Source organism: Protopterus annectens, chromosome 3.part1 (assembly GCF_019279795.1).
Source record: "Protopterus annectens isolate FY-2018-M chromosome 3.part1, PAN1.0, whole genome shotgun sequence".
Classification (NCBI taxonomy): domain Eukaryota; kingdom Metazoa; phylum Chordata; order Ceratodontiformes; family Protopteridae; genus Protopterus; species Protopterus annectens.
Genome location: NC_056732.1, coordinates 138566028 through 138638116, shown reverse-complemented (window position 1 = coordinate 138638116; position 72089 = coordinate 138566028).

Sequence of the window (72089 nt, the reverse complement as noted above, 5' to 3'; positions counted from 1 at the left end):
AGGACACCAATCTGTTCACACAGCATGCCCCAGATACCCCAACCCTATCCTCACAATCAATAGGACATGCTGGAGGGACAGGTGCACAACCCAGAGACTGGCCACACCATGGAATAGATGACACACACATGTCAAGCCAAGCACAGCACTGGTCCTCTATAAGAGATATCAGGAGGAGTGGATGGGGAATAGAATACCCACCCTGGGGATCACTACAGTGACTATACTCAGTACACACACTGGGGAGTATCATCAGGTGGCATGATGCCAGTGTATTCCCATGGGCTAGCCTTGTAAAGCCTCCATGGCCATTTGCCACGTACACACCTATGACTCTTTGAAACCATGGCTCTCAGGACTGTCAAATGTGTGTGTGCATTAGTGTGTTTGAGAGTGTTTGTGAGTGTGTAAACATGTGGGTGAAAGTAGTTGGTGGCCAGTCTCACCCAGTACAACTACCAATGCCATGCCTTACAAGTGCTGTAGATGTTATTCACTATATAGGTACCTTGGGGCACTCCACAACCTATAAGCTCTGTGGTTTTGCGTGAACTGCATAACACTATAATAACAGCAACCACATAGCTAAGGGTTCTAATATGAGTCCTTGCAAGTATATGTGTGTGTGTGTGTGTGTGTGTGTGTGTGTGTGTGTGTGTGTGTGTGTGTGTGTGTGTGTGTGTGTGTGTGTGTCTGCAAATGACATCCATTGGATGGCCATGGATTCATATTTATGCCATGGTACAAACAGTACACATTCCTAAGTCTACTGGATGAGGTCTGCTGTTCACATCAACTGTAATGGTATCTGTAGACACACTGCAGCCCTATAAGCCCAGTGCAACAGTATGGAATACTATGTTACAAATAACAAGATAGGTTGGTCTGCTAATTTCATTACTGGCAAGTGTGTGTGTGTGTGTGTGTGTGTGTGTGTGTGTGTGTGTGTGTGTGTGTGTGTGTGTGTGTGTGTGTGTGTATGTGTGTGTGCATTCGTGTGTACAGCAGTGTTTGGGAGTGTGTACACTCATGTATGACAGTAGTATGAAAACTGTCACACCAACTACACCACCCATTGCCATACCTTACAGGAGCATGTGATGTTAATCACTATACATGTATTTCGGAAACACAACACACTATGAGCTCTGTGCCCCCTGTGATAATTACCTAACACTGTACCACCAATAACTAGATGGGGGGGTGTCAAACCCAACAATGGCAATCGTGATCATATATGTGTGTGTGCTTTTGTGTATTTGTGTGTGTGTGTGTGTGGGTGTGTGTGTGTGTGTGTGTGTGTGTATGTGTGTGTTTGAACAGTATTCTCTGTGTGTTGCATCAACACAATACCCTCTGTGTGTGTGTGGTGTTCACAAACCTTTTGTGTGTCCCACCCAGTACACTTACCATTGTCGACTGTACAAGACCTGCTGACATCAGCCACAATGCACTTACCTGTATACACCCCTCAGCCCTATCAGCCATGTCACACATGCAATGACTGTTATACAGACCTGTTAATTCTATACAGCCTGCACCCTGGATATGACACAATGTGTTACCACACTGCCATACCCCTTGTAGAAAAGGACTGCAGGGATACATCTTCCTGACAGACAGACACCTAAAACACAAACAGAATACATTATGGCGAACACAGTCAGTCAGTGTTAATAACAGCAATAATGCTTCATGACTGGACAGCTACACACTCTGACATGTAACCACTAAACATGCTGGCTGACAATACTTTACACAGCATTACATTGCTAAACTGTGCTAAATTCACCCTGTGCATCAGAACCATGTTAGCATGTCCCTGCATCAATGGTATGGATGACAGGAATGTAGCACAGGTGTTATCATATGCACAGGGTGTGCTGTGGGTTTTCCACAGGCTTAGGCTGAGCCAATTGGTTGACATCATGTGTGTGGGTGGGGGTTGTGTATTACATGGGCTGTGCATAGGTGGTGTGTGTAAGTATAGATGTGCCCTAGCTCTGATGGTGATGTGTGTGTGTATGAATTGCACATAGTTCTGCCATGTTGCTGCCCTATACAGGAGTAGGTTGGACAGCTGTGGACCGTACATGGCAGGGTGTACAGTTCATTTTGTCCAGCCACGGACATGGGAACTGGGCCTGCCAGGGGTTCCACTGGCATCACTAGGCCCAAGGCCAGATGGAGTAGTACTCCCTGATGCTGACTGTTGTCTGCTGGATCCGAGTCCCTGTCTGGACTGGCCAGGGCCATGTGCTCATGGCCTGCTGCATTGTGGTGTGGACAGCACCCTCTCTGCATTCATGCTGCTGGTACTGCCACTACGAGAGTGGGAATGAGATGTTGCACAGCCACGTAGACCTTCAGCTGTTCATGGTGCTGTCCTCTGTCCATGTGGCTGATGACCATCTCCCACCACATGCTCCAACACAGACATCCCACGGTCAAGGAGTGCCACCATCTCACCCAACCCTCTATCCATGGCCTCAGCAAAGTAACAGTGGGCATCTGCAAGATCAAAGATGTTGTCATGCACAGCAGGAAGATGTGCCATCTGGACCCTGAGACTCTGTCTGGTGTGACTTTCCATACATGTCTGTGCCTCCATGATGGTCCAGAATGTGTCTGGTGACACCTGCTGTGGCACTTCTGGCAGGGCCATGACAGGCAGCAGTCGTCCTCTGAGCACCCCTGTCCATCTTCCTGTCTGGGACCTCACCTGTTATCCAACTATGGCTGGTGTCTACAGACACACTTGCCCTAGTCACCACACTTTCCTGTCCCATGCCACCACCCACCAGCTGTCACTCATCTATGGCCACTGGCGATGGGGCATGTGTGGGCATAGTGACTGTGTGTGAGGATGGGGTGGACAAAAGTGAGATGAGACACTGACATCAGGTTCCACGCAGGAGGGACCCTGACCCCCATCGCCACCTGTGAGGGGAAGACAATATATCTAATTTAATACCTGTACAGTATGGTTTACTTACACACACACACAAACACACACACACACACACACACACACACACACACACACACACACACACACACACACACACAGACATGCACACAAACATGCACACAGACAGTTACATTGAAGTGGCACAGAGATATTACACAGACCTCACATTACCCAACAGTTGACATGCATGACACATGGCCCTCAACATCATGCATTGCAGCCATTCTTAAACCTTGTTACTAACAATCTATGTCTCTGTGATTCATCAATCATGTTAGTAGGTGACATCCCTTCCCCTAGCACACACTGCACCCATGTATACATTATTGCTGTGCACCTGTATAGCACACTGGCATCTACTGTACCTCCCACCTCACAACTGTACAAATCATTGCTGAATGTGTAGATGTCTGGCACTTATGTTTGCTCTGTTCCTCACTGCCCCTATGTGTTTGACACATAACTGGGATGATATGAGGACTGATGTCACCAATTAATGACATACATTTGATTTGCGCATCTCATCAGCAGTAGTGAATCTATGTGCAATCACATCCAGTTACACCAATGACCTTCTTAGTGTAACATGGATATGATAAGCATACACACCAGCCTCTGTTATAATATAAAATGAGACCACATTACTGCATTTGAAAACATTACACACCTTATATGTGACATATGACCTGTGCAATCCAATCAAGAAACAAACAAATGTGTTAGTTGTGAAGATACTGAATGAGTTGCATACAATATTGTGGTTGCATAGTTATGAACACCCTTAAACCTATGCTTGGTTGAAGCACCTGTTAATTGAACTACAGCAGTTGCTCTTCCTGGGAAGGGGAATATTAGCATGGCACATCTTGCCTTGGCATTATTTGGACAGTCTTCCCTACAAAGGTCCCCAACTCTGTCAGAATGCATGGCCAGCTCATGTGCACAGCCCTTGGAGGTCACAATGGAGTTTACTATTGGTGCTGAGTCTGGGCTTTGTTTGGCCCAATTCATAACCTTTACTGTGTTCAGATAGAGCCATTCTTAGCTAGCTTTGGATGTATGCTTTGGTTCATTGTTGTGTTGGAAGCTGAAACCCCTCTCCATCCTCGGCCATATTGCAGATGCTTTGGCACACATGTGAATGTTATTTGTAACTGTTCAGAATTCCCACCACCATGTCTACAGGCCTAGTTCCAGCTAATGAACAGTAACCCTAATGCTGGACACTGCCACCATCAAGCTTCAACGTGTGGATGGTGGTCCTCAGGTGAAGTGAGGTGTTGCTTGTGCACCACACTTAGCTTTAGGAATACAGTCTGTAGGTTTGAATCTTGGTCTCATGACCCCATTACACATTGCAGCACATGCCGTTGGGAGACTTGATGTTATGTTTTGCTACCTGTACCTAGCCCTGGATGGTGTTTGATGTGGGTAAATGCTTCTATCTACTGACACCTCCCCATAGGCCAGACTTATGCAGAATCCAGGCAATTCTTGCTACATGTACTACAGAAATAGTACTTGCTAGAGAGTCCTGCAACTCCCTCAGTGTTGCTGCATGTCTCCTGGCAGTCTTCCTGACCAGTTCTCAACATGTCTTGTCATCTGTTTTGGAAGGACATCTGCTTCTTTTCAACAGCACTGTTGTCCCATATTTAATCCACCTTTTGATGGCTGCCTCCACTGTGTTCCATAATATATGCAATGCTGTGGTAATTTTAGTATATCCTACTCCTGACTGATACCTTTCAAATATGAGATCCCTATGCTGCTTTGCAAAATGTATGCAAGCCATGTCTGCTTTTGGTACAGACAACTGAGTAAATGACATGAATACACTGCTGTGACAGTGGACCGTTATTCGTTGTTACATTGAGTCCCTGTACCTGATGGCAGGTGTGTACCCAAACAGAGTGAATGCTGTCAGTACACCACAAGCTGCTCCCACAATATGTTATTTGGAGGGTGTGCACACATAAGCATCCATCATATTGAAAGGTTTGTATACCCCATATTTGGTGGCCTAACATATTGTTTGGTTTTACAAGTTAATTGTTCATGTTATGGTCACACTACAGGCTGGAAAGGTATGGAATGTAATATTGTGGTCTCTCATTGTATATATCAGAAACACTTGGCATCTTGACAGGGGTGTGTACACTGTGGTATCCACAGTATAGGATTAATGTTTCATACATGTCCCTACAGTAACCCATTTGTCACCTCGTTTGTTGGTCTGTGTCCAGATGTCTTGCACTGACAGGTTGTGGGGTATGCTGCAGGAATGTTACATTACCCCTCAAATAGACCCCCTTGATGACCACTGTGATCCACTGCAGTTAACACCACCACACGTGAACATGGACATCAAGCAATATGGCTAGGTGTGTTTTGGCAAAGCACACCAAAACAATTACATATTCACCAGCTACAGGCTGCTGTCCCATTAGACCAGAGGGAGCGGGAGAGAGGTACTGTCAACATGTGGCCTTGGTACAGGGGGAAGCAGCATTTCTGCACATTAACAATACAGCCCTCAATAGTACAAACTATGCTGCCCATCACCATAGATGTGCACTTATGTTCATTACCAAACCCCATCCACAACTACTATCTTATCTGACATATGCATGTCGATATTCTACCAATTCAAATTATGTATGCTAAAGTACTCTAGTAATGTGCACTTATGTTCATTACCAAACCTCATCCACAACTACTATCTTATCTGACATATGCATGTAGATATTCTACCGATACAAATTATGTATGTTAAAGTACTCTAGTAATGTGCAATAGGGTCTTACCTGCACGCTCCTCGTCCATTGTGTTGAGGGCACCCACATCCAAGATGCTGGATTCATGGAGATCTTGTGTTCTTGGGGTGGCTGCCCCAAGGTTGGTGAGGATCTGTTCTTGTGCTGTCAGTGGGGTCTGCATGAGTGGGCTGTTGCTTCCCTGGCTATGGCAGCAGCCCTTCTCCGGCTATTATGTAGGAGGTCAGTAGCATGATGCCAGACCTGCTCATACATTCTTGTGTGCAGACTGACATCATTTATCCTGTAGACTAGGTCATTCCACAGGGCGGTCCTCTCCTGCAGATGTTCCTGACTACGGCCAAACATTATATTCTAGTGCTGTATTAGAAACTCAACAATCTCAGAGGTTTCTGCTGTGCTGTAGGGTGGATTCCTTATAGGATGCATCCTGCCTAGAAGACATAAACAGTGAAACACATCATAGCGCCTTATACAGTTGTCAACAGTATGGACAGAAATTGCACATCAACAGTGGATATTTCATGCCAGGACTCACAACTACACTATACCCCTGTAATCTATCAGCACAATATTAGCTTGCATTGCACTCCTGGCCCTGATGTGTCATATTCCTCCCAGTTATAGGCAATTAATTGCATACACCTCTATTCCCCAGTCATTTCTGTGTAGAGGGATGACAGTGGCCATTTTCCATGTGGATGGGGTGTGGATGTTGCCAAGGCTATGTTTGAATATGGTGTGTAATGGAACTGTGAGCAATTGCCTGGGTTCATGTGGGATACAGACAGGGATGTTATCAGGGCCCATTGGAGACTTGCTGTTGTTGCATTTCTGTAGGCAATATGTACATGCTCATCACTGATGAATGGAGGGGTGCAGTTGATGTGCATATCTCCCTGTAGGGATGGGGGACAGGGGGGTGATATTCATGGGTCTATATTATATTATTGCATGCTTACAAAAGTGAACGATAATTAATCAACCCCATGTAAGCGAAAGCTTACAACGCTGAAACCTCAGAACAGAGATTTTTTTCCAAGGGAAAAAAAATCACTGTTCCAAAATAAAAAAAAAAATAAAAAAAAAACTTTAAAACATTATATAATCTGGGGGGCTTTGCCCCCACACCCCCCAATGTGGGGGGCTGTGCCCCACACCCCCCCTACTTAAATATACCAACTCCGAGATCGCAATACAGCACCGAAAACAGCAAAGTAACGAAAGCTGCTAAGCGAATTCTAGCCGCTATTTCGCCTTTTCGTTCAATTAGGTTTGATCAAAACACATTCGAGAAAATGCATCTGCAATCACGCAGTAGGAACCCGATGTTTACACCTAACCTGTCTGATGCAGTTTGCCTATAGCCATGGTATGTGTGTATGAGGTGTAATTTAACATCAGTACATGGTGAATTGTGTTGTTGCCTCTGGGACAACATATGTGGAGATACCCTTGTGACTGGCCTTGGCAGTGTAGATATGTGTGATTTGTACTCATAGTTAGCCTTACATGGAGTCACCTGTGACCTTACATGCTTGTTCAGATAGAGGTGGACATGCTTACAAGTTGTTGTCTGCACGTATATGGCCCTGGACATCAATATAGGAACCTATTATGTGGTTTGTGTATCGCTGCTATTGACCAAAGGGGTTTAGTCTACTTTCTTGGAGGCGGCTTTTACAGGTCAGGTATTGCTGAGTCCATACAGTTACAGTGCATATCCAACTGTGCATGATGCCCCAAAAATGATTATCTATCAGCAACATTATGTTTGTATGGGCATGTTGAGACCTGTATGCATATATATATATATATATATTTATATATATATATATATATATATATATATATATATATATATATATATATATATATATATATATATATATATATATATATATATATACACACACACACACACACACACACACACACACACACACACACACACACACACACACACACACACACACACACACACACACACACACACACACACACACCTCATTATTTATTGGTAATATATCTACATATTGTTATATACATATATGTATCTCCATACATATCTATCTATCAATCTCTCTATATATGTATATGTGCCTTTTCATATATATATATATATATTTGTAGATACCAATCCTTCCTGATTGCACAGTGTCTCTTCCCTATTATAAACTGTCTCTAATGCATGGTATGTTTGAAAAAACAGCCCAAAGCCCTACAGCTCAGAAGGCTTAGTGGTACATTGTTGTTGCTATAGTGTACAAAGTCCTGGGTTCAAGACAGCCAAGGGCTGTTTAATTTTTTGCTAGACAGAAGAAGGGCTGTTGGATACAGACCCCCGGATTCACTATCCTTCCATGCAGGGCTAGATTAGTCCTGCACGGAAGCAGCCGTTTAGGAGCAGGACAGCAGCCCACCATGCATATTAATGAAGGCGCGCTGCCTGAGCTCTTAAGCTTACACGGAGCATGTATGAGTGCAGGGGGCATGTCTGAGAGCAGAGCTCTCAGAATATACATGCCCCTTCAATGAAGAACAGCAGTGTATTAATAAAAGAATGATCGAGACTGCTCATAGGTGTTCACATACCCCCAGCAACATCCCCCCCATGTTTACAAGAGCAATAGTTAAAACATCAAATATAAAGATGTATTTGTTTTTTTATGAAACAGCTTAAATTTAACCGTAGGTGCGCAGGTTTGCCCATCACTTAGCTACAGTTAATGCAGCTTAAATGGCACAAGAGGATAAAAAGCAAGATATATAAAGATAAGGCAGTATAGCAATAGTGTATTGGGCAGAGCATTTGCCTTATGAGCAGTCATTTCTGGTTCAAGTCCCATTCCAGTGCATTCTATTTTCCATGTCAAATCACTTTATGACGAATATTTTTAGTTGCATGACCTACTAAATAACATATATTTGTGAAGTGGAGTATTGCATTAAATGCAGATGTGAGGTGTCATGGTCATAATGTTGCAAAGTCCACAGATAATCACAAGTGCCCCATACAGTATATGTACACAGGAATCAGGGATACAAATGGAAGGTAAAATGTGTAATGAATGATAACTCCTTACAGTTTCCAAATCCACCACCTTCTCAAGAACCATTAGACATTACTGTCTAAATTAGTGCATTGGTAAGCGGAAATAAGCACAAGTAAGCAAGTGTAAGCACTATTAAGCAGTAGTAAGTGGGAGTAACCATATTTAAGCAGTAGTAAGTGAGTTTAAGCCCATTTGCATGGGGGTTAAGCAATGCACACACAGGTTAAGCAATATTGAAGCTAACACTCTGGAAGCATATTTAAATGGAGATTAGCATTGCTTACCCTAGCGCAAACCTGCTTACAATTGTTTAAAAGTGCCTTAATAACTCTGTACGCAACAGCCGCTGTTCTAGCCAGAAACAGCCTTGGCAGGTCCAGAACCCAGGACTCTGTATATTGCAGTCACAGCAGTTAACCACTAAGCCATCACAGCAGTACATAAGAGTGAGGTATCACCAAACAGATCCTCACTATAGGAAAAATCAAACTGAACATGTGAAAGTAATCTATATACAGTTTTATGTTGTATAACCTACTACATAACATAAGTATGTGAACTGGAGTACTGCATTAAGCCCAGATGTGAGGTGTCATTGTAATAAAAGTGTTTAATTCCCGTAATAAACACAAGGACCCCATACAGTGTACGTACACATGAATCATAGATACCAAACACATATATAATATGTAATGAATAATAAATCAATGCCAAAAAGCAAATAGTATGCAAATTAAAAATTAAGCAACGCTAAACATTGCACAGCCCAGCTTACTAGGTGTAAGCAATGTGTAGGCCAGCTAACTCAATTTCCCCATTGGTATACCCCTTTAAGCAATGCCAACCTTAGGTAAGCAGGTTTGCCCATAGCTTAGCCTTTTCAAAACTGTCCAATCACAGAAAAGTGTGGGAAATCAGCCCTATTTAAACCCAACAGGTGGGAATACATCTCATAACTGGTTGTAGCTTCCACTTGTAGGCATTACGTCTGGAATGGGAGAGGATGTGCGCTTTTGGGCCCAGCGCTGGGGCATCCAGGAGTCCAGAGTCATGGCAGGACTCCTTGTGAAAGACCATGACCAGAGACTGCTGCAGGGCCAGTACCAGGTTTCCCAATACAAGGCAGAAGCCTGGGACGATCTTGCCCATGACCTCACCAGTACCACTGGCATATCCCAAACTGGTGAGCAAGTCAGGTATCACTATGCTGACCTGAAGCAGTGAAAGGGGATCTCTTGGATCAGTGGATCCAAGAGGACAGGGGAGGTCCCAGCCGTGTGTATCAGTCCACTACCTATTTAATAATTGCCAACTCATGTATATTATGGATAGGTATGGCTAAATATTCCTCTTATGTCCTTCACAGCGGCAAGATAGCGGGCTATGAACAAGGAGACCATGGATGTTGCTTGGACCAGTTGCGACACGAGGCAGTTTAGTAATACTCTTGCATGTACTGTCATAAGAAATAAATCTAAAAGTAGTAGTAAGTTAATTGCCTGTATAAAATCTGGATTGTTTAAGGTATGTACTGCATGCACCAGAGAATATGGCAGGAAGAGTCTCATATAGGTTGTATGGAAATAAAAGCATAATAACCTGACAATAAAGGTCTAACTGCTGGACTGCATGTGTTTACTCTGGTATCATATGGTAGTGTAGATTTGCAATCACTTTATAGTACTGTTGTATTAAGCATGGTTACCCACATTGTGCAACATAAATAAAATGTGTAGGGCTCATGGGCTTCTGATTTCCCAACACCCCTTCCCATGAAGGTGTTTACCCCCGACATGTGTCATATACTGCCCCTGTATGCATCTTATTTGTCTTGTCTTGTTTGTTAACCTACCTCCCCAAATATACCTACTATCCCTCCATAACATCCCACTCTCACCTAAAAAAAAAAAAATAAGGGCAATCTGTTCCCCCCAAAAAATCTTGTCCCATACATAGCTGTCCATTTTTCACACGTGTTCACTGGACACATGTAGTCTGGTCTAATTGGCTTAACAACATATTATTGTTGTCCTCACCCTTCTCTCAGGAGTATGAGTGTTTAAATCTATCTCCAAATTAAGTGTATATGCACAGCCGTTGCTGTACAAGTAATGGGCAGCTATGGAACTTCCCTACACCCTTCCTGCACATCCCTAGCTATTGTCCCTACTGTCTTTCCCTCTTTGTGCCCTTTTTTGCACCACTTTTCTATCAACCCTTTTTTCTTTTTTAAAGAAATTAGCACAGGGGTAAGGGGGAGTTAGCACTTTTAAGCAGCAGTAAGTGGGTTTAAGCTTGTTTCCGCAGGGGAGCAATGCCTACACAGGTTAAGCAATTTAGAAGCTAACTCAGTATAAGAAACTGTAACTGGAAGTTAGCAGTGCTTACCTCCATGCAAACCCGCTTACAACTGCTTAAAAGTGCCTTAATCACTCTGTATCCAATGGCCCTTGTTCTGCCTAGCAACAAAATAAACAGCTTTTGCATGTCTCAAACCCAAGAACCTGCACAACATAGCCAAAGTGATTTACCACTAAGCACAATTAATTAATTAAAATACAGACTCAGTTAAATGTATTTAAAGAAATCATCACTTAAAAAACTTATCTGCAACATAAGATCTTGTAAAACGTGCTTGTCATGTGATTAGCAAATGTGCATATAAGGTGACCTGTTTTGGTGTTTTACATCTTGACAAAGCCTGGTATTAACCAGGCGAAAGCGCTTGACTGAATTCTGTTGATGGTTGGTTTATGTATTACGCTTATTAAAGACAGTTCAACAACATTGTTCTCCTGGCTTGGTCGTCTTCATCTGTGGACTTTCATTTGATTTTATTGGTCCTTCGTTTGTGGTGATATTTGATTTTTTTGTTTTTTTTGTCATGGCTGAAGGCATGGACCTAGCGGACTTTCAAAACACGCCAATCTTACTTCGAGATGAATCTGACGATGCTCCAGTCACTCGAGGAGAATTTAAACAGGTGTTAACTTTACTAACTCAATTGAACAGTATTTTAGCTTTGGACACTGTCGACTCCACTGCCCGGTTACCTGGTAACCAACAGGGGTTGAGGAAGAAACTTATGTCACTGCTAGCACAGAGGCTGAACAGTATTGCACAAACGGAACTTCCTGGTGAGATTTCATTGGTTAATGCCGATCTACAGGAACAGCCGGTTAAGCAGCAAACTAGTCGTTTGAATGGAGTCAATTGTTCAATGAAGGATTTTAATTTTAATACCTGGACTAAACAGCAATTTTCTTTCAAACAAGGTACATTTTCTTCACACCACAATGACAATAAATGTGCCAAACATGATTTTACTAACTTGAGTGACAAGTTATACGCATATAAGACTACACAGTTAGAGATTGACTATTTGAGAGAATGTTTGCGAGTTCAATGTATTCCTAAGGGATTGCGTTGTTTTAAATTTCCTTATAATGCTTTACCTGGGTCGACCCTGTACAATAATTTGATAAATTTATTTGATAGAACAGGATTGGAAATGCTTAATTTGATGATTAAAGACTATGCAGTTAAGGCGGATGCTTTGTTAAATGAAGTTAATGTGTTGAACGATTCTATTGTCAAGGACAAAAGTTTTTCTAGAATTAAAAAAAACTACGACAATGTTTTCCATGAAGTAGACCAGCATTGTATGAAAGTTGTTAATCACAAAATAAGAAAGTTGGAATGAGACCTTGCTGAATATAGAGATGTTATGGCTTACCCCCTACCTGGTAAGGGCAGATGGAACAACAAGCACGTTTTAGATAGGGTTAATGATTTCAACAACATGGACAGTGTTGCTTCACCAACAGGGGACCCACCTAGAAGGAGTGAGCATCTAGCCCAAAAAACGAGCAAGAACACACACCAGGATTTTTACTATCCCCAGGGCAGACTGGGGGTCAGGGGCATACCATTCCAACAACAGAGTTGGAACAAACCACATAGATAGATTTTGAAGGTAAGCCAATTGGTTGGGACTCTGGGAAGTAATATCAGATTCCACAGACAGTCATTGCGCAGTTATGAGAAAGGACAATTTTTTTATATATAATTTTACTGACATTATGTTAACATCGGAATATTTTGAACTTTTCACTAGGGGTTTTCAATTTGTTCCTTTGTGTTAATTAGATTTAACTAATACACTATTAGATTTGAAACTCTTTGTTAGTCGTTTAAATTTAGCAATACAATTTAAAGGGCAAACAGTTTTGAACAAGGACTTCACAAGAGCCAGTACATTAAACCCTCCCACTCATCCAGCCCTCAAGGTATTTGAGGAATTATTGTAAATGGATTTAAGGAAACAATATTCAATTAATGTGTATTCTCAACCCACCAACTTGGATCCCAAGCTATACCAGCTGATTAATTTTCTCAAAGAAGAGAGGGTTAGAGTTATGAAACCAGACGGGGGGGGTGTGGTTTTGATGTACAACTGGGCTTATGATACGCAAATACACAATATGTTGCAAGACATTGAGCAGTATGAGGTTGTTGCAATTAACAAAATTAACATAGCCTATTCCAAAATTATTTTTTACTATTTGACCATTTGATGCAAGGGGCTATCATTGAAAAATTATGGAACTATTTACATGTCAACAAATCTACAACCCCGGTGATTTTTGGGATACCCAAGGTTCATAAGGGCTTAGACCCTCTAAAATTCAGGCCTATTGTCACAGGAGTGGGGAGTATTGTAGAACCTTTGGGTAAATTTATAGACCAAACTGTTAAAAAGTTAGTTTTATCCTTGGAACATGTTTGTAAAGATTCCTGGGAGTTTCTTAAAGGGATTGAAAACATTTTTTACAATTCAACTTGTTTTATGGCAACTATAGACATTGTGAAATTATTTCCCAGTACCCCCCATTCCACTGGCTTAGAGTGGTTTAATGAGGTCTTATGTTCACCATCTGGTCTAAGTTCCAACAACATTAGGCTGTTAGTAGAATTCATGGAAATTATCCTTGAAAACAACTTTATCTATTTTAATGGAGAGTTGTTTAGACAAAAGAAAGGAGTGGCCATGGGTGCTCCATGTGCCTCGTCATACGCCAACATTGTACTACATTTTTGGGATAATAAATTTATATTCTCAACTCCCTGGGCTAGGTTTATTACTCATTATAAGTGTTATTTGGATGACGTATGTTTATTATGGAACGGAAGTTTGAACAATTTTTTAGACTTTATGGCATATATTAATTCTTCCACACATTTTTTTAGCCTTTACACACAATGTTAGTGAGAATGTCCTTACCTATCTGGATGTCTTTCTTTTTAAAGATCAATTTAGTGGCACTTTTCAGTCAAAGATCTACAGAAAAGCCACGTTTTCCAATTCTTACCTGCATTTTGACAGTGGTCACCCCTTCCACCAAAAGAAAGGTATACTAAAGGGGCAGTTCATCCGGGCATCTAGGATGTCCAGCATGGATAAACTGTTTCTTGAGGAAGTTCAGTTTTTGAAAAAACTTTTTCTGGAAAGTGGTTACCCAATTCATCTGGTCAACACTTTAGCGGAGGAGGTAATTGCTAATAGAGAAGCTAAATATTTTCCTCTATTGGGAACAGGTTTTACGACGGCTTTATGTGTAAAGCAAGATGAAAAATTTGACGCACACAACACTTTTATTCACACTTTCACTAAAGATTCTCTACAAGTTGTGCAAATAGTGGTAAGGTATTGACCAGTTTTGACCCTTCAAGAAGATATTAATAAATTAATATCTAGCAAACCTAGTTTTGTGAATAGGAGAAATATTAACCTGAAGGGTTTATTTGAAAGGAAACATTGTAAGAGTTTCGCACAGTCTGCTTCTAAGCTGGGTACACACAAATGTGGGGCCTGTAAACAATGTCCATTTATTATCAATGACAGTAGTCTGCACATTGTTTCAAGAAATTATACATTTAAAGCGATTCGTCACCACAATTGTGTGGCGAAAGGTGTCATATACCTTGGAATATGCACCCAGTGTCTCAGTTTTTATATTGGTAAAACTGAGAGGCCTCTAAGGAAAATAATTTATGAACACCTGTATGACGTTTCCAAGAAGAAAGACACAAATGCTTTTTACAAACACTCTTTACAATGTCCTAACATGCAGTTGAAATTTATTGTCTTAGAAAAGGTAACACAGAACCCCAGAGGGGGTGATTGGGAAACATGTCTCGAATATAGAGAATTGTTATGGCAATTGAAATTAAATGCTGCTAAACCCCCTGGACTTAATGATAATGTTAGTATTGCAAGTGTGCTTAAGTTGAGGAGGGCAAGATTATAAAATACATGTGTGGTTAGGGTTTAATGCATAATACTGTGGTTTTTGGAATTAAATATTTCCTATATTGTAATTTTAGAGTTAGGTGTTTATTATCGGCAATTTTAGCAGCTTTCTGCTTTTTCTTTTCACATTTTTGTTTCCTTATATTTATTTGCATTTTGAACATTTTACATGTCTTTTAATAGGCACCGTGCTTTACAATATGTACATATGGTTTTCAAATATCTTTGTGTATATCGTTGCTTGTTTTACAAGATCTTATATTGCACATAAGTTTTTTAAGTGATGATTTCTTTAAATACATTTAACTGAGTCTGAATTTTAATTAGTTAATTGTGCTTGTCATGTGATTAGCAAATGTGTATATAAGGTGACCTGTTTTGGTGTTTTACATCTTGACAAAGCCTGGTATTAACCAGGCGAAAGCGCTTGACTGAATTCTGTTGATGGTTGGTTTATGTATTACGCTTATTAAAGACAGTTCAACAACATTGTTCTCCTGGCTTGGTCGTCTTCATCTGTGGACTTTCATTTGATTTTATTGGTCCTTCGTTTGTGGTGATATTTGATATATATATATATATATATATATATATATATATATATATATATATATATACACACATATATGTTTACCATATGTCCAGAACATGGAGTGGAGTCCTACCTCAACACCAGTAGTCCCAACCTCTTAGTGCAAGGGGATGTCATGTATGTATTGCAGGTATATATGTAGACTGTTGCTACTGTAATGGGGTTTTCTTAACAAACATGTTGTGTGTGGGAAGTCACCTATGCTTTTGACATGTGCGCCATTGGCTACTGACAGACATCCTAAGGACATCATAGTATAGTACCACCGCTAGCACACTAATAATCCTGTGGAGTACAGCAGAGATATGACCAATATATGTGGACAGTCTGGCACTCTGCGGTCAGTCCATTGGTGTACACATATCACTTTCATGTGAGACATGTGGCCCATGCCTCACAATGTGAATGCTAATAGTCATGTACATGGGTATATCATGTAAATACTGGACTACATATGCCCACACAGTTTATGCATTCACACACGCCAGTCTGCCCTGACACATAATACCTGGTGGTGCAGAGGTCACATGGCCACATACTACCCGGTAGTTAGTGACATACATCTGTACAGAATCCCACTGCTATGTCAGAAATACACAACAGTTATGGTGGTCTGGCAGCAGTATGTCTTGCAAATAACTGGACATAACAGCATTCATTCATTCATCCTCTTTCGGCTTTTCCCGTTAGGGGTCGCCACAGTGGATCATCTCTTTCCATTTCTTCCTATCCTCTGCATCTTGCTCTGTCACACCAACCGCCTGCATGTCCTCTCTCACCACATCCATAAACCTTATCTTAGGCCTTCCTCTTCTCCTCTTACCTGGCAGCTCCATCCTTAGCATCTTTTTCCCAATATACCCATCATCCCTCCTCAGCACATGTCCAAACCAACGCAATCTCGTCTCTCTTGCTTTGTCTCCAAACTGTCCAACATGAGCTGACCCTCTAATATACTGATTCCTAATCCTATCCAGCCTAGTCACACCGAGTGCAAATCTTAACATCTTTAACTCTGCCACATCCAGCTCGGACTCCTGCCTTTTTGTCAATGCCACTGTCTCCAACCCATATAACATAGCTGGTCTCACTACCCACTTGTAGACCTTCCCTTTCACTAACTGGACATAACAGCACACTGGGTAATTACACTAGGCTGCTTGGAATGTCACAAAGCACTGTGCATACTACAGGCAGACTGCCACAGCACTGGACTAAATTTTGCATGGGAGAATACACATGTACCTGCAATTATAGCAGGCTCTACACGCATGTCACAGCACAGAGTAACAGACACCTGTGAGAAAGTGCATACCCACAAACAATGTGAACACAGCCACAGCCACATATGGTACACAAGCTTAATATGACACTATATGGACTGTCTGATAAACACCATCCTCATATGTGTCACACACTAACCCTACATAGACTGGGTCATGACACAGTGTGGTCTGATGTCTGTCTGTGGTATGGGCCACGTGGGTGACTGGCCCTACACACATGTGAGCCAATAGGGTACCATACACTGGAGCAGCATGTTACATCAGATAGAACAGGACCAAGAACAATGGCATCTACCACGGTCTGTGCACAGCCCAAGATACGTATGCACAATACACATACTGTCGACAATCACTATAAATACACAGACCCCAGTACTGTACACACAACTGCAGAATGCTCAAGTTATGTCCTTAGAAACATCCCCTACTATACATAACATGTCTAGCAGTCTGATATCTGACTGGCTTGTTATCAGATATGATGTCAATAAATACAGTACATATGCACCTCTTACTGCATGACATATGTGCAAAGGTTGACAGACTTGTGGCTGAAGCTACAAACACTGGCCCAATATTGGCATGTTGTTGTGATAACCTCATACATTTACTGTTATACCAGGATTTATTGTGACATATGTCCTATGAGGGATATGAAGTCAGTAACTCTCACAGCTGCCACCATGTACTGACTGCAATCCTCACACTTTGCTTCTGCAGTTCTCAGATAGGTGTTCTGTGAGTAACACAAGAAACAAAAGGCTCCACACACTGCCCAGTCTGCAGATGACCCTACAGATGGGAGATTCATTAAAAACATAGCACTGTCATTACAGGTATTAAAATATGTAGACCAGCCATATCCACACACACCCTGTTAAACTGACATTACTCCAAATGCAGAATAGCAACACTTACATTCTGTAGTTATGTCTGGCACATCCCCTTCCTGTCTGTTGGCCTGTTTCCACAGTGTATGTTGTTAAAGGTAAATTCCAAAACCATCAGTGATGCTGTATGCCAAACATCAGATCTAGGTCCTGCTCACAGTAAATGAAAAGGCCTAACACCAACATGATGTGCCTAGATATTGGAGTGTGCTTCCATTCAATTGGCTATGGGAATGTTACCACAGCTGTTCCACATGCAATCAGCTAGAGAAGGACTGCAATGCATGCAGAGGCCATCAGCTGATCCTGAGCATCACTTACAAAACACAAGCTGCTGCCTAAGCAAAGCAGGTGTACTTCTCCACATCAACCAGAGAGGGAGTGAGAGAGACAGACAGAGGCACAGTAAGTCAGGGAGGAGGTGGGAGGGTAAAACCTAAGCATGTTTGTGTCACACACCTACCAGTAGGGGGTTTTAAACAGCTGACTATGTATTGCTATCATGTATCTATGCAGTTATTGCATGTGCCACATAGCTTATGTGTTGGGAAGCTGTCCAAATGTATATGTGATGGTGAGTGACATCTGCAACATTGATATAGTAACGATACGGTAGGTGCAGTACACATGCCTGTAAACATGAACAGGTGACAGCATCAACACAGCCACACTCTCTCAGGGGCTCACACACATTGACACACTTGGCAGGGTCAGGAATACACTTCCTAACTAGTTAGTTTGCCACAATACAGTAATGCGCAGGTATCACATGCACCACAGGAGTTATCCAGAGGTTATATGGGCAAAGGGTATGTGAAGGGTATGTAGAGTTTTTTGCTTCACGTTTTAAATCTCGAAAAATATGTTTTATTTCATACCTAAGCTTGCTTCACTCTTGTTGGGGACTTGTGAAAGCATTATAGTTTAGTCGATCAACACTGTTAATTTTGAAATTGCAGTCTTCTATTTAATTCAACAACCACCGAGCGTGGTGTATTGCTTTTTAAAATTCAGTAGGAGTGCTCTGGTTACTCATAACAAGATTTATACAACTCATTTCATGTGTATATATATATATTTTTTTGTTATATGTTTCAAGAGTTATTCTCTGTTTTCCAAAAATCAGCAAATTAATGTGTCTCTATTTGTGCACTAAAGCTGTTATGCATTTTTGTTATCCATAGTCTTTTTACTGTTGCCATTTTGGTATTTGATTTGTTGCTGATGTCATGTTTTCAGGCTTAATTACTTATGCAACACCATTGGTAAATATTTTGTGAAACCACCATGTGGTCTGTATTTAAGTGAGTACTTGTACTACTGTTATAGGTCTGAAGAAGTATTTTTAAATTAAGACGAAAAGCGCTTAACCGTTACTTTTGTATTATATTGTTTGGTTACTTCATTTGCAATGCAATAAACCTGTTTCTTCACTTTTTACGGTTTGGAAACTCAGTGTCCTTTAGCCTACATCTGTTTTTTGAGCTGCAGTTTGGATTCATTTGTTGGATTATCCTGCTACCTTGGCCACCTCAGGTCATCTGTGCTCCACTGGTATTATACCTACATATACATGTTACTACATGTCTACATCAGATTGGAGGGGAGGCACACATGACTGTTACTACATTTCTACATAGGATTGAGGGGGGCACACCTGACTGTTATGTGTCTACATTGGATTGGGGGGCACACCAGACTGTTACTACATTTCTAAATAGGATTGGGGAGTACACCTGACTATTTCTACATTTTTACATAGGATTGTGGGGAGGCACACCTCACTGTTACAACGTGTCTACATCAGACTGGGGGGCACACCAGACTGTTACTACATTTCTAAATAGGATTGGAGAGAACACCTCACTGTTTCTACATTTCTACATAGGATTGTAGGGGGGCACACCTGACTGTTACTACATTTCTAGTTAAGATTGGGGGGAGGCACACCTGACTGTTACAATGTGTCTACATCGGATTGGGGGAGGCACACCAGACTGTTACACATTTCTAAATAGGATTGGGGGCACACCTGACTGTTTCTACATTTCTACACAGGATTGGGGGGGCACACCTGACTGTTTCTACATTTCTACATAGGATTGGGGGGGCATACCTGACACTTGCACACATTTGCTATGACTGTACTGATATGTCAGGTACTCCAGTTCATTCTGTATTCTAACCTATCATGCTGACTAGAGACATATCAGTGTACTACCGCTCTTAGGTTTGATTGACCTACATATCAGTTTCTGACTTCATACCCTTCAGAACTAAAATCCCACTGCCTGACCTGACGTAGTTCTGTCTGTGTAGGTCTGTATGGGAGCGTACCCATAGGCATCATTCAGAGGTCTTAGCACAGCCTTTGTTTGTGTTTGTATACACCTGTCCTGCTAACTGAGACTGTTGTTGGGTATGTGAACATCCCTGACTGGCATATGTGTGTCATATGAACACATGTGGCCCAGCACATTTCCTGCAGTGGGTTTTGTCACCATGTGTAGTACTGGCTACTATGGTGACACCAGTATTTGTTACAGATCTCATGCTGCCACTATAGGTGTCTACTATCTGCTGGCATCCGATTCAGCCACCTGATTCCCTTGCATGCTCACATCCACACCATAGATCCAAGTAACAACACATACTACTCCATTCAGCAATTGGTAAGGAGAATGACTTACCTTGTGGGTGTGCCAGTATTGATGATGGTGCTGGAGGGCTGCCTATGTCAGATGCACATAGTACATTCCCTATACATGGTTGAGCACAGGTAGTGTCATGTTTGGCATCCCTTTTACTGTATGTGCGAGTCAGAGAGATGTGTCATTCCTTGGGTCCCTACTGTGTCAGTGTATGTGCTATGCATTGCCTCTTTGCCAAGGCCAGGGCATACTGGGCATGCCTCCATCTGCCTACTGGGGCAGGCACAGGTTGTTCCTTCTCTGAGTCACTCTGTGCTTTTGCAGGCCTTGGCATTGGTGGGGGGGCTGTGTGGCCCTACCCCATGCTGTTCCTGCTGCTGCTGTTTCCACAGGATCATATTGTGTAGCATGGCACATACGATGACAATTTGAGTACAAGTAGCTGGTGACTACTACAAGGCTCCACCGAATGTGTCCAGGCACTGGAACCATGACTTGAGCATCCCAAACATATGCTCTATTATAATTCTGGTCTGTGCGTGTGCCTCATTGTGGTGTTCTTGTTCAGGTGTTTGTGCATTTCTGATGGTTGTCATCAGACACAGCTCCAGTGCATAACTAGCATCCCCCACTAGGTGACCATAAGGGATGTCCCCATTGGCAAATCTCTGGCACAGCTGCATTAGATGCCAGATGTGGGAATCGTGATAGCTTCCAGGGCAGCCAGCACACACATTCATTATAATGACCTGGGCATCGCACACAACCTGGCAGTTGATGGAGGGGAAGTCCTTACGGTTGATGTAGGCCCTACCCCACTCACCAGGTGGTGCTTTGATGCATATGTGCATGCAGTTTATAGCACCCACTACCTCAGGGTATTCTGCTATTTGGTGGAAGAGACGCATATTGCTGGCCAACACCTCACGGGTGCTGGGGAAATATATGTGCTAACCGGCATGTGCTGACATGGCATCCAGGAACTGGTGGAATACCCTGGATGCTGATGCCTGTGAGAGTCCCATGATATCTCCAGTTGGACTTTGGGAGGTACCTGTGGTTAATATTCCTAGGCCTACACATACCTTGGTATCCACTGGGATGAGTTCCTCCCTGTTAGTTCTGTGTGTCAGGCGTGGCTGGCACAGCTCAACAATTTGCTGTAGGAGGTCCCTGTCCACCCTATAGTGCTCCACTATCTCCAGCTCATGTAGCCTCTGGTAGGTTACCCTGGGTCTGTACACCCTTCACGGTCTACTCACTGTGGGTTGGTCGACAGCATTCTCATCCTTACCACCCTCAGCCTCTTCCACATGTTGATGTCTGATAGCTGCTGCAGCCCCTATCATTTTGTTGTTTTTGTTTGTTAAAATTTCCCTGCTTGTATACATCAGTGGTGTAGAGTGTGTGGGAAAAAACAGAGGGACAGGTGTTTGCATAGTTTATAGTAGTGTTCTGGGCTGGGCTGGTCTGCTGCCTGTGTAATTGTCTGATTCTGATACATTTCACCTGCCAGCTGTGCTAGTTCTCCTAGATTAACTTCCTACTGCTGTTTTCCCTTCCCATTGCCTTCCTGTTTAAGCCTGGGGGAACGCCGTGCAAACACAGTGCTCAAATGTGCACAGAGCTGCTATTTCCTGATTTACTTTCTTTTCCCTTTAAAACCCAGTACATGGTGCGCACATCGCTTAGGCAATGTAAAGAGTCCTAGGCAGCCTCAGACAAACCTCCTTGCTTAGCTCTGCTAAGCTGAGGGCAAACCCAAGCCACAGGGTTCCAATCTGTTTACAGTATGCCTGACACACCCCTCTATGATTTCAGCCAACTCCTAGGCTTACAACAAGCTATTCTTTCTGTTACACTGTTGGATGCTTATTAGCATTGAGGGGAAATCTGGGATTCAGTATCATTCCCCTCATTTGCATAGGATTGCCTGCTTATGCATAGTTACAGGTCCCACACTGAACCTCCCCCCTTAGCAACCACTATTCACTGGCCATGTTGTCTTCTGTCTGCCATTGAGTATAATGGCAAAATAGTGATATTGGTTAAAGTGCTTATTTTAGTTTTTTGTTTTTATTTTTCATCCGATCCCATTTGCGCACCACTGCCCTACGCTTAAACAGCCAAAATCGGCTACAAAAATAAAGTTATGTTTTTTTTTTGCAACTGTTTTCCATGCCAGTGGTCGTATATTTGGCCACTGGCATGCTTTCAACATAATATACACCCTTTATTTCGAGCTGTCATGGCTCCGTTTTGTAGTTTGCAGAAATGTACTTGTTGCTAACTGAGTACATTTCTGCAGATTATACTAGTCCTGCACGACCAGTTGTTAGCTTCCTGGATTGCAAATTAACCTCATTTGCATTGATTTCACCTGCAAATGGGTAATTTGCATACAGGAGCTGACTCCATGCAAGACTAGTGCAGGAGCACTTGTACATGTCCCTACAGCTTATTCCTGGATTGCAAGGCAGAAATATTGCCTGTTGAAGCTCCACCACTAGTCTTGCACACTCTGCAGGGCTTGCTGAATCCGGGGGAGAGTGATTAAGGCAGTTTTGAATGGCTTTAAGTGGGTTTGCATGATGGTAAGTGGTGCTAACGTATGGTTAAACTAATAGGCACTTACAACGTTTAGGCTCTGCTTAGCATCATTTCCCAGTGTGCAAACTGCTTAGCATTCACATTTAAACAATGCTTAAACCTGCTAAGCATAGTTCATCCCTGGTAACCATTACTCACATTCCAGTCTGATAAAATAGCAGACTAATGACATCATTTAATAAGTGTATTTAATATCTTGTACATAACATGCTTCTATGTGCTGTCATTACAGTAGCAAGGGGTATGAATATACTATATGGGACACTTGGGCATACATGGGTAGTATCACTTTTTTTTTTTTTTTTTTTTTTTTTTTTTATACATGGGTAGTATCACATGTTATATGCACTCAGACTTGCATGTTACACCAGCTACAGTACACTGGTTGACAAAAATAATTTAACACATGTATTATTAAATTAGTACTTTTGACACCGCTTTTCCATGTAAAATTAGATTGCTTATTGTAGTACTCGAACCAAGCACCCCTGCATGCAAAACTAGGACTCTGAGTACTACACTATCTTGTTCTTGGTGTTTGAGCTGTATGTTTTTATGTATCTCCTATTGGATATTAATATCATATTATTATATCAACTGTAGACTACTATGTTTTTTTTGGTCATGTCATTGGGACTGCTGTCATGTAATAATGGCATGCATTTCAGTTTCAGACTTCTATCCTTCAAAACATTCATCATCATGCATAACCTGTTGCCTATCTACTTTCTGTATGTCCTCTGTGCAGATGTCAGGTATTGCTAAGGCCATACAATTATTTAGGTGCACACATAGTATTGTGCTGTGGGCCTGGACACTGCTACTAGTTCCAACATATGGGACATTCCTTCATGTGGGCCTTGCCCCTTTCCTTGTCTGTGTGAGGGACATTACAGAGATGGTGGGCTACACATTCACAGACAGTAGGTGGGAATACTTCACAGGACAGGACATTTGAAGACAGCCCAACAACATGGGGGACATATCCGCAGAATAGTGAAGAGATTCCATGTCATCAGTGCTGTTATACACATGGTGGGTTGATAGATTGACAGGGTTTGTGTGGACATGCATTTAGTGAGTGACTTCACGTCTGACAGTGATATGTCTCTGACATGCCTCTCCACTGGCATGCTGTCCACAGACTGGCCACATGTTTGCCTGTTATGTTTTTTCTGTTCCCCAGACAGTTGGTGTCCTTAGAAAATCAGTCAGGGACTCTGGGGAATGTAGTCAGTAAATACTCACATCTGTTAGTATTACTGACTTCATATTCCTCATAAAGAGTATGTTACAACAAACCCAGTAACATCTGCAACTGTCTCAATTTATGACAGCAATATGTCCAATCTACCCCTGTGTTTGTGCCTATCTTGCCAAATGATATCAGGCTTTGTCCAGATGTCAGTGAGGCTCAGACATATTTAGTATCATTATTTTTTGCCTTCATTCCTGCTACCATCCCAGTGATGTAGTAGACCCACAGACATGTCAGGGAAGAGGCCATATATATGAGTCCTGAGCCTGTATGTTCTGAAGTGAACTGTTCATTTGAGAGGTCTGTGTATGTCTGGCCATTGTTAACAGACTGTCAGGATTGTGTACACCTGTCATGTGTACATGTTATTTGGGCTGTGTATGGAGGGTGGTAGATGTAAGTGTTATGGCTCCATTTTTATCTGACTGTGCATGCTGCTCCAGTTTCTGCTGGTCTATTGGCTGTATGTGTTTGTAGGGGCAGAATGAGACATGTCCTGTATCATGGTCAGGATTCAGACTGCACTGAGAATTGGGCCAGTATATGTAGGGCTAGGGTGTCAGTGGCAAACAATGATGTATTTGTTCACACAGTCTGTATACTCTACAGTTCACTTGATTTGCCGGTATGTGACTGTGACTGTGGTGATATTGGTTGTGGCTATGCACTTTCACACTGGTGTCTGTTTTTTAGTGCTCTTACATCCCTGTACTGCTTGATATATTTGCAAATACATGTGTAATTACCCATAGCAGTTTTCCTATTTCAATTACTCAGTGCTATTTCACTAAATATATGTTAGAGCACACAGGAGGGTGTTAACTGTGTTAGCTTATCTACGCTAGTACTTCAGATACATCCCCATTTTCATGGCTTCCACCTACCACTTTGTCAGCCTTGGTCAAGATTAATTGCAGTAAGGGGTTCTGAGCTCACCTGTCAACTGGCTGGATTGTTTCAGGATGTCCAGGTTTATTGTTTTACAGATTATTCTCATTTCTCTGGTAAATCAATGTAATGATATGATGATTGCTGACAGTAAATAACATATATTTCATTGTCATACCTCACATCCATCAGAATATGTATGCTGAAACCAACTGTTTTCACTCTGTCAAGAAGAGTACAGGGGGACAATGACCACTTCCTTCCTGGATGCAAAAGCGTTAGTAATGAGATGTGCCACATAGAAGGACTTTCTGACCACAGTGACAATGTGGTGGTTAAAAGAGACATTGCTGTCAACCTGTGTACCCAGATCTCGTATAACACCTTCTGTGTTCAGGGCACTACCATCGATGTGGTAATTCATGGGAACAGGGTTTTTCCAAACAGGATGACAGCACATTTTCTGACATTGAGCGTAAAGCCATGGCTCTGACACCAGTCATTGGTCTCAGTGAGGTCTTTCTGTAGGATGCCAACATCACATGGGTAGTTAATAATAGCTCCCAACTTGCAATTGTCTGCAAATTTTGTCAGCCAGAGTTCCTTCATGTTGGCATGGACTTCAGAGAAGTAGATACCAAAAAGGAGAGGACCCAGGTCAGAACCCTGTAGGACTCCACTCATGACTGGTCAGCAGTCTGACTTGGAGGCAGCTATTTTCACACTGTGAGTTCTATCTGTGAGCTAGTTTGCAACCCACCTAGTGATATAGGGGTTGATGCCTAGCTTAGTGAGTTGTTGCATGATTCCTGAGTGGGGGATGTTATCAAAGGCTTTGGCCACATCAAACCAAGCAAAGATAAGCACTGCTTAAAAGGGTAGATGCTATGTCCTGCTTGCCAGTGCGCAAATCCACTTAGCTACACTAATTCTTGCTTAGAATTTACATTTAAGCAAAGCTTATACTGGCTAACCATAGCTAAGCACAAGTTAACATTGTTCAGATTTCCTTTTACAGACTATCAGCATTGTGGAGTTGATTCCTCATAAAAATGACATATTATGATATGCATGTTTACCTTCCATAACATCCCCCTATGTGCTTTCATTAAAATACATTCTTTTGTGGCTATACTATATGGGACACTTGTGTTTATATGGGGATTTCACATCTGTACTACACTGACACCTCACATTTGGACCTGTTACACTACATTGGTTAACAAATATATATTATTCACTACCTATTGATAACAAAATATACTTTTAGGGCTGTTTTCACAAATAAAAATGAATAGATTATATTGGGGCTCGAACCGCAAATGCCTGCATGCAAAGCAAAAGCTCTAACCACTACACTATTTCACTTAAAACTATGCTGGCTGTATATTTCTATTTAGCTAATTGGGATGTGTAAGCTAGTTTGAGCATAACTGTGTGTCGCGCAAACCCGCTCAGCTATGCTTAAACTTTATTGGAGATTGAAAAAAAATGAGTAACATTACTCTTATAAACTGAAAAAGCTGCTAGTATTTATCAATTTGTGTTAGAGGACATTTTATGAGTGAAAGGCCAAAAATATTAGGGAATAATCTGGACACTCTGCGAAAAGCTGGACAGTTAAGTGCTATGTTGTGGGGGGCTGTGCTTATATGTACCACGGAACTGTTAGCTGCTGTTGAATTGCCGTATGGCAATTCTAGAGTGCAGGGGGCATGTGTACTGTGTGAGCACTGCTCAGACATGCCCCTTGAACTAGTTCTTGTTTCTTGGCCTTCTAGTGTAGACAGCAGCTCGCCCTCATGAATATGCAGGGCACGCTGCTATCCAAGATGGCCATGGAACATTGTGCAAAAATAACACTTTTCTTGCATGGAGCTTGAGGAATCCCAGGGTATTTCTTTAAAGACATACACTTCTGTTTTACAAATTAATAAATCATTACTAATTCTCATATATTTAAATATTTAAATATCACAACTTATTAAAACCATTTGTTTTAAAAAAAACATTGTATCACTACAACATTCTAAGCCTAAGAAGACATTTTATATTTATACTTTTATTGAGGCCAGGAAACTGATCAGCTCTAAGAAAAATTTACCAATATATATCTCTGGCCTCTAATACATAGTTGTTCCCATTAATGAACCCTGTAGTGTCGATCTGCTCTAATACTGTGAAGTGAATTTTTTTTAAATCCAAACAGTTAGTACTATGTTTGTACAAAACATTCTCATCCTTGTTTTTGATGGCCCTAATATCTTTTCTAAACCAAAATCTAAGCTCTCTTGTAGTTTTGCCCACATAATAATGTGGCCAGGAACTGTAGACAACTAGATATACAACATTTCTACTTTTACAAGTGTATCTATTATTACTTTCAACAGATAACCTTAAGTGTGGAAAATCAATATAATTTAACCCACTAACAGACCTGCCCTGCTTACATTAAAACACTTGAAAGTAGCAAATTTACATCAAACATTTTCCCCACTAATATCTTTTTCTAAAAGTTTCTTAAAATTATTAATTTTCTTATAGACAAATTGTGGCAAAACACCAAGTCCTTTACATAGTTCAGTAGTTCCTTTTATGATCTTCCAATTATTTTTAATGATGTTTGTTACCTCTCTACTTTCAATAGTCATGGTTACAGGGAAAGCCATTTTTTTTGCTATCTTAGAAGGAATAGAATCAAAACACTTTTTAAGTCTTTCCGATGTAATGGGAGGAAATTACTTCTGAGCAGTACTACTTTTCTTACTTTCTTAGGATTAAAGATGTCTGTATATCCCTACTCCAGAAAAGTCCAGGTTCGTAAATTGTAGCGAAACCTATGTGCAGCTGCACCTGGTATAGTACATAAGGAATCTGTGAGCATGAATATGTCCAAAAAGTCAATCTGGGACCAAAGAAAGGCACACATGAAGATAAAGCAGAGGAAGAGGAGGATGGTTTCACAAAGGAAAAAAGTAGGCAGGGAACTTTAAATAAGAACAGAGAGAGATTCTTCAGAAGAAAATGTTGGTGCATCAGTCTAACAGGTACAATACTATATCTAAAAAAATGAAATATGGTATGTGCCCATTACTAATTTCAATAAGATTTTGAGAATTTAAAAACAAGTGGAGAAGGAAAGGTGGAGGTCCATGAAAAATGCAAATCACAAACTGAAATATGAATAGCATGTGAGATATAGGTTAAAGTTTTATAGGACATTTGGCTGAGGGAATCATTTTCACATTGCTAGTAAGAAATGGGTTGGGACAACTATGATACCGTGCATGATAGACATAGTCAAGACATAGTGAACAAAAAAATATAGAAGATGCATGGAATTAAAGAAGTCATACTGGAACTCTGTCTGAAATGAGGTCCTTGTATGGCACAGACTGAAAGTAGGAAGTTTATAGCTATTGCATGCATCAAACCCATGATGTTTTAGGGAATAAAACTGAACCTTTTCTGGTTATATATAAGCTTATTGTTGCAAGTATTTTTATATATTAAATATTGAGTTTTCTATGTCAAACCTACAACATTACTCACCACAATGTAGAAACCAATATAAAATGACATGAAACCTGACAAACCTCATCTCATATTGTAACTATTTTTGCAGGGCAACAAGCCCCCTGCAACACTCATACAGGACATGGCCTCCCTTACCTTTCCTTACTTATGTATTTTAATATATGGAAATCAGTGATCTAATCTGCATAACAAATACAAATAAAATAAAATAAACATGTAACAACTCTAAGATCATACAACTAGAGAAAATAGGAATGTTGGACAGAATTCATAATACAAAGAAGAACAAGTATAAACCCCATTTTTACTAAAATGTCCCAATAAAAATAAACACAGTAAATTCAATGCTGATCTGCTGATAAATCAATCAACATCAGTAAATGATGAAAATCTGCTTATAAGACGGACTACAGCAAGACAGGAGCTGAAATGTGTGAATAATTATTTACTGTTGTGGGGAATATGAGTTTTGCATGGGAGGGGAAAGATATTGATAGTCATACCTTGCAAATGACCTACTCTGTTGTCAGTATGCATTAGGTGACCATCTGATTTAGGGTGCTGTAGTGTGATATGAGAAATATTCATTCATCCCTTGTCTGACTACCTACTTAATGAAATATATGGCCATGCCTGGTACTCAGTGTGTGCTTGTCTGTGTGTGTGTGTGTGTGTGTGTGTGTGTGTGTGTGTGTGTGTGTGTGTGTGTGTGTGTGTGTGTGTGTGTGTGTGTGTGTGTGTGTGTGTGTGTGTGCGTGTGTGTGTGTGTGTGTGTGCACGTGCACAAGTGTACACTTGACATAGAAATTTGTCCTGAAAAGGCACCAGCCCATTGCAAAATGTGCAACCCCCCATACTCACACACACACACACAGGGTCACCCAACCAATGCACCTACAGGTAATTTAAAAATGCTAGTTCATCTAAACCACATGTTTGGTATATACAAGGAGACTGAGATACTTGACAAAACCCAACATGGACATGAGAAAGATGAGCAGGTTCCACAAAAAGGCAACTCAGCTGAGAAACAAACTTGAGAACCAGGTGCTTTCAGACAGTAATGTCAAGCACTGCATCACATGATGAATATTATCAATATAACTTAATAATGTTTTTATCACAACTGTTATAGGTATGGCTGTAGTAAATATTTGACAGGAATTTTGGATGATGTCTTGTTCTGTATTACTAAGCTTTGCTTGTCTGAATAAGAATGCTTGGACAGTAGAATATTAGAAATTTCAATCAAAGCAGAAAAAAAAATTTCTGAGTAAGCAAATATGATGGAAAGTGTTGAAAGCAGATGAAATTGTTCCTTATAAAACTGTGTAAGCAGGTGGTTTAAAACAATTAAAACCAAATGCTTATGACAAGACCTGATTGATGAAGAAAGGTATAGATGGAGCACTGATGTAAAGATGTTGTAGGAATGTAATTTGACAATTGGTGTTGGTGAATGGTTGTCATGTGACTTACTGATATATGACCATGTTAAGATTATTTTTTGCATGGAGGAAGTCATGGACAGCAGTGAAATCAGTTTGCAACTAGTATACTGGATGTCACTTCAGACATTAAATATAGCTGTGGTTCCCAAACTTTTCCGATTTTCGGCTCCCTTGCTAAATCCAGGTTTTCCCAAGGTGACCCCCTGCGGCGTGCATAAAGTGCATATTTCATTTATTTATTTATTTGACATTTGTTTAACGAGGCTGCCCAAATGTACTAGGAGACCTGGGGAGAAAAACTCAAAAGTACAATAAAAAGACAATTACCAAAATAAAGTGTTCATTCTGCTTAACAGCATAACACTGATCTACTATGGTTGAGAGGTAAGCAAACCTATAGGCAACTTTATTAACTTTAAGTTTATAAGAGCAATATTTAAAATCCATCTCTATTATTTGGCTCTGCCCAGCATAGCTCTCAACTGTATAGATTTTTGCAGAATGTACAGATTTTTGCCTCATATTTTTGGTATTTTTCTCATAAAATTGTTGTTTTCTGGCAAATCACTGGCATATCATTGTAGTTGAAGTCAGAAAATAATGACAGACAGTTGAGTTTCATACTTCATACCCTTCAGAAAATTCATGCTAATGCAAAACCTGCATTTCTGTCAACTTTCTAAGTTTGTGACAGGAGTACTTAAAAGTGACCCTATTTTGTGCCTTTGTACCCTCACTATTTTTGACATTGTCTAGAGGGTGAGAGGTATGTGTCCAGTGGTATGGTCCAGACTTACACAGACCTCATTGCTGCTGCTGCCAGAGATTACTCTCACGCTTCACTCTCTCCCCCCGTGATACACACACACACACACACACACACACACACACACACACACACACACACACACACACACACACACACACACACATAGAATCTCTTTTGCATTCATGCACACATTCACTCACACACATCGCTCCCACTTTTTTCCAATCTTTTACACAGTGATAGTCACTCCCTCATTCATACCTACATTCACTCACACATCATTCTTACTCTCCCAATCTCACACACACACACACACACACACACACACACACACACACACACACACACAGTCACTTCCTCATTCATACCTGCATTCACTCACACATCGCTCTCATTCTCCCGATCTCACACACACACACACACACACACACACACACACACACACACACACACACACACACACACACACACACACACACACACACACACACACACACACACACACACACACACAAAAACACACACACACACACAGCCACTTCTTCCTCATTCCTGCATTCACTCACACAGCGCTCTCACTCTCCCGATCTCTCTTACACACACAGACTCTTGCTTTCATGCACAAATTCCCTCACACATGCAGACAGATGCACACACACTCATACAGGCATTCACTTACCTGACGGCCCAGTTCCAAGTGCTCTATGGCCCGGTACTGGTCTGCGGCCCAGTGGCTGGGGACTGCTGCTATACTTGATGCCAGTTCTGCTAAAAAGCTACAGTGTAGATCTAGACTTAGTTCGCCACAAACAAATAAGCTTAGCTGCAAAAATAAACCGTGAACTGTTTGCAGTTTATTTTGCAGCTAAGCTTATTAGTTCATGGCACCCCTGTGAGGAAGCCACAGCTCCCCAGGGCCCCATGCCGCACACTTTGGGAACATCTGAAATATTGGAATTTATTCCTTCATCTTGAGTGCTGTAAGTTTTATCTTGCACCAAGTGTTTGAGCTTATTTCTGAGTATTTGTGCTGGTTCTTGTACCTGGTGTTTGGGCTTTGTTTCTGATCATTTGTGCTGGTTCTTATGCACACACTTGTGTGTGTGTGTGTGTGTGTGTGTGTGTGTGTGTGTGTGTGTGTGTGTGTGTGTGTGTGTGTGTGTGTGTGTGTATGTGTGTCTGTGTGTGTGTGTGTGTGTGTGTGTGTGTGTGTGTGTGTGTGTGTGTGTGTGTGTGTGTGTGTGTGTGTGTGTGTACGCACAATTCCAAATATCAAAATGCCACCGCCAATAATTATAAATATATATACCAAATCTGAGATCTCACAACAGCAGACTAAGGGTAAATCTCCACTCACTGCTGTTCCACAACCTCCCACACAGTGATGGTAGCAGAGTTGATCATATGATTCTTAGATCAATTCTGCCAGCAGTAAGATCATTCAATATTACAAATGTTTGACTGTTTAATGAACTTCCATATGGGTATGTTTGAGTGTGCAAGTGAAGGTGGAATTCCTGTAACCAATAAAGTTTTTATTTTTTGTTTATTTTGCATTGTTTTGGGAAGCAAATATTAGATAAAAACTTATGGTAGTATGTATAAAGTGGTCAGATGATTATACAACAAGGTTGAAGGGTAAAATAATTAACTATAACACAGAGACGTATAATTGCATCTCCGATCATAACCAGCTTATTATGTGTTTGAGACATGGATGTCAATAAATTTGCCTTGAGAGAATAGTTTATCTGCTTTATGTACTATCATTTGCAGAAAAAGAAGCTGCAATCCAAATTGTAGCTTGCTACAGATCCCCCACCATGCCCCAGTATTCCCACTCCTCTTTTCTTGATGTACTGGAAAATATTATGGTTCAACCAAACACCTCAATAATGGGCAACTTCAACTACCCCACCATTAACTGGGAAAACTACTTGTGTACCAACTCCTTAGCTCATCGCTTTCTGGAATTCATAAACTCCAATGTCCTGGATCAACTTATCCACACCCCCACCAGGGGCAACAATATCCTAGACCTAGTCATTAACAACATGAGTGACCGGGGTTCCACACCTGAAGTCAACTCCTCGTTGGTCTGATCCATCCATAAGCTAATCACCCTTGATATCCACATCCCACCCCCATCCCCCATTAAGGAAACCATGGTAAAACATTTCTCCAAAGCCAACTTCATCCTTCTTAAGACAGAAGTGGTGAACTTCATGACACCCATGCAGATGGACAATACAGTTACAACTGCTGAATCCTACACAAATGCACTCTATAAGAACTTACACAAATGCATGGATCGTGCCTTCCTAAACAGAACCAAGACACTATCCTACAAAAAAGGAAGCCAATCTGGTGGTCCCCTGTCATAAACAAACTGTACAACAGAAGGAAGAAACTGTTGCAAAAGAGAGTAAAATCCCATGAGTGGAGGAGCTCCCTGGTCAGCCTCAATAAGAAGCTGAGATCCCTTATAAGATCTTCCAAAGCTAGCTACAAAAATAAAATTGCCACTAATTCTAAGGACAACCACAAAGCATTCTATAGCTATGTCAGGAATCTCGATGGCAACACTCAGATCTGCTCTGAGTTACAGCACAATGGCACGAAAATTACAGAACAAACTGATATTGCCAACATCCTGGCAGATAGGTTCAGTGCTAACTTTACCCCCACCCCCCACCCCCTAAAGGAACCATATCTATACAGGAAGAATGCAGAGTCCCTGTAATCACAACTACACAGGTAAAAGCTGCACTCTCCAAAGCCAAAAACATAGCATCCATGGGACCGGACAACATCCCAGGCTGCGTTTTACATGAACTTCAGAATGAACTGGCTCCCCACTTAAGCACCATGTTCAATAATAATCTCACATCAGGCTTTGTGCCAACTGAATGGTGCACAGCAACAGCTATCCCACTCCACAAAGGGGGAGCCACTACTGATCCCGGGAACTATCAACCTATTAGCCTGACGAGCCTGGTCTACAAGGCCATGGAACGTATCATCATGGAACTCATAAACAAAGACATTGGTAACCTCTAAACTCTGGATCGCACCCTGTTCGGGTTTCTGAAAGGCAGATCATGCCTCCTGAACCTGATCGACTTCTTTGAGGCAGTCACCAAGGCCGTAGATGAGGGTAAGGTGATTCACACACCCTATCTTGACCTCGCCAAGGCTTTCGACAACATCCCCCATTCTGGAATTATAGCTAAACTCACTAAACTAGGTATAAATCCCTACATAAATCCAAAACATCCTCCTGCACGAACGGCTGGTGCATGGCTGGAAAACCAAACCAAAAGTGAAGAAAGAAAGCCAGCACTCAACTCCTGGAATCAGGCAATCTTATTTAATGTCCAACTCAAGACAGCAAAATAAAATAACCGTACACCAACATGGTTGTATCGGTTTCGGTAAATCCTTCATCAGCAACCAAACATGATGTACAAAATGAAGACAAAACCTAACCTGCTGTCTTCCAACTTATACAAATTTCATATAGAAAGCATGGAGCGCCCTCTAGTGCATCAATACATAGTGCACTAGTTCATAAATGCATGAAATGTAATGCGAATAAACACAATTATCCCAAATATATACATTAATATATGAACCCAAATATAACAGCAAACATGTGAATTGGATGCCTCAAAAATGATCATTCAAGCCAGGGGAAAACAGAGCCCCTAGTTTGATGATCCACATTTTCTCTTTATAGGTGAGCCTATCATGTAAAACATGGGATTGTACATGTCTGTCCTTAATGTGATCAATGACCATAAAACAAAAATTGCCCGTAGGGTGTTTGGAAATGTGTTTGTATAAAGAACTGGACCCCTTTTTGTTTTTAATATCACTAAGATGTTCCCCTATCCTAATTTTAAAAGGACAGGAAGTTTGTCCAACATAGAAGGCTCGACAATTGCACTGGGCCAAATAAATCACCCAAGAAGTACTGCAATTGGCAAAACATAAAATGTCATAAACTTGTGGACAGTTTTGTGAGGAAAAGGTCCGACATTTCAACACCCTAGGGCAGTAGGTACAATGACCACATGGATAGCATCCAAATAAAGGGCCTGTAAAAAGGTGAGCTTGAGTAATAGAACATGTATCTCTATAATAAACCTTCTTGTAATGACTGAAAAGAGAACCCAAAGACTGCCCTTTGCGAAATGAATAGTGACACCGGTCCCCTCTATATTTCTCTAAGACATTATCCGATTTTAACAAATACCAATGCTTACGAATAATGTTCATAAATCAAACTGTATTCCTCCCATAGGTTGTTACCAATCTAAGCAAATCAGACTTAACATAATCCCGGTTTTGATAGGATAATACATCAGTTCTATCTTGCTGATTTGCAAAACGATTGGCCCTCGTGATGTCACCCCCTAAATAACCCCTACTTTTAAACCTGGTGATAAGATCCCTCTTGTAATGGTCGTATGTGGAGGAGCTGAGACAAATCCTTTTAACTCACAGGAATTGAGACTTGGGGATGTTCTTGATGACATGCTGGGGGTGGAAACTGGTGGCATGTAGTAAAGTATTGAATTGGGGAAATTTTCTAAATATCTCACTCTCAATAGTGTTGGCATCTGTTCTTTTTACCAAAACATAGAAAAAAGTAATTTTAGATCTAGAAAAAGTCAACTTAAACTCAATCCCCCATATATTACCATTTAGATACTCCAGGAATTCCAAAAGGAATTCCTCATTAGCTCTCCACACCATCCAGCAGTCATCAAGATACCTCCTCCAAATATCCATCTCGTTAATAAAGATATTGTGACTGATGTCATAAATTACCTGATCTTCCACATACGTCATAAATAGATCTGCATAAATGGGGGCAAAAGAAGCCCCCATAGCAGTGCCCTGTGTCTGCCAGAAACACCTGTCCTTAAAAAAGAACTCATTGTGAATCAGGACCTGTTCAGTCATGCATATCAAGAGGGTATTAAAACCAGGCTTATAAATGTTGACCTTATCCAACCAATATTGCAGGGCCAAAAGTCCTGCCCAGTGGGGAATACTGGTATATCGGGAGGTGACATCCAGTGTGCACAAAAACCAATGGGACTCTAGTTGGGTCTCAGAGATAATAGAAAGGAACTGTGTGGTGTCTTGGATTCTAGAATGTATATGTACCAAAAGTGGTTTTAAATATAATGTAAGAAATTCAGAAAGGGGTTCCGTAAGGGAACCCTTACCTGATACAATCGGTCTCCCGGGCGGCATTATGGGGTCTTTATGGATCTTCGGGAGAAAATAGATATATTGCCTGCTAGGAAAATCAACCTTAAGTTGATAACACACTTCATCATTAATGATGCCCTCCTCTGTAGCCAAATCCAAAAACTTGTCAACATCCTTTTTAAATTGCAAAGTGGGGTCCACCTGCATTTCCTGATAATGATTATAATTGGATAACTGGCGATCAGATTTGGCTTCATAGTCCCCCAGATCCTGGACCACCACTGCTCCCCCTTTGTCCACTGAAAGAACAATATCCTTGTTGTTAATCAATTTCTCTAAACATATTCTCTGATCTTTATTTAAATTATCTTTAAACCTGTCCTGTTTATGTAGATATAAATGTAAATCTTTAAGGACACTTTGCAATTTAAAAAGGGTGTTGACAAGTTTTTGGATTTGGCTACAGAGGAGGGCATCATTAATGATGAAGTGTGTCATCAACTTAAGGTTGATTTTCCTAGCAGGCAATATATCTATTTTCTCCCGAAGATCCATAAAGACCCCATAAGGCCGCCCAGGAGACCGATTGTATCAGGTAGGGGTTCCCTTACGGAACCCCTTTCTGAATTTTTTACATTATATTTAAAACCACTTTTGGTACATATACGTTCTAGAATCCAAGACACCACACAGTTCCTTTCTATTATCTCTGAGACCCAACTAGAGTCCCATTGGTTTTTGTGCACCCTGGATGTCACCTCCCTATATACCAGTATTCCCCATTGGGCAGGACTTTTGGCCCTGCAATATTGGTTGGATAAGGTCAACATTTATAAGCCTGGTTTTAATACCCTCTTGGTATGCATGACTGAACAGGTCCTGATTCACAATGTGTTCTTTTTTTAAGGACAGGTGTTTCTGGCAGACACAGGGCACTGCTATGAGGGCTTCTTTTGCCCCCATTTATGCAGATCTATTTATGGCATATGTGGAGGATCAGGTAATTTATGACATCAGTCACAATATCTTTATTAACGAGATGGATATTTGGAGGAGGTATCTTGATGACTGCTGGATGGTGTGGAGAGCTAATGAGGAATTCCTTTTGGAATTCCTTGAGTATCTAAATGGTAATATATGGGGGATTGAGTTTAGGTTGACTTTTTCTAGATCTGAAATTACTTTTTTGGATGTTTTGGTAAAAAGAACGGATACCAACACTCTTGAGAGTGAGATATTTAGAAAATTTCCCCAATTCAATACTTTACTACATGCCACCAGTTTCCACCCCCAGCATGTCATCAAGAACATCCCCAAGTCTCAATTCCTGTGAGTTAAAAGGATTTGTTCCAGTTCCTCCACATACGACCATTACAAGAGGGATCTTATCACCAGGTTTCAAAGTAGGGGTTATTTAGGGGGTGACATCACGAGGGCCAATCGTTTTGCAAATCAGCAAGATAGAACTGATTTATTATCCTATCAAAACCGGGATTATGTTAAGTCTGATTTGCTTAGATTGGTAACAACCTATGGGAGGAATACAGTTGGATTTATGAACATTATCCGTAAGCATTGGTATTTGTTAAAATCGGATAATGTCTTAGAGAAATATATAGGGGACCGGTGTCACTATTCATTTCGCAAAGGGTGGTCTTTAGGTTCTCTTTTCAGTCATTACAAGAAGGTTTATTATAGAGATACATGTTCTATTACTCAAGCTCACCTTTTTACAGGCCCTTTATTTGGATGCTATCCATGTGGTCATTGTACCTACTGCCCTAGGGTGTTGAAATGTCGGACCTTTTCCTCACAAAACTGTCCACAAGTTTATGACATTTTATGTTTTGCCAATTGCAGTATTTCTTAGGTGATTTATTTGGCCCAGTGCAATTGTCGAGCCTTCTATGTTGGACAAACTTCCTGTCCTTTTAAAATTAGGATAGGGGAACATCTTAGTGATATTAAAAACAAAAAGGAGTCCAGTTCTTTATACAAACACATTTCCAAACACCCTACGGGCAATTTTTGTTTTATGGTCATTGATCACATTAAGGACAGACATGTACAATCCCATGTTTTACATGATAGGCTCACCTATAAAGAGAAAATGTGGATCATCAAACTAGGGGCTCTATTTTCCCCTGGCTTGAATGATCATTTTTGAGGCATCCAATTCACATATTTGTTGTTATATTTGGGTTCATATATTAATGTATATATTTGGGATAATTGTGTTTATTCGCATTACATTTCATGCATTTATGAACTAGTGCACTATGTATTGATGCACTAGAGGGCGCTCCATGATTTCTATATGAAATTTGTATAAGTTGGAAGACAGCAGGTTAGGGTTTGTCTTCATTTTGTACATCATGTTTGGTTGCTGATGAAGGATTTACCGAAACCGGTACAACCATGTTGGTGTATGGTTATGTTATTTTGCTGTCTTGAGTTGGACATTAAATAAGATTGCCTGATTCCAGGAGTTGAGTGCTGGCTTTCTTTCTTCACTTATAAATCCCTACGTCACAAGATGGGTTGCCAACTGGCTCAGTGACAGAACCCACACTGTAAAAGTTGCAGACTCCAAATCTGACCTCAAACCAGTGACAAGTGATGTACCACAGGGTTCAGTCCTGGGATCTCTCCTGTTTGGTATCTACTTCTCTGAAGTACAGGCTAACACAGAAGGCCTCAGGCTAATTAAGTTCGCAGATGATTGCAAACTAGGAGCCATAGTCAAGTCCCCAAATGATGTGGACTTCCTACAGAAGGGCCTCGCTGAGACAGATGCCTGGTGTCAGAGCCATGGCCTCAAGCTCAATGTCAAAAAGTGCAGTGTCCTCCCCTTTGGTCAAAACTCTGTACCCATGAACTACCACATAGGCAGCAAACTACTTAATACCGAATGTGTGATAAGAGACCTTGGAACCCAGGTGGACAGTAGTCTCACCTTTGATATTCACATTGCCACAGTAGTCATGAAGTCCTTCTACATGGAACACCTCATCATAAAAGGGTTCTCATCCAGGAAAAAAGAGGTCATTGTTCCCCTCTACTCGACACTCATTAGACCCATTATAGAGTACAATGCCCCTTTTGGAATGTACCTCACAAGACATCTGCAGCAGCTGGAAAGGCGACAGAAGTATCACACAAAGAGGATTACTGGTCTCAAACAAATGCCCTACACTGACCGTCTCAAAAACCTCCAGCTTTATTCCATAGCATATCGCCTACTCTGAGGTGATCTCTACCTAACATATAAAGCTATGTCAAACCCAGAGCTGTTGGACATGCTACACCTAAAGAAATCCCAATCCCTCCAAGCTACACGCTCTAAGGACCTAAATCTTGTCACCACAATAAACAGGACATGCTGGAGGGATAGATTCCTGCCCCAGAAACTTCCCATACTCTAGAACAGTCTACCCATCTATGTCAAGCAAAGTTCTTCATTAGCACTCTTTAAGAAAAATCTTGATGAGTGGATGGGAAATAGGAAATACACCCCGGGGATCTCTTCTGTGTCTCTGCTCGACAGTGGCACAGGAAAATAACTTTCTTGGGTGGCATAAGCCAGGGAACCTTGTTGGCTAGGCTTCCATAGGCCCTTGGGCCGATAGCCTAGTACCTACCTATGAATCTATGAACCTATGAACCTATGTCAAGGAGAGCAAAGTGTTTTATTGGCCTTGAAAGACAGTAAAACACTTTGAGCTGTCAAACACATAGTAGCATCCCTCTCAAATTCTTTGCTTAAGAACTTTGGACAAGTCCAGAAATGATGCAGAGATAAAGAATGAAATCAGGGACAGTTTTTTAAATATTGCACAAATTCACTTTAAAGTTAAGAACAACAGCTTTTGCATTAACATGGATTTTTCTGAATAATAAAAACTATGAACGTGTAATGTTTTTTATTATTGACAGATTGCAGTCATCAGTGATGCACCAGGAAATCAAACATTTTACATGAAAAGAGCAAAATATAAGCAAAATCACAGACATTCTGTATAATCAAGGAGAGTTGACAGACATGGACAGCAGGCTGAAATGAAGTGCTTTTCTTTTGCATTACTGACTTTAAAAGATATTAGACACTTCATTCTCTCTTTTAAAAACGGGTTTACCTTCTGCCACTCTTCTTTGCTGGCTAGTACTTTCTGCTTTTTGTACTTAGTGTAACACCTGATCTCAACAGCACTTAGGGGTGTTTACCATACTGTTGTTAAGCATCCCTAAGTGCAACTGAGAGCAAGTTGTGAGTTAGAGAAGCACTTAATAAGTTTATCTTTTTCTCAGTTTTGGAGCATAATGGCAGTATATATGGGAGTTGATTAAGATATTTATTCTGTAGGGATAAATAATGCAAAATACAGTAATTTGGAAGGCTGTGAATAGAAAAGGACTTTGAGATGCTGTAATGAGCAGTCTTTGACATTTGTTCTTTTCGTCTTGGATAAAAATAATCTGTGAAGGACAGAAAAATACGTTTTTATGTGGGATGCAATCTGGATATACTGACATGAAAACTAAGGATGAGAGGAAATAACCATTAAAAGGCAGACATAGAAAGATTATGTTTGAAGGAGGGTTGTCGAGTGATATGGAAACTATCCATTTGTTGTTTGGATCTAAACTGGTAGACAGACTGTGGCCTAAACTGGTCAAGTGGAAGGTTTGGCTGACACAGTTCCTGCGATAACAACTGCAAGATCAGATTGAGAAAGATCATGTTGTGTACTAAAACTGACATGGTGAGTGATTTCAGTGACCATAAAAATCACAAGATTAAAAGCCATCTTTGAAAATTTCTGCAAGAGGGAGATGCAGGACTGGATCACTTTATACACTGGACTACATTTTTAGTTGGAACTGTTAAGAAACAGGAGGGTGCAATGTTATGGCAAAGACACCTCAGACTGAAATGGTGCAGTTCTTCCTGTTTTACTGAAAACGTTTCAGATAGTGTATAATCCTTGATTTGCTGTTCTGCATTTTAGATATTTGACAGCATTACAATGTTGCTTTTTAACTATTGTATGAATAATGTTTAATTGTTTTAAGAATAAAACTTCCCTGCTCTTTTTCACTAAGTACAACTGGAACTTTAGCAATCAACATAGACGCTACCAACTTAGAAAGTTGGTAGCCTGGTTTAAAGTCTCATCAGAATAACTTTTTTTAAGTTTTACTCCATAGTAAGCCCTCTTGTTTCTTCTAAACGGAAATAAGCACTATTCTTGATTCATGTTTTGCCAAATTTAACATGCCTAAAGCCCAGAGTTCTTACTCTGTTAAGGCATGACTCAGCATATAGCATTTGTGTCTGCTTTACAGTGAGTTCTTCCCAGGTGGCTGCCAAATTCTATACTTTTTTTCTAAGTGCTTTTTACTCTTTATATCTATTGACCATCCATGACACACCCAACAATTCTGCAATTCCCCCTAGGGACTGTGGCTATAATCATATTCTGTTAGCTCCATCAAGTATTTGTAACCCCTGGAGCTAGAATGCAGTAGATTGGGGTTCATATCCCTTACATATGGGTGCAGAAGGCTTGCCTGTTTATGAAAATGGAATTTGTTTTGCATGGAATTGTTAGTAGTTACATTTGAATACTAATATGTGTATTTTATATGAAACAAGCATATTGCCATTGGAAATATGTACATGTGTGAGAGTGTTTTGTAGCCAAGCAGGTGGAAATATCTCCAGTAAGTGGTGTATACTGCGTGTGGTTTCATTCCACCTATTTTTACATTTAGTCACATTTCAGAGTGACCCACATGAATCATGCTCATAGGAATCTTGATCCAAACTTCTATGATTGTTCTACATCAGGGTATTGGCATCTCTTTTACTGATATCACTTCTGGCCCACCTTCTCTAGATTTTACTGTTTGTCCCCATCCACAATTTCTATATCCAGAGATTATGTCATATTGATGTTAGAGGAAGCACAGTGAATAACATGCAATTTTGCTTGAATTCTTAATGTATGATATATGTTTATGTGTGGTTATGTATAAAGTTCATGTAATTTGTCATATTATGTCTTTTCAAATGTTGTGTTGGTTATATTTTTGAAATGAAAAATAACATTTGTAGTGAAACTGTTATCCAAAGAGATGGATGTTGGTAAAAGTTTTATATAAAGAGTTTGAATCAGTTATATAGTAATGGTGCATAAATTAGTAAGTGTTCTCATTCTTAACCATCGACTCATTACTGTTATCAAATTAATTCTAGAAAATTAAGGACAGTCCAAAAAACTAGAAGTCTCTTAAAACTACCAGGTCTGTCAACTTTCATGCAGAGGTGACTGAACAGAGCAGTCCTCTGAACCTGATATCTGATTAAGAAAATGAGAATAATGGTTTGCAAACCTAGAAAGAGTTACACTAAAAACTGCATTTTTGCTAGTTTTCTTGAAATGAGATTTAAATAGACCATGAAAAGTTTTCTACTTACAGACATCACATAGAGTAAATTAGCAAAAAGAGAAACGTCGACTGTTGCTAGAGACAGTCTAAGAAGCCAATGACTGACAGTATGGTTGTTAAAAAATAAATATAGAAGAAAACCTCCTGATATATTTTGCCTAGGTTTTAACTTTGTCATAATATGAAGACACACAGTACATTGTGAAAAGGGAACAAATAAAGTAAAAACCAAATTCATGTCAATATTGCATCTCCCACAAGGCCAACTAGATCTGTAACAACATAAAAGTGAGCCTGAGGCATTAGTATTACAGAAAGGATTGAGATACAATGATAAATACATTTTAGTTTTCCTTTAAATTGTGTTTAGCCTGTTAGAGTACTCTCAAAGTATAGTAATGCAGTGATGCATAGCAGAAATCAATGAAATAGACAGAAACTATTTTTTCAAATCTACTACTTTTCATTTGCAAATAGCATGATCACCTTATCTTAAACTACATCATGATCAGCTCCCTTTTTCCCATTTTTTTACATAGGTCGGGGTGGCGTTTCAACTATTGTCAACTCTCTTGATTCAGTCTCACTCTCCTAACTTCTTTGACAGTCATGCCTGACTGTCAGAGGTCTTCTCTCACACAATCCATCCACCTCCTTGCTGGATGCCTTTGTTTCCTCCAGCCTTCTTCCTACCTGTCCCAAATCTTTTTTTTCCTCAAAAAATGTTTTTATTTTTCAAATACAGTTGAATAAATTCCATAGTATTTGTATATAACATCTTAATAACTATGTACACTATTTACATCAGCCTGACACTATAACTGAGCTCAGTATATACAATTACTTTATAGGTATAACAATCCAGTTAGTAAGTAAAACCACAGAAACTGTGTTTGTATGCCATCTTCTTATTATACACTTCCTAGAGATTGCAAGCATTGTCAACACTAGATACATATTTGACTCATTCAAATGAGGAACTTTGCACACATTTAACAATACTAGAGCTTTAGATAAGTTAAACAATTCATTAAATAAAGCCTGTAAAAAAATTTTTAATACCATTCCAAAATGGCTTAATTTTAACATATTCAAAAAATGTAATTCCAGTCTGCATTGTGTTTTTGCTCACACCTCCAACATAATCCCTTTGTGGAAGAATTAATTTTAGCAATTCTATCTGGAGTTAAGAATGCTCTGTGCAAGCATTTTTAATTAAAAACTTTCCAGTATTGTGCAAAGCATGTATGTTTTATTGATAATAAAATATTTGATTTAATTTCTTCAATTAGCTATAATGAGCGTCCTTTTGTTATACAATTCCAATATGAGGGTTTGGGTGTTTTATAATTTATCAATATCTTGTAAAATTTTGAAATACTATTTCCCATGTCATAATCATTATATATGATTTCATATAGGTATTTCGTAAGTTTAGGTATTTCTTTAAATGAAGAATTACTAATTATTCTGCATAAATATTATGAATACTTCAGAATGCTATGCATAGTTAGCCAATCTTGTTGTGGAATTTTGTATGCTGTTTCTATTGTTTGCATATCCAGAACTTTTAGTTCTTTCATACATTGAAACCAACAAACCAGTCCTTTCTGTTCCCAGGAATTAATTATTTCTCTGTATATTTTATGTGGATAGCTCTTTGTAACTATGAATGGTGTTAAAAGATCAAACCAGATTTTTAAATCTATATTTGCATTAATAATTTTCCTAAATGAGTCAATGTAATAATTAATCATATGAGTTTTAGTGGGCTTAGTTATATTATATTGCATACTAATACATAATATTTGCCACGGCAAATTGTTTTTATCTATTTGAATTTTTGTTTGTAAATCAAATTCATTTATTGATATTACAGTTAGTAATTCTTTCCAATTTGCAGAATAATTTGGACCTATCCAATTTGAGATTGTTTTAGATATTGATGCTTTTATATATGTTTCTATATCAGGAAAGATTAACCCTCCCTGTTTCCATGGTCTGATATGATGTATTAAAGCTATTCTGTTTCTTTTGAGAAACCATAAAAATGTTATTAGGCATGAGTTTATTTCTTTGAGTATATTCCTTTCTGGTAACAGTTGTATTGCCAAAACTATATATAGAATCTTGGGTAGTAAAACCATTTTTATTAACTGTAGTCTATCTTCAAATGTTGTTATTATTTTGTTCCACTTTTCCACAGAGATTTTAATTGTATTGATGATATTATTGTAGTTTTTTGAGACTAATTCATTATTATCCTTGCACAACTGAATTCCTATATATTTTAAGGTAGATTCTTGTTTCCCTATAATGTGATTCCCCTTCGTCTGCAATTCTTTTTTTATTTAAAAATAAAAATTTTGATTTTGATTTTTTGAAATGGAGTCCTCAGGTCCTGTAAAATGTGTCAATTAAAATATCCAATTCTTCTAATGTATCTTTTGCATTGGATAATGTTAATAATATGTCATCAGCAAAGAGCATTACTTTAGAATTGTATTGTTCATATACATCTACTCCTTTGATGTTTGTATTGCTATGTATTGAATCTGCCAATATTTCAATAGCCAAAGCAAACAGAATCAGTGACATGGGACATCCTTGCTTAGTACCCTTTGTTATATGTATAGATTCAGAGGTGAAATGACCTAGCTTAACATATGCTAAATTATTTGTATATATATTCTTTAGTAGATGAACAAAGGAGGGAGGAAATTCAAATAATGCCAGAATTTTGAATAAATATTCCCAATTTAGGGAATCAAAGGCTTTCTCTATATCTAAGCCAATTATGAGTGTTTCTTTATTTTCTTTATTAACATAATCTATAAGAGAAATTATCCTTTTAATACTGTCATGTGTGTGTCTATGACATATAAATCCAGTTTGATCATTATTTATTGTTTTGGATAGTGTTATTTTCATTCTGTTAGTTAATATTGTCATAAATATCTTATAGTCATTATTTAATAATAATATAGGTCTATATGAGGTACAGAGGTTAAGGGATTTGTTTTCCTTTAGGATTGGTGTGATTAAGGAATATCTCCAAGAGGGTGGTATTAAAGCTTGTGACTGAATTTCTAATACAGTTTTATGGAAGAGGGATAGTATCTTTGAAGGAAAAATGTATATATTTCCATAATTATGCCATCTATACCTGGAGCTTTATTATTTTACCCTCTTTTATTGTATCTGTAATTTTGTTGTAGGATATGGGTGCTTGCAGATCTAGTTTCAATTTTTCTCATTTTTTTTATATTAGAACATTTTTCATATAGATTTAATTGATTGATATGTATATTTTCTGTTTGGAAATGTTCCATATAGTGATTTCTATAGGTATCAAGAATGTCACCTATATCTGAGACATTTTTCCCTTTCTTTCCATGGAAGATACTTTTAATGTTATTAGCTTTTGATTGTATTTTGATTCTTGTGGATAAATTATGTAGATATTTGGGAGAAGTGGCCAGGGTATTAATTTTTAGTTTTTCTAAAGCTAAACTAGTTTTATGTGTTAGAATTTCATTGTATTTAATGTTTAATACTTCTACTTTCTTTTTCATTTCCAAATGATTTTGATTTTTTTCAGCTTTTACTGAGAAAAGTTTGGATTGTAAATTTAATAATTCAGAATCCCATTCTCTGTTTTTTTTTATACCAAGTTAGGGTTTTACCATAAATGTAAGCTTTTAATGAGTCCCATATCATTATTTTATTTATCTATGTGGTGTAATTAATATCTAAGAAGAACTGTAATTCAGATAATAACCAGGGTTTGAACTCTTTAATTTTAATTATATATGCTGGAATTCTGGAGTTAAAGATTAATGGTTTGTACCCATTTTGAAGTTTTAGTATCAATGAATTGTGGTCTGAAAAGGGGCAGAGAGTGATTGAGAAATTAATGATTTTAGAGTGTAAGTCACGGACAGGAAATATTTTATCTATTCTAGTTTGGGTACCAAATCTGTGATCTTGATGGGAAAACAACAAAGATTTATCTTCTTTAAATTTGAAAGTATCTACAAGATGAAATGATTCTACCCACTTGTTTAAAGCTTTTGATACAGCAGATGTACGCAGCAGTCTTTTATTTGTAGTTTCAGAAATATCAAATATACAGTTAAAAATCTCCTCCTAATATTAAGTTGCCTTTATAATTATTGGAAATGAAATCCAAGTGTTTTTAACAGTTCCTTATCCAGTGCCTGAGAACCAGTAAAGATTGGCTAGGGTCCATATTCTATTATTATATTTAACTATTACTAATGCCATAAGGCCTTCTTTATCTTTATACTTATAAATGATTTCAGGGGTAATCATATTTGTTTTATAAAATTATTACCCCTTTTGCCTTTGTCTTATGAGCGGATTGTGCCAATATTATATATTCCTTAGAATTCCATTTGAAATTGTCATTTTTTTAATGAGTTTCTTGAAGGAAGACAATTTGTACTTTGTTCAGTTTTAAATATTTCAGTAGATTTGAGCTCATGCTAGGATTGTTTAAGCCATTGGTATTTAAAGATAATAAAGTTAAAGCCATCTTAGTTTATTTAGACTATCCCCTGGAATTACAAAGCCCTTTATAGTGTGCAGGATTAGTTTAAGAGCTATTTTCGGCAATATGGCCGACGTGCGATCCAGGAACGAGCTCCTGGAACGTGCATGTGAGCTCTTAGGCTAATCCTGAATGGACTGAGCTCCTGTATGCAAATTACCCTCATTTGTAAGTGAAAACCATGCAAATGAGGGTAATTTGTGATCCAGGAAGCAGACAGCTGTCAGTGCAGGTTGAGTGCAGTCTGCAAAAATGTACTTGGTTAGTAACCAAGTACATTTCTGCAAACTACAAAACGGAGCTATGACAGCTCCAAATAAAGGCTGCATATCATTGATGAAGCATGCCAATGGTCAAGTAGAAGGTCATTGGCATTGCAAACTGTGTAAATAATAAAAAAACACAACTTTTAATTTATTTATGCCGATCTTGCCTGTTTAAGCATAGGGCAGCGGCGCGCAAACAGGATTGGGGGGAAAATAATAAAACAAACCTAAAATAAGCATTCTAACTAAAAGCAGTATTCAGCCATGCAAGTCAATGGCAGGCATAAGAGAACCTGGCCAGTTAGTAATGGTTGCTAAGGGGGGAGGCTCAGTGTGGGACATGTAACTATGCATTAGCAGGCAATACTATGCAAATGAGGGGAAGGATAGTGAATCCCAGATTTCCCCAGGGTGTGAGGCAGGTCCCAAGAGTGTAAGAGTATAAATAGCTGGGGGCAAGACTAGGATATAGGTGACATCATGGGGGTGCATGTCAGGAATACTGTAAGTGGATTGGAGCCCTGTGGCTCGGGACAGCTCCTAGCTTAGCACAGCTAAGCTAGAGATGTGTCCAAGCTGCCTAGCACTTCTTACAAAGTGTAAGCGGGTGTGTGCGCCATGCACCGAGTTTCACAGGAAGAAAAAGGAAGTTAAACCAGGAAATAGCAGCTCTGTGCACATTTGAGCACTCTGTATGCACGGCGCGCACACAGGTTTAATCAGGGAGGCAATGGGAAGGGAAAACAGCAGTAGGAAGTTAATCAAGGAGAACTAGCTTAGCTGACAGGTGAAATGTATAAGAAACTGCCAATCACACAGGCAGCAGCCCAGCCCTGCCCAGCACACCACTATAAACTATGCAAACACCTTTCCCCCTTGTTATTCCCAATAACTCTGCACCACCAGTGTATACAAATGGGGAAATTTTAGAAAACGAAAACAAGAGAAATAATGTTAGGGGCTGCTTTTGCTATCATAAACCAGCATGGGCAAGAGGCTGAGGGAGGTGAGGATGTGAATGCTGCTGAGCAACACACAGTGAGGAGACGGAGAAGAGTGTACAGACCCAGGGTAACCTACCAAGGGCTACATGAGCTGAACATAGTGGAGCGCTATAGGGTGGACAGGGACCTCTTACAGCAGACTGTTGAGCTGTGCTGGCCATGCTTCACACACAGAACTAACAGAGGGGAACCCATCCCAGTGGATACCAAGGTATGTGTAAGCCTATGAATACTAGCTACAGGTACCGTCCAAAGGCCAACTGGGGATATGATGGGGATATTACAGGCATCAGCATCCAGGGTACTCCACCAGTTCCTGGATGCCATGTCAGCACATATCGGTGAGCACGTATATCTCCCCATCACACATGAGGCATTGGCAAGCAATATGCGTCTTTTCCATCAAAAAGCAGAATACCCCAAGGTAGTGGGTGCAATAGACTGCATGCACATACACATCAAAGCACCACCCAGTGAGCAAGGTAGGGTCTACATCAACCGCAAGGGCTTCCCCTCCATCAACTGACAGGTCATGTGCGATGCCCACGGCATAATAATGAATGTGTGTGTTTGCTGCCCTGGAAGCTACCATGATTCCCACATTTGGCATCTGATGCAGCTGTACCACAGATTTGCTAATGGGGACATCCCACACAGTCACCTAGTGGGGGATACTGGATACGCACTGAAGCCATGGCTGATGACACCCATCAGAAATGCACACACACCCGAACAAGAACTCCATAATGAGGAACATGCACAAACACAAATCATAATAGAGTGCGTGTTTGGGATGCTCAAGTCATGGTTCTGGTGTCTGGACACATCTGGTAGAGCCTTGCAGTACTCACCAACTACATGTACCCAAATTGTCCTTGTATGTGCCATGCTACACAATATGATCCTGTGGAAACAGCTGCAGCAGGAACAGCATGGGGCAGGGCCACACAGTCCCCCACCATTGCAAAGGCCTGCACAGGCACAGAGTGACTCAGAGGAGGAACAACCTGAGCCTGCCCCAGTAGGCAGAAGGAGGTGTGCCCAGTATGCCCTGGCCCTGGCAAAGAGGCAATGCGCAGCACATGCACTGACACAATAGGGACCCAGGGAATGTCACCTCTCTCTGACTCGTATATACATTAAAAGGGATGCCAAACATGACACTACCTGTGCTCAACCATGTATAGGGAGTGTACTCTGTGTATCCGACATAGGCAGCCCTGCAGCACCACCCTCAATACTGGGACACCCACAAGTTAAGTGACTCACACATGCCAGTTGGGGGGGGGTCACATACCCAACAACTGTTACAGTCAGCAGTATAGGTGTAGACAAACACAAACAAATGCTGCACTATGGCCTCTGAATGAGCCCTATGTGTAACCTCCCCAGGCATACACAGACAGACTACAGCAGGCCAGGCAGTTGGATGTAAGATGTGAAGGCTAGGAAGTCTGAAACTAATGTGTAGGCAGTGAAAGCTAAGATCTGTAGTACACTGGTATGCCTCTAGTCAGCACGATAGGCAAGACTACACACTGAAATAGAGTACCCGACATACCAGTACAGTCCTAGCAAATGTGTAGAAGTGTCAGGTGTGCCCCGCCATCCTACGTACACTAATAGTAACAGTCAGATGTGCCCCCCCCCGCTATGCAGAAATGTAGCAATAGTACATGCCAAATGACCGATGGATACCCTGCAGACACAGCATGCTACCTGTCGGTGTACACCACAAAGGTCAGCACCGCAGTACAAACAACATGGACATGCTCCACACATGCAATACAGATGGCCATACTGGGCATGCTCACACACAAACAAATGAAGGCCATGTCTTCAAACACCAGACATATCTGGCAGTTGCAGTTCTTAGTGCAGACACATGTCAGTATGCACCACTCCTGTCTTGTACACACAGTGGTTAGGAATACAGACATATATGTAAGGACAACACACTATAATAAGCCAAAGGTAGATGGACATAGATTTGTGGAAGAGGGTCACCGTGACAAGGACCCATCTGGGACTGTCCCACCCAGCACACAGCCAAAGGCCCACAACCATATGAGGTGCAGATGTACTCACTGCAGATACTAGCCATCAGCATCTGTCAGCATGACAGACTATGTGGTGCTCATGCCAGCTGTGAAACATGACTGTACAAGGAAGTAGTCATCTAGTAGCTGTATACACGTACCTGTGACATATGACCCCATGTGTGCCCGCATGTGGCATGTCAACCCCTACATGAATGGGTTATGCCCCATGCACACACCGCCCACCCCATAGTAGTATTATGACAAGCCTGTTGAGGTCATCCAATGTGAAATACACCTTTGTGAGAGCCGTAGCTCAGGAATCACCATGGAGTGTCCCATAACTGCATACTGCTGTAGTGATAAACCAGTTAGGTAGTAGTCTAAACCCCAGACTTGGCAACTGTGTGAGTGTATGTTTGTGTGCGTGTCTGTCTGTCTCTGACTGTGTAGAGAGCAATGCTTTTTAGGATACTCAAGTTCCGTACAATTCATATACTGAACTTTGGCAAGGCCGCTGATGTCACTCACCTAGGAAAACACCTCTGGGAACATCATAGCCCAGTAATCTCCACAGCATGTCCTGTAACTGCGTACTGCTGTAGTGTGATAAAGTAGTTAGGTAGGTGTTCGAGCCCCAGACCTGGCAACTGTGTGTGTGTGTGTGTGTGTGTGTGTGTGTGTGTGTGTGTGTGTGTGTGTGTGTGTGTGTGTGTGTGTCTGACTGAGTAGAGAGCAATGCTTTTTAGGCTACTCACACTCCGTACAGTTCATATACTCAACTTTGGCAGGGCTGCTGATGTCACTCACCTAGAAATACACCTTTGGGAAGGTCATAGCCCAGTAATCTCAGTAGTGCATCCTGTAACTGTGTACTGCTGTAGTGTGATAAAGTAGTTAGATAGGTGTTTTAACCCCAGACCTGGCAACTGTGTGTTTGTGTGTGAAGCTGTGTGTGTCTGACTGAGTAGAGAGCAATGCTTTTTAGGCTACTCACACTCTGTACAATTCATGTACTCAACTTTGCAGGGTTGCTGATGTCACTCACCAAGAAATACACCTCTGGGAAAAGTATACCCCAGTAATCTCCATGGTGCGTCCTGTAATTGCACACTGTTGTAGTGTGATAACATAGTTAGGTAGGTGCTCTAACCCTAGAGCTGGCAACTATGCGTTTGTGGGTGTCTGACTGAGTAGAAGTCAATGCTTTTTAGGCTACTCACACTCTGTACAATTCATATACTCAACGTTGGCAAAGTTGCTGATGTTACTCAGCTAGAAATATACCTCTGGGAATGTCACACCCAGTAATCTCTATAGCGCATCCTGTAACTGCATACCACTGCAGCATGGTAACGTCGGTAGGTAGGTATTCTAACCCCAGACCTGGCAACTGTGTGTGTGTGTGTGAATCTGTGTGTGTCTGACTAAGTAGAGAGCAATGCTTTTTAGGCTACTCACACTCTGTACAATACATATACTCGACTTTGTCAGGGCTGCTGATGTCACTCACTTAGAAATACACCTCTGGGAAAATTATAGCTCAGTAATCTCCATGGTGCATCCTGTAACTGCATACTGCTGTAGTGTGATAATGTAGTTAGGTAGGTGTTCTAACTCCAGACCTGGCAACTTTGTGTGTGTGTGTGTGTGTGTGTGTGTGTGTGTGTGTGTGTGTGTGTGTGTGTGTGTGTGTGTGTGTGTGTGTGTGTGTGTGTGTGTGTGAGTCTGACTGAGTAGAGACCAATGCTTTTTAGGCTACTCACACTCCGTACAATTCATATACTCAACCTTGGCAAGGCTGCTGATGTCACTCACCTAGACATACACCTCTGGGAAGAATGTAGCCCAGTAATCTCTGTAGCTTGTCCTGTAACCATGTACTGCTCTAGTGTGATTTAGAACTGTGGTAGGGTTCTATCCCCACCCATGGCAGTTCTGGATATTTTGTATGTGTATGGAGCAATGCATTAAAGGCTACTCACTCGCAGTATATTTCAAATGCCCTACTGTGGCAATCCTGCTGATGTCATCCATTGTGAAATACAACTTTGGGGAGACAGTTTATCTGCAATCCCTGTGATGCGTCCTATAACAGCCCCATGCTATAGTGTGATATAGACTTTGGTCAGGGGTTCTATACCCACCCATGTCAGTTGTGGATGTTTTGTGTGTGTGTCTCACTGTCTGTGTAGGGAGCAATGTGTTTTAGGCTAGTCACTTGCTCTACAGTTGAAATGCCGTACTTTGGTAACCCTGCTGATGTCATACATTGTGAAATACACCTTTGGGGAAGAGGTACTCCAGTAATGTCTGTGGTGCATACTATAACTGTGTAGTGCTGTAGTGTAATAAACTAGGTAGGTAGGGGCTCTACTCCAAGACATGACAGGTGTGTGTGTAACACATATCCTGTGTAGAGGTGGCTGTGAGTGTGTGACACCTGTGGCCAATGTGGAGGGGGGTTTGCTCAGTTCTTTTATGGTGGCCCTACTATATATCACCATGTCAACCATACAGGGATACCAGATGTAAATTAGCTGAGAGGTTGGGGTGCAAAGCCATACTTAGACATGTGACATCAAGGCCAGCCAATCACAGTTAGCAACCCCAATATTACCCAGAGCACACACACATGCATAGGCAACAGCCAATATGTGGGTAGTATACTGCATATTGGCCACTGATAGTAACTCTGCAGTGATAGCAGGGGGCTACAGAGGGCATGTCACCCTGCCCATCTGTCCAATATGCACATAAATGCAGACAGTGCACCTCCACCATGTTCCCAAATGGACACCTGCACCACCCATGGTGCCTTCACATGCGACTCCCAATGGACATACCATTCCTGATAACATTCTCTGTATGGACAAATGACACTGACATCAGGGAATGCTGTTAGCGTGCTATCAATGTAGGTGCAGGGTAAACCTGCTGCCCGCTATCAGGTCATGCCACAGGTGGGCAAGACTAGCACATCCAATGATAATCCATGTTCACAACATGAGCCAGACACCCCAGGTACAGTTCCACATGTCACTCTACATCTAAGTGGGAAGTGTGCACATCCCAGACACCATCCATGTCATGAAGTAAGGAACATATACATGGCAAGTGATGCACAGCATTGGCCACACACAATAAACATGCAGGTGACTAGATGAGGGATGCAATATCTACCTGTGTGGGCAGATGCGGAAACCACAGACCTGAGGCACAATACAGACCATCATCATGTGGCCTGATGCCAAGGTATACCCATCCCCTACCCTTGGACAGCCTGCTGGCACAGTTGATCACCACACATCCGTGCAGACATGCACCCATGCATGTCAGGACTGGCGCCCTGTGTGTCCGTGTGTGTGTGTTGTATGGTACATCTGACCATATCCACACTCACTACAAACCCCCAGAGCATACTGAAGCATGCTGTTTGATGTCTAATACTTCATCATACTCTATACCCATACGACCTCAGTATGACCATGTGGTGCATGTGATACCTGCACATCGATGTGTTGTGGCAATCCCATTAGTGATGAGTTGCACTCCTGGCACTGCCAAGTGTAGCAATGTGTGTGCATCCCTGTGTGAGTCTGCCTGTGTTGATGCAGGCAGCTGTTCATGCAGACAGGCATGTGTACGTCACCTACCGTATATCTACCATATCTCTGTTGCAGATGTCACTCATCATCACAAATATGCTCTGAATGCTCCAGAGCAGGTAACCCATGTGGCGCATCCAATAACTGCATTGAACTGTGAGAGCACTACATAGTTGTTGGGGGTTTGATACCCTGCGCTGGTAGGTGTGTAACACAAACATGCTTCTGTTTTACTCTACCACCCCTCCCTGACATGTATTTGCCTCTCTGCCTCCCCCACTCCATCTCCAGTGGATTTGGAGACCCACACCTGCTATGCTTAGGCAGCAGCATGTATAATTTAAGTGATGCTCATGATCAGCTGACGGCCTCTGGACAAATTGCAGCCATCTCCTAGCTGATTGCATGTGGAACAGCTTTGGTAACAGTCCCATAACCAATTGCATGGAAACACACTCCAATACCTAGGAACAACATGGTGGTGTTGGCCATTTACAGTCACTGTGAGCAGGAACTCTATCTGTTGTTTGGCAAACAGCATATCAGATGGCTTGGGAATTTACCTCTAAAAACATACACTGTGGAAAGAGGGCAACAAACAGGAGGGGGATGTGCCTGACCTGACTACAGACTGTAAGTGCTGCTATACTGCATGTGGAGTACTGTTGGTTTAACGGTGTTTGTCTGGATATACCTGTCGTACATGTTGCAATACCTGCCATGTCGGTCCCATGTATATGAGGGTCCCCCATCCACAGGGTCATCCGCAGTCTGGGCAGTGTTGTGTCTTTGGTTTCATGTGTCAGCTATGGTGCACCTATCTGTGGAATGCAGAAGGTAGTGTGAGGATAGCAGGCAGTAGATGGTGATAGCTGGGAGAGTTACCGATGTCACATCCCTCATAGGACATATTGTGCAACAAACCCTGTTACGATAGTATATGTATGAGGGTATTACAGCTACATGTCAATATTGGCCCTGTGTTTGTGCCTCCAGCCGCAACTCTGTCAACCTTTGTACATATGTCATGCAGTAGGGGGTGCATATGTTCTGTACTCCATAGACATTGACAGCATATCTGATAACAAGCCAGTGAGATATAAGACTGCTACACGTGTTGTGTATAGCAGGGGTTATAACTGAGGACATAGCCTGGGCATTTTGTGGTTGTGTGTACAGTACTGAGGTATGTGTAAGTCTGGTAATTGTCGACAGTGTGTGTATAGTGAATATGTACCTTGGCCTGTGTAGAGACTGGTGTAGATGTCATTGTTCCTGGTCCTGTTCTATCTGATGTTACATGCTGCTCCACTGTATGTCACCCTAACAGCTTACATGTTTGTAGGGGCAAACACACACATGTACCATACTACAGACAGGCATCGGACCACACTGTCTAGTGGCCCAGTATATGTAGGGGTGTTGTGTGAGTGGCTCATATGAGGATGGTGTAGGTCAGATAGTCCATATACTGTAATAGTACGCTAGCTTACCATATGTGGCTGTGGCTGTGTTCACATTGGTTGTGGTTATACACTTTCACACAGGTGTCTGTTACTCTGTGATGTGACATGCCTGTAGAGCCTGCTATCTATGCAGGTGCATGTGTCTCCCCACATGGGAGATGTAGCCTAGTGCTGAGTCAGTCTGCCTGTAGCTTGCACTGTGTTTTGTTACATGCCTAGCACATTACTGTACTTATCCAGTGAGATGACATGTCCAGATACTTGCCAGATGTACTTCTGCTGGGCCACCATGACAGTCATGTATGTCAGACAAAGCAGTGGGATGCTGTTCAGATGTATGTCACTAACTAGTGGGTAGTATGTGGCCATGGCACCTCTGTACCAGTGGTTATTATGTGTCAGGACAGACAAGGATGTGTGAATGCATAACCTAAGGGGGCAAATGTATACCAGTATTTATGTGTTATACCCCTCAACATGGCTGTTAACATCCACATTGATAGGCCTGGTCCACATGTCTTGCATGAAGGGGTTCTTTGTATACCCCTGGACTGACCAGTGTGTGTCAGACTGTCCACATATATTGGGCGCATTGCAGCTGTAGTCCACAGGGGCATTACTGTGCTAGCAGTGGTACTGTACTATGATGACCTTAGGATGTCTGTCAGTAGCCAATGAAGCACATGTCCACAGCAGATGTGGCCTCCCACACACACCATGTCTGTGAAGACAATCCCTATTATGGTAGCAATAGTCTAAAAATATACCCGCAATACATACATTGCACTGAGAGGTTGGGACTATTGGGGCTGAGGTAGGGCTCCACTCCATGTACAGGACATATGGCAAACATATATGTGCATATCATTATACATATATCCATATAGATATATACACATTTACATATCTTGCTTACAGTATGACAACAGTTGTACACATATGTGCCTGTGTTCCAGACTCTGTCCTCCACCTACATACCTGGCTTAGCATATGTGACATGCTGTCTGGGTTTGTTATGTAGTGGGCTGTGTGTATGTCATGCTGTCATTCCTGCCATCCCTCCACTGCTGTTGTGTCCCCGACACATACTGGGGGGGTTGGGGCCATATATGTGTGGGCTCCACCTACACAATATATGTGTGCCCTAATGCACTGCAGAGGGCAGTGTACGTACCCGTGGTATATGGCCCAGTAGTAGTGAGTGTAGGGGGGGTGCAACATGACTAACCTAGGCTGTAACAACATGTGTGGCTATCTGGGGTAAGCTGCCTTAAGGTATTTGGATGCACATTACCATACAGTCCACCATGGGTAAATGCAGGCCTACTACCTCCTGCCATACGGACTGTTCTGTTTGTCAGTATGATTGTGATGGTGTCAGTTATGCCTTGTTATGTAACAGATACATCCCATTGTGTCAACTGAGGTCTGTACCCCCTAAGGATTGTGTACAGAGTGTAGATAGAGGCTGCTGACCTATACATCTGCATTACGTACTGTTGATTGTCTGGTATGCTGTGGGCCAGTCTGTTATTACTATTGTACTACTAGAAGGCCTCAGCCTGGACAGCAACGTGTGTCAACCTTACCTGACTACTGTCTCAGTATAACTGTTTCACAGTTGCATTACACTGTTCATATGGATGTCAGTGTCTAAAAGGCTATATGTCATGGCATATACAACTGTCATAGCACACAAATATAGCTTTCACATTCATTTATGGGCACCTGTGTGTGGTGTTATACCCTTTATCTCTGTGAGTGTGTGTTGCAGGCTATGAATGTTATTCATATAGGTGGCTCATACAGTCTCCAGTTAGTAAGGTGGTGACTGTAGGAATACTGGCTGCTCAATTCGTGTGCACGTACTACATATGTATCGTACTGTACATATCTCTGTGTGTGTATGTGTACCTACATATATATATATATATATATATATATATATATATATATATATATATATATGTATATATATATATATATATATGCCTGTATCTGCATATATCTAACTGTGTAGATGTATCCTAGGGATGGCCATGTTGTGTGTGGTCCTGGTTATGAGATCTGCAACACTTGTTAGTGTATTACAGGGGGGACGTGCTTGGCTGGGGGGGAGTATGCCTATTTGTACCAGACGTATATTGTTTGGGGCATCTCAACGCCATTAATGTTGCATGGGGACATATATGTTTTTGCTATATCTCAACTGTTATCACCAGATGTCTGTCCGTGTACACCTATACATGTACATGTATATATCTGCTGACATATACATGACCTGCTGTATATATTTACACATGTAGATGTAGACATATATATTCATAGATGTAGGCATTTGCATGTATATATGTTCATATACATATATGTATATATTCATATATATATATATATATATATATATATATATATATATATATTTATATATACATATATCTACATATATCAATATGTTGTACCTGTTCAGACATTAATATATTTACTCACACATATATATATCTATATGTTGCAATACATTCTCTGTACTGTTAAATAACCGGGCTGGATATTATGTTTGTGGAAACAACAGGGTTATGTCTATCTGCCATGGTTTAGTGGAAAACCCCTTTGTGTATGGTGTGCAGGGTCCTGGGTACGAGCCTTACAGAGGCAGTTTATTTTGTTGCTAGCCGAAACACTCCCTCTTACCCCCACTCTAAGCTCTTTAAAAGGAATGGAAAAAAGGGTTGATAGGAATGTGGTGAAAAAGGTGCACAAAGAGGGTAAGACAGTAGGGGAAATAGCTAGGTATGTGCAGGAAGGGTGTAGGAAAGGTCCATAGCTGCCCATTTCTGCTACAGCAACAGCTGTGCATAAACACTGCAGTTGGTGGTAGATGTGGACCCTCAAATCCCTGGGAGAGGGGTGAGGACAACATATATGCATTGTGATGTCAATTAGACTGGATTACATGTGTCCAGTGGACACATGTGCAGAATGGACAGCTATGTATGGGGCAAGATTGTTTCCTGGGAACATATTGCCCTTCCATTATCTTTTCAGGTGGGAGTGGGATGTTGGGGGAGGGGCTGTAGGTATATTTTGGGAGGGAAGAGGGGTAGGTTAACCGACATGACACACAAGATGGATACAGGGGTAGTATATGACACATGTGGGGGGATGAACACCTTGATGGGGAGGGGTGTTGGGATATCGGAAGCCCACAAGCCCCCTAGTGGTAACAGTGGGACTGAGGTTACCACCCTTGGGCAGTCACCATGGTGTCACCACAGTGCCATACTCTTGTGAAATATGACTGCAGACCATCCTCTTACTGACACACGTACACCTGCAACACAAATGGATAGCATTATGGAGATAACAATCACTGTTACTGACAGCTGAAATGCATCACAGCTGCATGGCTACACTACCTGACATGTATGCATTACACATTACCCCTGACAACATCTTACACTGCAGTATATTACAGCACTCCATAACAGTCACCATGTGAATCAGAACCATATTAGCCTGTCCCTGCATCGATGGTATGGGTGACAGGGATGTGGCACAGGTATCATCATATGCACAAGGTGTGTTGCTGGTTTGCCAGAGGCTGAGGGTGGTCCATACATGTGTCACCATGAGTCTGGGTGAGGGGTTTGGTTCAATGATTGGGGCATGGTGATGTGGTGTGTATCGGTATGGGGTCACCATAGGTGTGGCTGGATAGTGTGTGGGTATGCATGCACACAGCCCTGCCATGTGGCCACCCTATACAGGTGTTGTTGGACAGCTGCAGACCATACCTGGCAGGGTGTGCAGTTCAGTGCCTCCGGCCAAGGACACATTGACTGTGCCTGCCAGGTTTTCCATGGGCATGTGTAGGTACAAACCTTGAGGTGCTACTCTCCCTTGATGATGACAGGTGTCCACTGGAACCATGTCCCGCCTGGGACTGGCCAGGGCCATGTGTATGAGGCCTGCTGTGCTGTGGTGTGGATAGCACCCCCAGTGGTGTGCTGGGCCTGGTACTGCCACTACAGGAGCAGCTTGGTGTCCTGGCATGTCCACGTTGACCATCAGCTGCTGGTATTTCTGGCCTATGTCCATGCGGACGTCACACCACTCCCACCACACGTTCAAGCACGGACATTCCATGGTCAAGGAGGCCCACCATCTCACCCCACCGTCTATCCATGACCTCGGTATGTTCATGGAGGGCAGCAGCAATGTCATGGAGGGTGCCACTTACAGATGAGAAAGCAGCCCTCTGCAGCCTCAGGCCCTGTCTGGTGTGCATATCCATACATGCCTGTGCCTCCATTCCAGTCTGAAACATGTTCCTGGTAGTACCAGTTGTGGCGCATCTGCCAGGGGCATGATGACCAGCGGCCATCCCACTAGCACCACGGTACATCTGCCGATGTGGTGGCCCACCGGACATCTGGCTATGCTGACTGTGACCTGACACAGTTGGCATGGACACCACACCTTCCTGGTCACTGGCACCAACCGTCAACTGTCCCTCTGCTATGGCCATGTGTGATGGGGTTTGTAGGGGCACTGTAACTGTGTGCGGGCTTGGGGTGGCTAGGAGGGTGATGACACATGTAGGTGCAGTGTTGGCCTCTGACAACCCCACCTGTGCCTTACCAGTACCATCATCATCATCATCAGTGTCTGTATGGACACCTACCTCAGTTTGCATGCAGGAGGGAACCTGACCCACCTCGCCACCTGTTAGGGAAAGAAACACACACGTTAAGACCTTGTCAGCATTGTATAACAGTACACACACTCACAGTCACACACACACACAGTCACACACACACACACACACAGACACACACACACACAGACACAGACACACACACACATGTACACCCACAAACACTGACAGTCCACCTTACTACCTCCTTTACCCTGGGTTTACAGACAGTCCCACATTCAGTTACAGATGTTCCCCATCCTGCATGGCACTTGATAACATACACTCATTAATACTACCCATTAACATATCATACCTCTCCATGCCTACATGTGTGATTACAACACATGACCTTTTACTCCATCACCTCCCTGACTTTGGTGGAGTAGGTAGCACATGGCCTCACTGCTGTCATCCAGTAATACCCTGTGTATGTCCAGTCATGGTGTGCATTGCCCCTGTATGGTTGGGGCCGCTAAATTCACTACATATGTCACACACCGGAGCCTCACACTACAGTCTTGATCAGTCCATGCCACATCTATCTACTGCACAATCAACCCATCATGCGGACAACAGTAATACCTGTATACACTCACTGATATGGTCTGGTAATTCCCCATTGCATTACTAGTGCTGTATACGTGGGTAGCCAGTTATATATCTGCAGCTGGCATTATGATGTGTATACCTGGTATGTACTTTCCCTCCGAATGCATGTTCTGTGCTACAGACAGACCTTGTTATGCTATCAGCTGTCCTGTGTTCACATATCGGACAGGCTGTCCTGGTGTCTCATGTGTCACTACATCTACAGCACAATCCCAAGGAGAAGTACTGCCATGTAATCAATCCCACTATCGCCTGTGCATACATGGATACCCACACAGACACACATGTACACACACATCAGATATGCATCGACCACACTCCACCAGATTGCACTTACACACACATTCAACACACACACACACACACACACACACACACACACACACACACACACACACACACACCTATGTGTGGGGTTGCACACCTTTTGTACACACAGTCCTCCCATTACGCTTCTGTCAGCATGCATTACATCTGGTGCTCAACAGCATGCAGTGCAACCATAGTGACCTCATCAGAGCAGCAGTATACATGTGTGTGATGTATGGGCTGTGTTGGTAGGTGATGGGCCTTCTTCTTGTTAACACTGCACCCATGTACGAAGTGTTACTGTCGACCTGTTCTGCACCCTGCCTTGTACTGTGCACCATACCACACAGGTGTACAAACCATTGCTGTTCATGTAGTACTGTGTCTGTTATGTCAGCTGCAATGCTCACACCCCCTATGTGTTACAGCACCTCATACCTGGGCTGATATGCGAACAGATATAATTTGTGAATGCCTGATGTCTGCTTTACAGATCACAACATCAGCAGTGCATGTATGACCAGTACAGGACTATTACACTGACACCCACCAGACCTTACCACGGCTGTGGGGGGTACCCTACACATGTCCCTGAACTCTGCATGGTTGCAAGGTCTACTCATATGCACATCCCTTGGAGTGCACACACTGCTGTCACTATTGCTGTGGGGTCAGGGTTACATCTGCCACAGTTACATAACCTGATTGTGTGCAGTTACAGCCATGAGGGTGGTGTTTCACACATGTCCCTACAGTAGGCCGTGTGTCCTGCCATACTCCCCATCCCTGTGGACACATTGCACAATGACAGGATGTTAGGTATCTTGCATGTGTCTCTTGTACCCTTCCAATACCCTAGCATGGTCACTACTGTGATGCAGTGTATTTCACAACAACAAAAATGTGAACGTTTACAGCATGCAGTATGAGTAGGTGTATTAGATGTGTGCATGGAATATCCCATAGCCATTACATGCACAGTGTCTTGTCATGCATGAACATGTACCATACTCACAGGCTACAGGCTGCTGCTGTGGTGGTATCCTGGAGGGACCTACATAAGAGTGTGAGAATGTTGTTGTCAGCGGCCACAGCTGTGGCATTCTTAAAGGGTGAGTGCAGCATTACATTACATCTACAGTAGGGGTCCACAATACTACAGCTTATGCACGTCTCTTTATTTTTACTACACAACAACAGACTATGCATATGACATCTCAGATTTGCATGATGTACCTTTACAAATACAGATGCATACACAGGAGTGGTGTACTGATGTGCCCTAGGGCCTTACCTGCATGCTCCTCAGCCAGTGTGTTGGTGGCACCCACCTCCACAATGCGCCCTGCCAGTTGTTGGTGCTGCAAGTGGGCAGGTGCCACAAGGCTCCTGAATAGCTCCACCACACGGGTGAGGAATGGATGGATGGCATGCCCCCTCCCTGTTGTGAGGTGGTCTACCAGTACAGCAGCATCACGCTGACATACATGGTGAAGCAGGTCGCTGCAGTGATGCCGGACATGCTCATAGCTGCGGTTAGGCAGTCCAACATCACTGACCCTGTGGACTAGTTCATTCCACAGGGCGGTCCTCTCCTGCTGATCTTGGGCTGTCCGTCTGAACAGCTGTTCATAGTGCTGCACCAAATGTGATACAATGACCTCTGTCTCAGCAGCACTGTAGGCTGGCAGAAGGATGTGGGGCATCCTCCCTGGAAGACATAAAGATGGAAACAGGTCAGTGCAACTCATACAGCAGGGTTACCATAGTTCTTAATACACATCTTTGTCTCCCCCCACCATATCAGCTACAACAAACCATTCACAGAATGCAATTGGTATACTGGCTGCTTACCTACCACTGGGACAATCTTTGTGCTTTGTGTTTGTGCCATGGTTTGTGCTATGTGTTTGTAGCCATGCTCCCTGTGGGGACACTATCTCTGCTGGCCTGTTACAGACTATTTCACCTGCATGCCATTGTCAGTGTGCCACTATATATATATATATATATATATATATATATATATATATATATATATATATATATATATATGTGTGTGTGTGTGTGTGTGTGTGTGTGTATATATGTGTATATATATATATATGTATACGTATATGTGTAGATATAACTTGTGGGTGTTTATATACCTACACCTATATGACTGTCTGTATATCTGTAGACATACCTGTCTAATTATATATCACACAGATAATTATCTATATGTGGTGTGCATACAGACATCTGGTCCACATTCTGTAACTGTCTTTCATTCACAGCTGCACTGTTCTGCCTTACTGCAACACAGCCAGGTGTCATATATGAATACAGGTGGTATATACGGTGAGAGATCGCTGGTAGGCCTATTATACACTTATGGCATTTGTGCATGCTGCATTAGACATTAACATGACTATGCTGCATGTGGTGTGCTCTGACACCCATGTGTCTATCATGACGGCAGTACTTCCACCACCAGCTATTGCCCACACTAGCATACCAAACACACATATTATGACTTAAATCTTTGTCATTCCTTGCTGATCTGAAACTGTTGGTGGGTATGTCCCACTGCCTACAGGGACAGACAGTATTATCCAGAGCAGTTGTTCAGCAGAACTTCATTACAGGGACAACTACAGATGGCACATATAAACATTCCACATCATATTTCCTATTATTCTATACCACATACTACTTTCAATTACATACATATATGTTTTACATACCTGTCAATTTTTTTCCTGACAGTTGTGACTGCATGTTATTGTTTAAAGTTTACTTTATTTTCTTCTTTTCACTCTCTCTCTCTCTCTCTCTCTCTCTCTCCACTAGAGTGATTGAGATGGTTTGAATGGATTGCAGCATGGATTTTGTAAGTGATGCACATGATCAGGTGATGGGCTCTGCACCAATCAATGTGCAACAGTTGCTAATTGCATGCAGCCTGCTGTGTAGTACTTCAGATAACCACTGTCATGGAAACCCAGTAGTTACTCATGTGGGCGTTGTCCCTTAACCTTTCCAGTATGGAGGACAACCTTCCTGTATGTGGGCAGCAGTGTTACAGACAGCAGTTTGCAATACCTCTTACAGCAGGAATTGCAGACAGAGGCCGATTACACATTCCTATGAAGTTCCAGACCTACAGACAAAGTGAGTAGTGTTCATATATGCATTGTATATTGCTGGTCTTGCAGTGTTTGTGTGTACATAGTTGTTTAGGATGGAATGCAGTCTGTCTGCATAGCTCTCAACTATGGGTCTAGCCACATGATGGCCAGTGGATTGTGTGGTTAGCTTGGTCTGTGCACTACACAGGTCTTGCCCTACATATATCACTGGCAGTCTCTCTGTTGCATGCTGTCAGTACATGGCTACATCCATTTGTGTTTCTGATGTCGTATTCCTGCATAAGGTTATGTTGCAACAAATCCTGTAACACCCGCAATATCCAGGATGTGTAACAGCAGTATTGCAAGTATGGCCCTGTGTGCCTGCCTCTGGCCTCCACAAATATGGCAGGCTTTGTCCTGCTATGATACAGTTAGGGGTTGTTGGGTAATGGCCTATCATTATTTACTGCTAGCATTCCTGCTACCATCCCAGTCATATCATGGACTCCCACAAAATATGTTGGTCAGGGTCCATACATGTGACCGATACATTGACATTACCACAACTATTACATTCCCCCCTAGGGCTTGACTACAGGGTGTAATTGGAAGCTGCTGAAATAAATCAGTAATTGTTGATTGTTACTTATCTTGAAGGCAAATCCTTTGTCTACTGTTGTACTAATTGAAGGCCTTGGCCTGGACAGCATAGTATGTTATATATCCACATTGCTTGCATCTACTGTTTTGTGTGGGCCTTGCATCCATTATTGAATACAAATGGCAGACTTCATGTGCTGTAAGTAATGGCATAATTTTTGTATAGTACACAAATAAAGGTTTTCTGTGTATGCATACCTGTGTGTCGTGTCATGTCCTTTGAATTGTGAGTGGGTATATGTTTAATGTAAGTATTCTCATTTGTGGGAATGGTTGCCACACTACACATTTTACAGATACCAGTTACAGGGCTTGTGGCTGAGGGATATACTTTACACCCAGTACTTCCACACTACTCTTATATACATATGGCTACTAATATATTTTGTCTGTGTGTATATGTGTATATACCTACATATATCATATATATATATATATATATATATATATGTATATATATATATATGTGTATATATATATATATATATATATATATATATACATATATATATACATATATATATATATATATATATCCCAATATATATATATATATATGTGTGTGTGTATATAGAGACATATATTTGTATACACCTGAACATATTTGTCAATGTATACATCATATCTGAACCATCGTGATGTGTACCCCTTCCACATTGTACATTCCCTATGTCAGAATGATGTTTCTGCATGTTATATTACATATATCGCCCTGACATTTACAGGTGAATTGGCTTAATGTGAAAGCATCGTGGCTGTGTCATGGAGGGTCCTGCAGCCAACAAATGCATGTGCTGGGTATTGGATTGCACAGCATATCCGTTAGGGCAGTAGGGGGGTAACATAGCACTAATTACCAGGTATCCCTCATTTGAGCCCCCACCCCCATTAACAGTGCATATGGTCTGTTATGTTGTAATGAGTGATTCAGGTGTTTGTTCCCATGTAGTAATGCTATACACAGTTCTCTCTGTATATATATTTATATACATCTATAGAAATATATATGTACATATCTACACGCACACACACACACATATATATATATATATATATATATATATATATATATATATATATATATATATATATATATATATATAAGCTAATCGAAGGAAGGACACTGAGCAAACTCGGAACTATAATATATAACATTAAGTATCCTTTTTTTTGCTTATTTTGTTTTTTATTTCTTTGTTATTTATATAACTTTGTGTACTGTGTATTTTTCTAGCTAGTTTCACTGTGTGTGGGGTATTAACTTTAAATTGTCCACTTTTATTAAGCATCTCTTGGGTTGTTTGTTTCTGATAACTTGTTGCAGTTAAACACTTTTTTCTAGAGGCTCCTTTAGCTGTTTAAAACTTTCATTTAAAGGCTCACTGCTGCTTTTCAGCTGTGAGAAACATTTCTGCAGTTTGTTTCTAAGTAGTGGGGATATTTGTAGCATTTCCATATTCAGGCTTGTATTTGGGCCTAGTGTTTGTGGAGGCTGTGTCTCTGAGCACATATTCTGGGACATCTTGGTTTAGCCAAAGCAATCAGGCATTTCAGTGAGAGAGAATTGTTTGAGGTCATTGGCTGACTGAGGTCACCTGGACTACAGCTTAGAATAAGCACCTCATTGGTTCTTTTGAGATTTTTTTCTTAAAAGCTGTCTCAGGTTTCAACTTTCTGTTACCTAAGAAGTTAAGTTGTGAGTGTTTCTGCCATTTCACACTAAGCTAATCGAAGGAAGGACACTGAGCAAACTTGGAACTATAATATATAACATTAAGTATCCTGTTTTTTGCTTATTTTGTTCTTTATTTCTTTGTTATTTATAGCACTTTGTGTACTGTGTATTTTTCTAGCTAGTTTCACTGTGTGTGAGGTATTAACTGGAAATTGTCCACTTTTATTAAGCATCTGTTGGATTGTTTGTTTCTGATAACTTGTTGCAGTTAAACTCTTTTTCTAGAGGCTCCTTTAGCTGTTTAAAACTTTCATTTAAAGGCTCACTGCTGCTTTTCAGCTGTGAGAAACATTTCTGCAGTTTTTTTCTAAGTAGTGGGATATTTGTAGCATTTCCATATTCAGGCTTGTATTTGGGCCTAGTGTTTGTAGAGGCTGTGTGTCTGAGCACATATTCAGGGACATCTTGGTTTAGCCAAAGCAATCAGGCATTTCAGTGAGAGAGAATTGTTTGAGGCCATTGGCTGACTGAGGTTACCTGGACTACAGCTTAGACTAAGCACCTCATTGGTTCTTTTGAGATTTCTTTCTTAAAAGCTGTCTCAGGTTTCACCTTTCTGTTACCTAAGAAGTTAAGTTGTGAGTGTTTCTGCCATTTCACACTGAGCTAATCGAAGGAAGGACACTGAGCAAACTTGGAACTATAATATATAACATTAAATATCCTGTTTTTTTGCTTATTTTGTTCTTTATTTCTTAGTTATTTATAGCACTTTGTGTACTGTGTATTTTTCTAGCTAGTTTCACTGTGTGTGAGGTATTAACTGGAAATTGTCCACTTTTATTAAGCATCTGTTGGGTTGTTTGTTTCTGATAACTTGTTGCAGTTAAACTCTTTTTTCTAGAGGCTCCTTTAGCTGTTTAAAACTTTCATTTAAAGGCTCACTGCTGCTTTTCAGCTGTGAGAAACATTTCTGCAGTTTGTTTCCCACCTTCCCTCCCTGTTGGTATAGTGTTTTTATAGTTGGCGGCTTTGCAGTTGCCCACCTCTAGTGTAAATTTGATCTGGGACCCTCCTCCCAGTCTAGTGTCATTACCTCATTCTACCCAGTACAGGAAGAACATTTGAGAAAGCCAGTCAGCTTAGTTTCTGCTATTCCTTTCTCTCTTTCCACTAAAAAAAAAAAAAAAAAAAAACTTTTTCTAAGCTTGTTTCCTGCCTTTCCTGTGGGTAATCTAGCCTAGATATAGATTTGCTGAGTCCAGGACTATTTGTAGGCTTCTAGGCCCCCCCAAGCCTTTCTGTGTTGGAGGGACGCCTTCTAGCTTAATTTTGTTTCTTAGAACTAGCCAATTTTTTGTTTCAGCACTTGTTCAGAACTTATTGTAAGCACTAAATAAGCTACAAATTAATACAGCACTCAGCTTTTCTCACTGTCTAGATGAAAACAGTTTCTAGTACTTAACAAATAAGCACCTATCCAGGCATGTCTCAGGGTCAGCCCCTGGTGTTTTCTCCTGTCTACCTGATGAATCTGGGCATCTTGGGGCAATGCAGTAATTGCCTCATGTACACAGACAACCCTCTCCTCCTACCACCCAACACTACAACCTGTGAGAGATGCACTTATATAGCCAAACTGGAAGCAAAGCTCTCTTCACCCAAGACTGGACTAGACAGTCAAGAAGAGAAGGTAAACACTTGCACCACACCACACTCAGCACATAGTCCCTCAAAATCTACACCACCAAAACACACACATAGAAACACAAAACACACACCTACATTCGCAGAGGCTCTCAGTAAAAACCTGCCCAAGCAACAGGGACCTCCAAAGCAGAAACAGAAGCAACCTCCACCCCCCAACACAACCCAAATGACACATAGCCCACAAACTCAGTGTGCCACTCAACCACAGCCCATAAGGCATAACAACATACCCAACACTCTAGTCATAGGTGACTCTATAGTCAGGCACACTGATGTTCCACTCACCAGGCTAACAAGGAGAAAGTTACTGTCAGCTGCCTGTCAGGTGCCAGGATCTGCCACATAACACATGCACTCAGGTCACTCCACAACAAGTACAAATATGACTCTGTCATTGTCCATGTTGGTGTGAATGACCTGAGACGTACCTCCTTGGACTACATGAAAAGGAACATGGAGGAGCTGTCCGATCTTGTAGCCCAGGCAGATATGACCCTAGCCCAGAGTAGCATCCTGCCATCACCCAGAATGATACCACATTACAAGGACAAAATGACTGACTTCAACAATTGGCTAAGCTTCTGGTGTCATTCTAAGGGGATCCAGTATCTGTCTGCCTAGGATGACATGATCGACAAGCCACAATGCTTTGCCAGAGATGGCCTACACCTGTCGCCCCTGGGATTCCGGATACTGGCTAAGGCTCTAGCCACCCCTATAGTGCCTTTTTTAGGCAAGGTTCAAATGACAAATTCACCTCTCTAACAGGTACAGGCAAGAAGAATCTGAGGGTATTGCTACTCAATGCTAGAAGTCTAAACCTCAAAATGCACTCTCTCGAGGCACTCCTTAAAATGGAGAACATCGACATCTGTGCAGTGACAGAGACCTGGTTCAAGGCTCCAGAGAGTACTCCTGCATTACCAGGCTATAATTCATACCACACCTTTTGGCCACCTAACCTGGACCGAAACACTAAAGGTGGAGGCGTGTCCATATTCATTAAGGATATCCACACCTCCAGGCTAGTTGCTCAGCATAATGCATCCGAGATTATCCAAGTGCAACTAACTCTGGGCAAGACCGCAATCCAAATTGTAACTTGCTACAGATCCCCCACCATGTCCCAGGATTCCCACTCCTCATTTCTTAATACACTGGAAAATATTAGGGTACAACCTAACACCCTAATAATGGGTGATTTCAACTACCCTACCATTAACTGGGAGAACTACTCTTGTACCAACTCTTGTGCTCAACGTTTTCTGGAATTCATAAATTCCAATGCCATGGATCAACTTATCCACACCCCCACCAGGGGCAGCAATATCCTAGACCTGGTTATTACCAACATGGGCAACCGGTGCTCCACACCAGAGGTCAATTCCTCGTTGGTCAGATCCGACCATAAGCTAATCACCCTAGACATCCCCATCCCACCCCCACCCCCATTAGGGAAACCACAGTAAAAAATTTCTCCAAAGCTAACTTCACGCTTCTTAAGACAGAAGTGGCAAACTTCACGACACCCATGCTGATGGACAATAGATGTATGACTGCTGAATCCTACACAAATGCACTTTATAAACATTTACATGAGTGCATGGATCGTGCAATCCCTAACAGAACCAAGATGCTATCCTCCAAAAAAAAGGAAGCCAATCTGGTGGTCCCCTGCCATAAAAAAACTCTACAACAGAAGAAAGAAAAAGAGTAAAATCCCATGATTGGAGAAACTCCCTGGTCATGTTCAGTAAGAAGCTGAGATCCCTCATAAAATCCTCCAAAGCTAGTTATGAAAACAAACTCGCCGCTGACTCTAAAGACAACCACAAAGCATTCTATAGCTATGTCAAGAATCTCAATGGCAACACTCAGATCTGCTCTGAGTTACAGCACAATGGCACTAAATATAGAGAACCAACGGATATTGCCAACATCCTGGCAGATAGGTTCAGTGCTAACTTTACCCCTCTGTCATCCCCTAAAGTGCCCATCTCTATACCAGAAGAATGCAAAATTCCTGTAATTGCGGCTGCACAGGTAAGAAATACACTATCCAAAGCCAAGAACACAGCATCCATGGGACCTGACGACATCCGAGGCCGTGTTCTACATGAACTACAGAACGAACTGGCACCCCCCCTAAGTACCATGTTCAATCATAGCCTCACCTCAGGCTATGTGCCCACTGAATGGTGCACAGAGACAGTTATCCCACTCCACAAAGGGGGAGCCACCACAGACCCCGGAAACTACCGCCCCATTAGCCTAACGAGCCTGGTCTGCAAGGCTATGGAGCATATCATCATGGAACTTATAAACAATGACATTGGTAATCTCCAAACTCAGGACCCCACCCAGTTCGGGTTTGTAAAAGGCAGATCATGTCTTCTAAACCTGATAGACTTCTTTGAAGCAGTCACCAAAGCTGTAGATGAGGGTAAGGTGGTTCACACAGCCTATCTAGATCTCGCCAAGGCTTTTGACATCATCCCCCACTCTGGAATTATAGATAAACTCACTAAACTAGGTATAAATTCCTATGTCACAAGATGGGTTGCCAACTGGCTCACTGACAGAACCCACACTGTGAAAGTAGCAGACTCCAAATCCAGCTTCAGACCAGTGACAAGTGGAGTACCACAGGGTTCAGTCCTGGGTCCTCTCCTGTTTGGTATCTACTTCTCTGAAGTACAGGCCAACACAGAAGGTCTTTGGCTAATGAAGTTCACAGATGACTGCAAACTAGGAGCCATAATCAAAACTCCAAAAGATGTGGACATCCTACAAAAGGGCCTTGCTGAGACAGATGCCTGGTGTCAAAGCCATGGCCTCAAGCTCAATGCCAAAAAGTGCATTGTCATTCCTTTTGGTAAAAACTCAGTATCCATGAACTACCACATAGGTGATAGTCTACTTAACACCAAAAGTGTGATAAGAGACCTTGGGACACAGGTGGACAGTAGTCTCTCCTTTGATAATCATATCGCCACAGTAGTCAGGAAATCCTTCTATGTAGCACACCTCATCACAAAAGGTTTCTCATCCAGAAAAAAAGAGGTCATTGCTCCCCTCTACTCATCACTCATTAGACCCATTATAGAGTACAATGCCCCTTTTGGTATGTACCTTACAAGACATCTACTACAGCAACTGGAACGGCCGCAAAAATACCTCACAAAGAGGATTACCGGCCTCAAAGAGATGCCCTATGCAGACTGTCTCAAAAAACTGCAGCTTTACTCCATTGCATATCGCCTACTCAGAGGCGATATCTGCCTAACACACAAAGCTATGTCAAACCCAGAGCTTTTAGACATGCTCCACTTAATGAAACCCCAATCCCTACGAGCTACACGCTCTAGGGACCTAAACCTCATCACCACAATAAACAGAACATGCTGGAGGGATAGATTCCTGTCCCAGAGACTTCCCATACTCTGGAACAAACTACCTATCTATATCAAACAAAGCTCCTCATTAGCACTCTTCAAGAAAAATCTTGATTGGATGGGAGATAGGAAATTAACCCCGGGGATCACTTCTGTTGCTCTGCTCAACAGTGGCACAGGAAAATAATTTTCTTGGGTGGCGAAAGCCAGGGTACCTTTGGCTAGGCTTATATAA